This window comes from Gordionus sp. m RMFG-2023, chromosome 3, assembly GCF_954871325.1.
Source record: "Gordionus sp. m RMFG-2023 chromosome 3, tfGorSpeb1-WG-v2, whole genome shotgun sequence".
In the NCBI taxonomy this organism is placed as follows: domain Eukaryota; kingdom Metazoa; phylum Nematomorpha; class Gordioida; order Chordodea; family Parachordodidae; genus Gordionus; species Gordionus sp. m RMFG-2023.
In genome coordinates, this window is record NC_088777.1 from 8,298,237 (window position 1) to 8,364,198 (window position 65,962).

Below are 65,962 nucleotides of genomic sequence, written 5' to 3' on the forward strand. Positions count from 1 at the left end.
TTGTTTTTTATGACCTATTAAATTGAAATAAAAATTTTAATTTGGGGGTTGACTTTACTCCTAAGCCCATTTTTCTAGACCTTCAGTCGTGTTGAAAGATAGTCAATTAGGCCTCCCGCTTTAGGTTGTGCCCCACCCCACCCCGCGGTGTTATTATTTTCTACAATGTCTGAATATCCTGCCAATCTCCCGCAAAATAGTTGAAATCTAAAACACCTAACAAAAAGCTATCAAAATCATAAAATGCCAATTATCTCTAAACAATTAAATTAGATAAAAAAAAATTAGCCTCCAGATTCTATCATATTTTATCAAATTTCTGCTAAGAAATAGATCCAACAGAATTTGAATATATCTTGCCCTGAGTTCGCGAAATTAAATTTCAAAGACCACGGCTAAATTAAATAAACCTTTCGGATGGATACCCATTTGCTAAAATGGCTGGTAATTAATAAATTTATAATATTAATTTAACAAAATAAGTTTCAAAAGTGCTAGAATTGTGATAGTTGAGTTGTAGGATATTTCCGCTTGAGGAATATTGTAGTAAGTGTGGTGACCTGGCAACACTGATAAAAGTATGTCTATGATCTCTATAGAAATAATACCTCCGATTAAATAACTTTAAAAAAACAATCAGAGAAACTTTATTAAAATTGAAGGGGGTGGGAAGTTGTGAAGATGCTATCGTCATTAAATTAAAATTGGAGAGAGATAGGAAATATAATAATTTAAAAAGGGGCAGAGGCCTGCCAATATGGGTAGAGTAATATGGTCATTGGCTTTGTAAGCGAGTGTAGAAGTATCTGCCTGACACAATACGATGCCATTTTTTCGGGTTTTCTCTTTCTTTTTTTTACCCTGATATAGTTTTTAATTTGCTTATAACTCGATTTTCCTTTTCTTAGTTGGTGAAACTTGTTGAATAAATAATAATTATTAGCACAAGTCAGATATTTATAGATATATTTTTGTTCTGACATTATACCACTTTTTTTTCTTATCTTGCCTATAATATTTTCCTTGAATCTATATATCAACGAATTGAGACATTCATTACGCAATACTTTATGGTTTGGTATATGTTTCAGAATAAATGCATTCAAAAATTTTGGCCAGCATCACGCTTAACTTCATTTTTAAAACTTGATTTTATAGTATTTATTTGTGGCTAGCAAAACTAAACAATATCGCAAACTAGATATTTATTGTTCATATTCCATTCTGGCTTGATGCCAATTTTAGGTTTTCTTATTTAACTAATTATTTTTCATTCTATATCTTCCTAACACTAATTAAGCATTAATTGATAAAAGTTTTCTGAATTGTCTTTTAAATAGATTGTTTAATATAAATTTGACCAAAATTTTATTTTTGCTCAAATTTTTATTTATTTATACTTTGCTTGGCACTAATGAAGCACTAAATTTTAGCATATATCTTAGATTTGCTATTATTTGGCTGACGTCAATGGAACTGATGATAACAAAAGTATTTCTCTGAAAATTTAAATATAATATATAGTTTAATAGTTTTTAACACTATTTTTATAATTTAAAAATAATTGTTTTTTTTAAAAAAAATATATATTATTATAAACCTAAAAATTCTTTGTTTCTCAATTTATATGTTAATGCAATGAGAACGTCTTTCAAAAATAATTCCTTTTAATTAACTTCCAGATTTATAAAAAGAATAGTTTAAATAAAATCATGGTCTATTTAATAAAAAATAAAGTAATGAATAAAAAAAAAGCTCATCTTAATTTTTACAATAATAAAAACCTTTTTGTTAATGTAAAACATAAAATTTTAATTTAAAAAATTATACGACAAAAACAAAAAGGAAGCATAAATTTAAAGTGTTTATAAAAATTTATAGTATAATTATAATAACGTATAATTTATCAACTTAAATTTTAACCATCACTAAATTCTGAATTTCGTATAATGATATAGATAAAAAATAATAAAGAACCTATAAAAGTTGTAATAATATTAAATATATTTTTACTTTAAAAAAAATAAAAGTTTGCAAAAATATTTCAAAAATTTTTGAAGATTTTTTTAAAAATAATTTGATCGGCAAAGATAAATGTTACACCATGACGGCAAAAAAAATTACGCTTTTTAAAAACGTTATTAAAAGCGAATGTTTTAACTATTTAAATGAAATTTGGAAATTATATAGATAACCTAATCAAGTTTTGTCACAGTAAATTTTTTTAAAGATTGTTCGATTGCTTAGCGTTAAAAAAGAAAAAGGCCTTAATAACGTAGTATTTTAACAATTATTTTATATTTTTTTATGAAGAGCTGACGATTTATTTTATAATTATCATAAAAACTATATATATATATACTATGGCTATGAAAAAAGACTAACTTAATATAATTAATATATGCTTTGAAGAAAACACTATAATTTTTTAACACAAATTCGCGAATTTATTGAAAATTAGTTTAGATTGAGCCATTTATATTAAAAATTTATTGTAAATAACTATATTTAAAAAAAATATAATTCAATTCTTGTACTGTATTTAAAAAATTAAATTTAACAATTATAATTAATACAAATGAATCAAAATATAAAGAATTCTTATTGCAAATGAATGCAATACTTTTATTAAAAATAGACAGGAATCTAAAGTGCAATTACACATGTGCAAAGTATTTTTTGGTCTCAAAGAGTATTCTATTCTACCAAGATTTTTATACCATCGATATCACAAAATAACTTATCATACGATCCTGATAAATCATCAGAATAAAACTCTGAGATTTTCTTAATCTTCTCGCGTTTCAAATATAATCAACAATTTAAACTCAACCGGCAGAAGAAAATAAAAGCTTGAAATAAAATTGTGATTAATAAATCTTTCCTTTAATTGAAATAAAAATATATCAATAAGGGGAATAAAAATTTTTATATTATAAAAATCTTCAATCATAGATGCATCAATATTTAAGCGATTGGACTGTCTAGAAACTACTCTAGATTTGAAAATTTAAATCAAAAATATATTAGATATCTCCTTTACTTTCTCGTATATCTCATAAAATTTTCATCCACATTATCTCAGATATTTGTTAATATTTCAACAATATCCTTTGCCCCTTAAATCAAATCAATTTTTTGTCTCATTTTGCTAAAATCATATGTTTAATTAAAATATACACATTGAATTTTAAAAATTATGGCTTCGTAATAGCTAGCAAAAGATTTTCAGCATCTACGGAGTCTTTTTCTTTGCTTGATATGGGATTCGAGCGCTGCAAAAATAATTTCATATAATTTGTTGAAATTTCTTACTGATTATTGTCTTTCAATAAATCTAGTTGGACAAAATCTTTTTACTTTTTTTTTTGATTATTCGAATCAATATTATCAAACGTTCGGATAAAAATCTGCCTCTTCTTGGGTGGTGTGAAAAGTCACAAACCTACGATATTGTTTCTAAATTTTGAAAAATATATAAGAATTATAAAAAGATATCTATAATACATAATAAAATCTAATAAATTCCAATTAAATTAAAATATTTTTATGTAAACTGTTCCGGATGTTTCGAATTTCGCATGCCTCATATATCATCAAATTTAGGCAATATGAACTACAGCGAACATATAGAACTGTGCTATAAAGTTCTCTAATTCTTGACTGCACCCCTTTAACGTGACCACTCATCGAGGGAGCTCCATCATTGGCCTCTCATTAAATTTAAATTTAAATCTAGGTCTTGAATGGATGCTAAAATTTCTTTAGCTATCGTCTTTGATTTAGTGTTATGTAAGTCAATAAATTGAACAAAGAGTTTCTTCATTTTGAAATCACCTGATTCCATAACTGGTATAGATAATTGCTCTTTGTTACCAACATCCGAAGTCCCATCTGCCAAAACACTAAAACATGATGATGCTTTCACTTTTGTAGAAATTTCTTTCAATATGAACTTATTGCATATGGCTATTATTTCATTTTGAATACTTGGACTAAGGTAGGTGGCATTTTTGCAGAGCTTTCAAAAAGCTTTATAAAGTTATCATTATTATTGCATAAAAGTTTCAACAATTCCTTGAAATTCCCTTCATTATCAGAAGAGTATGTAAGTGTTAAGGGACCAGCAGATATTCTATGAGCTCTTAATGATAGCCCTGCCTCCCTAACCAAATGATTGCATCAATTATTATAATTATTCTTGCTCTGTTGGTTTGTAAGAATATCAATTTTTATATATTCAATACATTAGATATTGATGTCTTTTGATTCATAGATGGCTTTTAAAGCATCCTATATCTCACAAGAATTGAAATGGTAAATATTTTAGTTCACATAATTTTTCATATATATTTTTAAATCATGTGATAATTTAAAATCAAAATTTTTTTTATATTTCATTTTGATATCGTATATATTATTTTATTTCTAAATTGAAACCGTTTTTTAAATGAAATTATTCACAATATTAAAAAAAATTTCCCCGGAGGTTACAAGGCTGGGGGATACAAAGGGGGGACCCCCCCCTTGTCTACGCCACTGGCTCCATTTTTTTATTTGATTTTATATAACTTTCACTATATTATTGATTTTTGATGATATTTTGAAAAAATTTCTATCCAAAATTGTCAAATTACATTAGAAGATGTTGACGTTGTCACAAAATCCTTGCAAAAACATCTTATAAACAAAATGGCTTAATGTATTTTCTTCTTTCTTCAAAAAAATTTTTTTTATTTTTATTTTCCCTTTCGGTAATTACTAACTTTAAAAAATAAAATAGGATGTGAAATAGAAGATATTAATTTTTTTCCCTAACTTAGATCACAAATTTAATATTTAAATAATTAAATGGGGATTTACATTTTATTATTCAACTTATAATAAATAAAAATATTTGTATATTCTTCTCAAAATCGGGAAATGGTAATAAATGTAATTTTTATTTTTTAGTATTTAAAATTACTAAAATACTTTCTAAAATGTTAAAATAAATACTTTTAGTCTTTTAAATACAGCTATTCGCATTGCTTCCCAAAACTGATTTTTTTCTTCTTGCCCAATAATCAGCCCAAATCAAAATCGTAATTTACGATATCTTGGAAATAAAAATATCCGATCCCACTAGATAAAATTTGAGTCAAAAAGTCACTTAAGATTCAATTTTCTAAAATGGCTAACGAGCCCGATGTACATCTCTAATCGGAATTATTAACAACATTGTTGTTAGGATAAAAACAATATGTCTAATTTTAAGAATAATTAATGTAGAAACAGGCTCATTAATGATGATGATTATAATGATGGGTGATGATGGTGGTAATGATTTGACGAAGTTGTGTTAACTATATCATAAAAAAGATCTATGGAAAATAAGAACTAAGATTCTAACTCAACCAATATAAAAAAAATTATGATTTTGGTATAATTTTAAATCCCATTAGTATAATTGCATATACTTTTCTTTGTCTTGGGTAAAAACAGAAAATACCCATCTTCCAAATTTGCCACATACTAAAAAATGTTTCCACTATCCTTCTCAGAACATAATAGGACTCTAGAAAAAAAGTAAGATAACTCCGGATATGTAGAAGTTATTTAAGATGTTTACCTACTATTTTCCCTTCCCTCCTTCTCTTTCCTTTTCATACAAAAGAAATTGCGCGTCCTTTGGAGTTTAGCAACTGAGCCCTGATAACGGATAGGAAATCTATCAAATTTACTTAGGTCAATTTACCAAAAGGCTTTTAGATATAGGGTCCAGTTTAAAAATTTGATAATTGACAAAATCCGATCATCCTCCTAAAGGTCTCATAAATAGAAACCTAAAAGTCAACTCATTCTATGATCTATAATCAACCAAATTTTTCGTATGTATGGCCGAATAAAAATATGCCTATATTCCGAAAAAAATATTTACACACAAATAAAAAATGGGGCTACCCGTTCTACTACGACATAGAGACTTATTAGAGATCTGCAAAATTAGACCCGGCCCGAGTTTGGCCCGAATATAACTTATCGATTCAAGCGAGTCTTAGAGAAATATCCAATATCAATCTAATGATTTAATTATTATAGACCGTAATACCTTAAAATTTTCTACAAAAAAGGAAAAAATTTATACCAATATCTTAATATCAATTTATTTTATAGTTGTTGAGGTTATTTTTATTATAAAATACTATATTCATAATTTTAAGACAACGACAATAAATGTTTTGTTTTAAAGTAAAATGATTTTGAAAAAGGAAAATTAAATTATATATGGAAAAAAATCCTTACTCAAAAAAAATTATTGTAAAATAAATTTATTTTGTTCTTTCTCGAAGTTTTAGTTCAGATAAATTCGATTTATATATAAGAATATATTATTAATTTATCTATTTTTTTGGTATACCGGTGATTTGCCTATTTTCGCAATTTGATAGGATGCTTGTTTCATTTCAAAGCATTTAGAGGGTTGTAATGAATAACCAGCTTGTGACATTTTATAATTCAAACTCTTAATAGATGTATGACCCTTCCTTTATGCCCTCCCTCAGTACTCTTTGAATTTATTAATATTCATTGGCGCTTATTAGTACTCTTAGGCAAAAAACTTATAGACGAAATGGTTACTTATTGACGTTCCTTAGGAGAAAAAGTTATAAGCGAAACGTCTTGGGTGAAGATAGGTAAAAGTCTTAAGCGATATCTATAGGCGAAACGCACCCCAACCATTTTTTTACGCCTAGAAATAAATAGCTAAAGCTGATCATTATTTCAAATATCTTATTTTAAGCTCCTCATATCAATATTATGACTATTATTAGCAAAATGCACGATCATACATTTACTGGCACCCATTATCATAGCTCTATCTGCTCAATATTTAAGATGATTCAATATTGTTTTTAAACTATCGGGTGACTCATGAACCAAATCATCAGCAAAGAAGTCCTTTGAGTCTATTTTCAAAATTTTAACTCCATTGTCTCTAGAATCTTTTATCTCATTAAAGTAACAAGAATATTAAACAGAATAGGAGAAAGTAAACAATTATAACAATTATGTCTCAGCCTTAAAAAAGAGGAGCACCTTTTGGTGAGAGATTCCCCTATGCGCAGAATCATGGATTCAGAATTATCTTCAAATTTTCTGAATATATTATAAAAATAATAATTAACTACTGTTGTTAAACGACTCGATTTAGGTCGATTCTTAAAAATGGCCCGATTAAAATTTTAGCTAAAACAATATTGCAGCCTGGAGATTCTGCTTATAGATAGTAGAAAGATTTGAACCTCTATTTACAAAATCTCAAGGGCCGTGACAACATTTACATATACAAACTAATAACACTAATAAGCACAAAGGTTTTTTAAAAATATTGTAATTCAATATACGTGTATTCATGAAAAATTTGAATGGTATATTTCCAAACCAATGTTTTAGCCAACATAAAAGAATTTTTTGTGGTTAGAATGGATGACAGATTTTTTATTCTACAGATGTTACCCAAAGTTGAGGCCATAACCATAACAAGAAGTATATTATATATGAATATTTATTCCTTTTTTCGTTTAGCGGATCAGAGACCATCTTCATGTAGAATTTAGTAGACACCTCAATGCTTGAGTTCGATCGATAGTTTTATCGAGGTCTAGTGATTCTAGGGAGCATGGGTTGTGGCTCTTTTTAGGGCTTTGGAATGATGATGTTGATTGCTGAGTGACTTGGCTAGCGTTCTTTCGCTCATAGTGTAAAGGGTATGTCCAGTTTTCTCTGTCAGTGTTAAACAGAGAGAATATACAGAAGTGTCTATGCTGCAACCAATGGGGAGTCCGATAGACATTCTTAATTGTTCTAATGAAAGTCTGAGATTTTGGCTGAAGATTGCTTCTACAACCATTTATAGCTGCTAATTATATTTGCAAATTTAAAATTACCGATATCTTCAGGTTGTTGGTTTGAATAAAATTTGAATTTAGTCGATATTATTTAAAATCTTATTATAAATTTAAATAGACGTAATGTTAGAATGCTACTCAGTTTGGAAACACTATCTATAATTATTAATAAATATAACTTACTATTTTTAAACATGGAAATTTCAACAATTCGTTACAAAACTAAGCTTAAAATAGGAAAGTTTATTTTAAACTATATTTGTGCTTCTTCTATTCATCAATAGGATACAGCTATGTACCGACTATACCGACAAATTTGACTTATGTATTATACACATAAATTGATAGCAAATCTCTAAAAATAGATATCATTGTTTAGGAAAACTTTAATAAATGTATTCAAATTTACTATATTTTTTTGGACATCATATTTCATTTTTATATATATACATATAATTTATTATAAATATTGTAAAAATATATATATTCTTGTATATATTGCCATATAGATTTCATGTTTATACATCTCGTATTTTCTTAAAGTAAGCGATTGCCTGATTTCGAGTTATAACGAATACGAATTTTTTTTTCCTCTAGATTTCTAATTGCTTTTAAATTTTAACTGATACAAGAAAAATAGTTTGATTGTATAAATTCGAATTTAAAATTGCATATGGACGCAAATAGAGTTATAATGAGAAGTAGTCGAATATCGATTAACGAAACGATGGAAGGTGATGAAGAATAGACGGGACAAATATCTTTATTTATGTTTTTATGATAAGATTAAAATTATAACATACTTTTTTATAAATAGGTTATAAACTATAAAGCAAAATATAATTAAAACTACTATTTCTAGAAACTTCGATTCACCCTATTTTAAAGAAATGGCCTTGTCAAGATCTTAGCCAATAATATATTACGTAGACCTTGAGATTTAGCAGGTAGTCTAAAATCTTGATTTAGCTGTTTTTTTTAATCGGAAATTTGTTTTAATAACACTCATCAAAACCATTCTGTTCTCAAACATTATATATATTATTTATTTTTTTTAAATTTCAACCCTAAATTTATAAAAAAAAATATGTCATTATAGTTTAAATGAAGTTTTATAACTTCTCTTCCTCAAAATGTCAACTTATAGAGCTATTTCACGTTTCTGGAGTTACTAATGGCTATATTATTTCCTTTTTTTTAAAAAAAACTAATCAGATCATATTTAAAAAAATCAAACTCTAATCTTATGTTCGTACCAGAACTTTTATGTGTTAAGCCTCTGAATGAGTAAATGTTAAGATTTGAGTTTAGCTACGAGACTGAATATATATAGGCATAATACATATATAAAAAATAAGATATACCTCTAGATACAGCATGATATCTCATTATTCCATCAATTTCGGGATTTACATTGCGTTTACATATTCCTTGAGTATTTGAAATGAATAAAGTGTTTGTTGCCTTGTTCTCCTTGATTATCTATATTCGAATATATTTTTTTTACAGAAATAAACATTTAGAATTAATTTAAGTGGAAATATTTTCAAAATTTTGATAAAAATTTTTGATACTTATATCAATTTTTAACTTTTTTATTAATTTAATAAAAGCAATTTTATTAATATTTATCCGTACAAAGAACAATATTAAAATAGTAAATTTATATTAGTAATATATAATCGATTTTTATAAAGCATTATGAATCTTACGAAACAATTCAGGTATTTTGAATGGTATTCACTGGATATCAAGTAATGAAGATCATTTTCCTGCCAATGGGCATGACATTTGAATGAGCCTAAATAGATTTAAAAAATAAAATACATTTTTATTTTGAATAAATCATATGAAAGATACTAAAGCCCTACAAAAATTTTGATCATAATTTTTAATTTTTGATCTTAGTAGGGTTTTGATTTAAAATTTAATATGAGATGGATCGGATCTCGGAAATTATAAATCATCTTTTATATATATTCATTTCATAAAAAAACAGCAAATGATTTTATTTTCCTCCAGCGGTTATTATTTTGTCGCTCCTTGATAAATCATAACTTTAGTCTAATATTTTTATTTTGAAGCGGATAGGGCTTTATACCCAAAATAAGAGTTCGTTATTTAAACAGATTTAAAGCAAGGCTAGAAAGGATTGCTATTAATTATAAATACAAAAAATCGTACATTTGAAAAACCCCTTCTTAAGTTTAGAAAAATATAGATCTTCAAATTTAAAGATATTTTTAAAAATACGAGTTTTAAATCTAAATTCAATTATTAAAATATACTTATAGTTTGCATTTCTATACGAGAAGTGCAAATATGTTGTATATCGATGATGGACGGATTCTTGCAACCAACTTCAATCAATGACAATTTTCTGGCATCACAAGCATCTACATTTTTTAATTTTTGGGCCCTGGCGGTTACGATTTCGTACATACCATTAAAGGGGCATGGTGATGAATGGGATGGGGTTACTTCGGCTTTAATATTTATTTAAATGTTTTTTAAAATTAGATATTGTTTAATTTAATATATTCTAAGTTATTCAAATTAGCGATAATTGAATAATATGGAAAACTAATAGGCAAATCGTTATAAATTTACCTGCTAATGTTGAAAATCGTATAGACGCTTTTTGACGATCTTCGTCAAAGTATTCGCTCTGGCAAGCCAGTTCAGGTGATGGTGCTAAAATGCCTGTAAAAAAATTATTTTTTTATTATAAATATGATAACAAGTATTACTATTATACCTTCTTGTAGCTCTATGACATGTTCACTTCTTCTGTGAATATGCAGACATTTGTATCCATGAAAGCTGTGTTTTATGTATTTTAATAAAACATTTTGTTTGTAGCAATTACACAATTTAACAATTATTAGAATCATAATATGAACATTTTTTTTAAAATAATTACCATCCAAATATGGAATAAATGATCATCTTATGAAGGCTAGGTAAGAAATTGTTATCATCTATGGAAGAGTTCATTTCGCCGAATCGGCTATCGTCGATTATCAAATTTGGTTTTGGGCGTAAATCTTCAAAACAAGTCATCTTTTCGATTGGATAATTCCAATTTAAATCTTTTTTTTAAAATGAAAAATAATTATAATAGATATGATAATTTTCTATCGATTGATCATCCAAATATTAGGCTTATTAATAGATAAATAAACAGTTCAAAATCGAAGTTTGACATTTAATTTTCCTTTTAAATATATTAATCAAATACACGTATAACCATTTTTCAATTTTCAATAAATATCATCTGATTATGAAAAAAGGGCATATCTAAAAACGATTATTGTTGTAATTATTTTTTTAGCAAACTTTTATGGTAAAGTGATATTGTTTTAGATCTCGTCATGATATTTTGAAAATTCGATCTCCCACCGTGAGTCCTTGGGTAAAAATTATCATATATCATCCTATTCATGAGATCCGTATTTGGATTGGCTGAAATTTTAACTATTTTTGGTTCAAAGTACCCCGATTTATCCAATAAAGGCCATTTCTTATGATTATTGAAAAAAGCTGGGAAGTAGCAATTAGCCCGTTTTTCTATTGATTCCATATCTACGATAATATAATTTTTAGCAGAATATAAAAGCTTTTTCTTAAAAGGATTATATTTATATTATGTATATATAGATATATACATATACATAATATTTAAATAAAATTTGTCAATATGTTGTCAGTTGAGTATTATAATGTTCTATTTCCATTTATTTTTTTAAATTGTTCAGGAGAGAATTAAAGAAGGATTTCTCATTTTAACTAAAAAAATTAAAAATGTAATACTGCAAATAATTGATTATTTCCAATTAATTTTTTAACATTTTTATATGTGGATATATAAGAATATATTATTGAAGAATTTTATTTATTAAAAAAAAGAAGCATTTTGCCAAAAAAGTGGATATAGAACACAATATAATATTATTTTTTTCCTACTTAAAAAGTCTGATTTACTATTCTTGAGCTATAAGGTTCAAAATTTGTGAGACAATTATATCTTTAATATATTATTATTTAGGAATAGGAAATCATGTAGACTTAGCCTTAATATATTATTACAATGTAAAGACTATATAGAAAATGTATGCACGTTATAATACCGGAAGTTAGTTCGAACAAGTGAGGTCCATCTTTGGCCGAAAATATTCCAAAACACGTTGAATCATAAGACATGGATAAATGGTAACCATGTTCGTTCTTTTCATAAATCTATAATTTTTTGTAATGAAATATGAAATAATATTTAAAAAATAATAAAAAATATTTTTTGTCACACATTGCCTCATTTTTCGAAAATAGCCTTTTCTTTCTTTCTTATTTTTCTAAATTTTCTAAAATCATTAATATATATATTTAAATATAGAATCATCTCTTACGAAACAACGGTACTTGTCTTGAATAGCTTGTTGGGGTGTGGGATGGTCTTCTTTCTTTTTGGATTTAAAATATTTCGCAGTTTTGTCCCAAAATTCTACAGATCCAGCGAGGTAGTTCTTATTACCATCTTTCCATTCAGCCAAACAAGACAATTTGAAATCTGTTAATCAATATCAAAAAATGTTACTACTTTTAAGTCATAATATAAAGCTTAATATGGAACTTTACTTACGGGTTGAGCTATTTATATAATATTCCTACCTATGATATATTAATCCTTTTCATATTAAATACTCCTAGAGTATAATAACATCTATTATTTTCTTAAATTCTATACAATATAGTGGTTGGTTTCGGCAAAAAATCGCCAAGTATATTATAACTATATGTCTAGAGTTTTAGAAAATAAATTAAGATGGAACATTTCACTAAATTATCGGAGAGCCCTTGAATGACTATTTAATTAAAAATTGAAACAAAAATACCCTATGACATTCGAAAAATAAGTTATAATGTATGGATTAATTAATAATACACTAATAAGAATATTATCAAAAATTTATATTCAGGTATCGAAGAAATGACGCAACTATTGAGAAATATATTCAAAATATAGAGTAGCTAAAATAAGACCATAATAACTAGATGGAAAAATCACACTAGATGAAATCATGCTTATAAATACTCGATATATATATATATGTGATTTTTCATAATTGTCCTAAATTTATATAGTATAGTTGTCTACGGGAACCTTATAATTTTAAGTTAGCTGAAGTATATTATGCATTTAAAATATTGGGGGGGGGGGTGTAAAGTTTATCATATTAATGGTTCGTTACTCTGTGATTATAAGATAATTTATCAATTTCCTACCAAGCGATCCGATTACTATCTATTCACAAAAGTAATCTTGTTAATAGTTTCAAAAGGAGAATAGAATATTTATCAAAAAGTAAATAAACATTAGAAAAGTTAACTTAAAATTCCTTTTTGGCCATCTAAATCTGGGCACGATTGAAACCTGAAAAGTAATTGTGTAGGGTTCGTGCAACTATCTAAGGAATTGAAAGATTGTTTAACCCTTTTATCTCTCTCATTCACCGTGCTGTCACCACGACAGTCGCCATATTCACCCCTGTATTTGAATTTATACCTTTGGTGATGGAATGGGCATTTTATTTGGCTCGGATTACCTTATAAGAATTTTTTTTTAATATGCATAAAAATAAGTATTAATTACTGTGTGTTGTTATTATCACTTATCTAACAATAAGTTTTGATAATATTTATCTAAATCTAATAAAACATCAGTTAAACATTTCTAAAACAGTTTTAAAATAAAGTTGTTATACTTCGAAAAAGAGTGTATAAAAACGCATCTCCGCCTATTTGATCACATATAGCTTGCAATGTATCCTTGGGAACGCAAAAGCCTAATAAATTGATTTTAATAAATTTATTAATAAAAAATGATAATAAACGTTTAAAAAAAGTACACATAATAAAAATGTTCCAACTAAATTGTGATATAATATATTACACTTCTTCTATATTTTAATTTTATATAGTAATAGCTCCTTTTAAAATTTATATTATTTAAATTATATTTATAACTCACACTTAACATTTCTAGGCATAAACTTGTTAATCGATATTAATAAAGGTCCTAAAATTGTATGTATTATTTAATTTAGCCTAAACTGGTGTTAGGGATCTGTCAATATAGCAAAATGATGATCAACTGATCCTTCTTTATTATATATAACAGTGCCGAGCTCAGAGAGCCCTATTGTTTAAAAAAATATTAATCAGAGGATCAACTATTGTATAATACTCGAATTCTTTATTATTTTTTTCAAAAATTTTTACTTTCTTTAAATTGGAGAACGTTGTAGTGTTTTTCCGTGATAAATAGACACTGGTAACAATTTTGTTTCCTAATAAATAACGAAAATAAAGTTTGATTATGAAAACGTCAATAAATTATATTTTAACACAATTAACAACTCTTTATTGTTGGATTAGATTTTCACATGATATTTTTAATATGGTTAGTTTACACATTAATACAATATAATAGTAGTAAATCTATAAGCTAATCCTATTAAATTTGGGGAGTAATAAATCAAAAATTAATATTTTTTTTAAAAAAAAAAGTCCAACTTGAAATTATATATTTTCAAATTTGTAATCTAAATAATTTAAATCTGAAAATGGATAACTTTTATATATTCATAAAATATTAAGTGAGTTTGAATTAAAGAATTAATTCATATATATAAGTCCAATCATTACAAAATTTATTCTATAAATATTTGTAATAAAATCACTATAAAATCAAACAAATTTTTTATTAGACGATTAAAATTTAATATTCAAAAAATTTTATTCATATAAATTTTCAATAAAAAAAAATCGCAGTTTTCTATTTAGTAGAAAACAATTCTCTAAAGTAATAAAATACGAAATATTTATATTAAAAAAAACAAAAGCTTTGAACAAATTAAATTTTAATATACAAATTATTATGATATGAAAACTTAATTATAAATATATTTGGCAAATTGGTTTGAAAAAAAAGAAAGAATATTATTCGACTTGGTTAATGCAATTTAGACGATTAAATATTATTTATTACTTTTTAAGAGTAGCTTGCTTTACTTTTAAATATATCTAATTTTTTGGATAAAAAAAACATTTTTAAAATAAATCTGTGGCTTATGCTCTGCGAACGTAATATGAACAAAATCTCTTTTCTCGAAAGTTTTAAATTGGAATCCTGTAAATGCGCAATAGTTATATAGCTATCTAAGTAACATTTATATACGCTACATACAGAGATACATCGACAACACTTTTTGACTGATACAAATACCGATACTAATAAGATTTCGGCAGTTACTCCCGATATCAAATATTTTTTTTTACTATTATATTAGTGGTTTTTTTAAAATTTAATTTAAAGATTATTTAGAAGATTCTTGGGAAATTTGTTTGAAATATAGAGGGTAGATATATTGCACATTATACATGAATAAATTTCAGGCAAATTTTCAAAATAGAAAAATGTTTATGCGCTGTTTATTTTAAATTGGGAAAATAATTATTTTGTCAGAATTGTATTCTGGTTTGTGTAAAATGTGCCTAGGCCTGTATACACTTTTAGACAATTTAGGATAATGTATTGCCTGTAGTAACATTATCAATTAGTAGAAATCTATCGATTATTACAATATACTTATTATCGAGGATTTAATAAGTAACTCTATATTTATATAAAGTAAATCATACCCAAACTAGTAAATGAAGATGAGTATTAAAATTTATTTCTCAGTAACCTTTTTTTCTAATTATAAATTAAAGTAATCCAACTAGTATTATCGGCAAAGGGTTGTTACATTAGCATATTCTATTGATAAAAAAGAAAATAAGATACATATATAAATAAGAATTACATTCTTTGTCTTTAGTAAAATTATTTATTCATCATTCGTATTATAATTTCAATGTAATAATAGAAAAATAAAAAGTCACATTCGGCAAAAAAAGATATATACAAATTTATTAATACGATTCATTAATTAAAATTAGGACAAAAAAAGTGTCCTATTACAAAAAAAATATATTTTTTTATTATTTCTACATTAATTTATTAATATCTTTTTATTCTAGAAAAGATATCTTTATCTAGAAAGTATAAGTAACATAACACTCCGTATTCAAAAATAAAAGATGATTTTTCAAAAATGATAAAATATTTTAAAAAAACTACTAAGAACAGGTAAAAAATATAGTACAATGTATTGTAAAAACATGTTTTAGTTTTTTTAACAATAAAATATTAATATAATATATTATATAAATGGTTTACAATAGTTGCAAAAATACGGCAATATACAGATATTATTTTTTTCGTTATCCCAATCATTTATTGGTTATTTATTATGAAATAGATTGTTTTTATATCAAAAAAAAAATAAAAAACATTAATAACTTATAATGACAAATATACGTTATTGTAAATGTAACGTTGGAGGTAATATAATACAATTAACAAAATAAATGAATATACCAGTTCTCCTAGTAATGAAATTTAATATTTTATGCAAAAAAAGGGGGCATTAACAACCATTATATTATACTAACATATAGAATATATACTATTTTGCCACTTATTTAAGCGGATTATCATATCTATTATTTCTATGGCAACTAAAAAAAAAAATTTAACCGATTTTTTTTAAATCAAATTGCTCAGGCGCCTAATATACTTTATAACTTTAAAGCTTGGGAAAGTAAATTTAATTAAATATAAATTAAAAATATTTCCCTTTAAAAAGAAATGTAATAAATAATAATTATGAAAAAAAAAATGATTTCCTTATTTCGAAGAATTTTTTATAGATATTAATTTTCTTCATATCCTTCCTAGTGGGGACCGGGGTAAAACAATTGACGGGGTAGCAATTTTAACCTAATAAATTTTTCATTAAAGCTTAAATTTGGTGTGAAGATTTATATTTATATCTAATTTCTTACCCATGTTCTTTTTTTGAAATAGTTTACATATTAGACATATTTTGCCAAAAAACCGTTTTTTACTTAAATTATAACACTAGTTTATTTTGCTTTCAACAAAATATATTAAGGATCATAATTTAAATATTTGCATAGATGTTCCAGAGCTATAAAATAAAATTTATCTGAAGTTTATAGCTTTACTATAAGTCACGTGATAACATCGTGACGTTGTATGGGTAAAATGGTTAAGATCTTCCGTCTGATTAAAGTAAAAGACAATTTTCAATTATCAATGTTTATACCATATAAAAAGATATTTTTGAGGGGAAAAAAGGAACATTAATAAGTAGTTTGTGTGTTATTTGGAATAAAATTTTAAAAATAGTTCCAAAAGGGAAGAATAATTTAAATGTACTAAGTGCCTAAAATAGGTATAAATTCTTTTACATTCATATATTGTATTGATTAGTTTATACTCAAAAGTGATAGATCACAAAATTGCTATTCAAAAAAAAACCATAAAGTATGAAATATTTTATTTTACCCACTATACCTTGGTGCTAAACCTACCCTGGATATGGGCTAAAATTGCCAAAATAGCACTTCACATAATTAATCACAGCTCCTAAAGTATTATATAGAGAATACACCTCTTGTTTATTTTGTAGGTGAGAGATTTGGCTACATTAAATCTATATTTTGTTCAAAATTTTGGTGAAAACGTAAAGTATCAATCATTTTTACGCGATCTCCCCTACCAGAGTTTGAAGGAATTCTGGGAATAGGGACAAATATAGGAATCAGAACCGAAAACCTATTTTTAAAATTTTTGGAAACCGGAACCTCTCTTAAAATTTCCAGAGACTAGATAATTCATTTTAGGAAGGTTTATTTACTGTTAAATTTATATTAGTTTTGCTAAACGCATAGTGCTTTCATTTTTTGACTAAATTATAGCTAGCTTAACTTAGTTTTATTGGAAAACCATCATCTCAGCATCAGTTTTTTGGTCTTAAATAAAAATGTAAATCAATTTCGAAGAAAGCGTAAATATATTAAACTCGAGCCTCAATGCCTAGAGAATTTTCTTCAGCGGGCGTCTGTAGATTAAGCCAAACTCGCCTATTATTAGTTATATATGTACACGCAACTTGAATTATGATATATTAATTAATTAAGTCACATGAAAGAAACAAAAAAATAAAATATTTTTCTTTTCATAAAGTTAAAGGAAATATTTTCCTACAGTTTTTAAAGAAAAAAAAACGTTATTAATAACATTTATTCTAGAAAAATGGATAATTCAATTATATATTTTTTTTTGTCTTGTATTCTTTTTTTTTCCTCAAAATAAAAGATAATTATTTTTACAAAATTTTTTATAAATATATTTTATTTTTTTCTTTCCCATAGAACTTATAATGAAAATATAATTAAATTTAATAAAAAAATAATTTTTAGTTTTAAAAAAAAAAATGCCATCGTCTTTTGTCGCCGGGAAATGAATGATATATTAAATATATAAGTAAGAATCTCCTATTTTTAATATAAAAATTTGTATGTAATTTAATAAAAGTTAATTTAATAAAAGTTAATTTAATATAAATTTAATTATCACCCTAAATCTTTATGTATACAAATTGATTTTCAAATAATTTAAAAAACGTGGTTAGAATAAAAAAAGAAGATGGGAATATTTTCGGGTGGAGAATATACATATAAGGTTACTTTGGTATTTTTGATTTAGTTATATATGTCAAGAATTTGAAATTATAAACATATTTATACTTATTACTATATATATATCTAATTTTAATTATGAAAAAAACTTTTAGATATATTAAAGATTACCTACAGATTAAAATTTAATTGTAAGAACTGTGAATTTAATCACTTTCAGGATGGGTTGTTATATTGAAAAATAACGAAAACTGGAAGAAAAAGGGAATCATTAGACACGAACCATTTATAACTTTAAAGAAACCGAAACGTAGCATAATATGAAAAAAATAGCTCTTGTTTCGGGTCCCTGTATCATTAAAATGTTTTAAGTCTTAGCGCGAATCCAAGCAACATCTTTTTGTAATATCTTTTTAGCAATTAGTATTTTCAAAAATAGTCCTACATTTCTTAATTCCGCTGCGTGTCCTTAGACTATGATACAAATCGCTTATTATTTTTAAAGAATTCCTCCCCCATCATTTATCGTGGAAAAAAATCTATTAAACTTTATTCAAGTTATTCGAGTAAAAGAAAACCTATTAAAATCGATTTTGAAACCTATAAAATACTGAAATAAAATCATTGTTAAATTTTATCTGATACATTTAATCTTTAAAAGTTTAAACAAATATATCTTATTAAATATATTATAAAATTTATGTTACATGTTTTCAAAATTACATTATGTTATGGTTAGTTAATATATAGTATTTTATTATACTTATAGATATATGTAATAACATAATCTATGTATGTTTATGTTAAATTCAAAAAAAAACAAACTATATTTTTAATTTTAGTAATATTCATATTCTAAAGGAAGAAAAAATATATAATATATTTATTTAATTTTAAAATATCATTTTCAATTATAGAATGAATGCAAATTCATTCAAGTTGGAATCTAATTTATATTAAATAATTACTTACAGAATGATATATGGTTTTAATGACAAATTTATGAATAATACATATTATGCTTTTTTTATTCATCTTTAAGATATAATAAAGTTCAAGTATTTTTTTGTCGTAATAGTATTATCTATACATACAGGTATTATATATTTATTTTATATATATGTTATATGTATTAATGACTCAATGTTTTAAATTTAAAAATTTAGAGAAAAATGTTACATATTGGATCTTGTATTTTTATCTTAAAATATTTTTCTTATATAGTTTGCTTCCATAAATTATTAATTTTTAAGAAAACTGATAAGTTCGGTTCCTCACGATTATGTTTATATGAAAAATGTTATAAATGTAAATTTATGTTTGATCTGCAATCCTATTGTCTCAATACTATAATAAGAAGATTAGGCGTATGAATAATGTTATATTCATAACCTCTAAAGTATCCTTTTAAGCATGTAAAGTATCATTTCAAACCTTAATATTGTCTAAAACTCGATTTAGGCGCCCTTTTAAAAACGGCCAAATTAAGATTTTAGCCAAAGAATATTACCTATGTTTCGAGATGGATTTGATCTGCTTTTGATTAATTCCTGGAGCATAAATATTTTTTTGGGGCTAAAATTTTGATTTAGCCATTTTTTAAAAAGCGTTTAAATTTTTAATATATAAAATAAGCTTAGAATGATGCTTTTATTTTGTTTTAATTAAAATTATATGAATCGCCTACCCTATTACTATAAATATATTTTTTCTAAAACACTAACCCTTTTATGATGATGAAAATAACTTAAAAAATTAAAAATATGAAAAACTTACTCGTTGTACAAGAGGTATCTTTGTTTAACTTGGGCCAAGCATATGCCTTTGTCTAGTATTTCGTTATGATTTATAACTAAGTTATGAGCGAATGTTGTTTGAGACCAGCTACCGTGCCATCTCTGAGGAAAGATGCATGACTCTTTATAAAAAATAATTATAAATAGGAGTAAGCGATTAATAGCTTTATGATATTATGAAATTTAAATATTATGGACCGTGTCCTGATTCGCCTTATTCCTAAACAGTCGTCTATTTAGCCGTTTATATAGCTTCCTCTAAACAGCCTAAAAAAAGAAGGAGGCTATTTAGAATTACGTAGATAACCTTTCTTAGTAACTCTTTCCAAAACCAAAATATATATTAAATGTAAACACTTAAAAACCAAAATAGGGTATACTATCTAATTCACAATCTGCTTAGCCCGAGCTAAGCAGAAATATATTTCAAAAATAAGATAAACCCGGACATGGCTTTCTCCCTAACGAAAAACAAAAGAATGAATTAGCAATTTTTTTAAACTATCTTTTTATTTATTTCAGAATCTTAAAAAAGTTTACGCCTCGCCCCTTTTGTCCCCAAACTTAATTAATTTGTGCCTAGTCACGTCATTGAATTATGTCACTATACCTTCCTTTTTTTATAATATTCATTCAATTACCAACTAAAACTAAAAATACATGATATTTATAAATATTAATGGAGAATTATTAAACTCATTATTAAAATACATTGGTGCTAAGACTCCATAAATTATTTTATTTTTTGAGAATCACTAAGGTTATTTAATATGTAGATATATTAAAGTGTTTCTAAAACATTTATTGCACTTATTATAACAAAAAGAAAAATGCAAATTTAGCCATTTTATTTTTATGAACACTCCATAATTAAATTAACTTCTATTTTAAGCAGCTGCCCCCCCCCCTTTAAATATAAAGACCAGTTGTGCCTCTGACAAAATTTTTTATTCTTTCTAAACATTCCCTTTATTAAAAAAAATTATATAGATAAATATTATAATAAAATCCTGGATTAAGAAAAATTATATATTCTGCCACCTTATTCTAAAGAATGGGTATTGAAAAGGGAGTGATTGTCTTACCTCAATTGAAAATTGAAACCAACGTCTCAAATAATGGAACAAGGGAATTTTTTCTCCTTTGTGGCTAAATATTATTACAAAAGGGTTACCTTAACATGAGTTATTTATCTATATGACAAAATTTGATAAAATAAAGCAATAGCAAGAAAATTACCCGTTGCGATAATTGTTTCATTTTTGAGAAAAATACTTTTGAAAATCTAGAAAAATTAAACCAATTATCATTATTAGTTTTAAAAAAGTGCCTTATTTTTAAATAATATAAAAAGTTGGAAGCAATAAATTAACTAAAATCTATAGGATCTCTATGGCTTACCTTAGTAAGGCATTGCCTTAGAGCGGTACAAGGTGGCAAAAAATTGGAGGCGAATTGGTAATTTTTAAAAAAATCAGCTTATTCAATGAGAATGACAAAAATCATGCTGCAAATCTAAAGGCGCATCTCTTTATTATATTTAACTAATCTAAATTCTTGCCTAAGGCCGGTAGATATTTTAGGGATGGCATTGAGCTTATAATTATCATTAGATATGATAATATTGCGTTGCGATATTATTCTTAACACTCCATTCAAGTGAATAATTAAGGATAAAAAAAACTTAAAATTTATGATTAACAAAATCAGTCATTGTGATCAAATAGAAAAATTTATAGTTTAACTAACGATTATCATTATCGATATTTGATATTTAAAATTTTCTTCACATATGTCACACTGTGTGATCAGACAATAATTTTGTTGACGATTTGATTTTACCAAAATAAAATTATATAAAATTTTAACATTAAAATTTATTAATTACTTTAATTTAATGCAACTTACTTAGTAAAGGCATTATTATATAATATACTATACATAATTACGATATATATAGTATATTTGCTTTCTTTGTAATAATTATTTTTAAAAAACTACATTATACATATATACATGATATGTAATATATAATTCTTTTATGTAAATTATACACAAATTTAATTTGAACAAATTCACTTATGTAAATTAAATTTAAGTATGGTACTAAATCTATTATGTTCTATGTATCTATAAGAAATATGATATTTAATTTACATAAATATAATTCAAATATTATTTGTACAATTTTAAATTTCCATAAAATATGAGGGCATTTCTTTGTATATTTTTTTTAATATTAAAAATAATTCAATTTTAAAATATTTTATAATTTTGCCATTTCTCGGGTCAAACCTAGTTTTGTTTTTTTTTCAATTCAAAATTAATATACTAATTGCACCATGTTTTTAAAAATTTTTTTGACAATACTAAATAATTTATGAATTTTGCATTTTTTTAAAATCAAGTTCACGTTCAAGATGATTATATATAAATAACCGATAATATCGTAGTTTTAATTATCTAATAGATTTTTTTTTACAAGGCAGGACTGAAAGACACAAGAACGGTTTAGATCGAAAAAAACACTCTTTCTTTCCTTTTTTTCTTTTTTTCAATCAAAAATGACAAGTATATTTTTTGAGATAAAATATAAAGTTTTCCCTTGTCTTAATTATTACATTACAAGTATTTTGTTCCAAAAGAATAAATAAAATAATCTAACATTATATTTACCTTTTTTTAAAAAAAAAGGATTTTATAATCTGTTAATTTTGTAATAAAATTATTATTCCACCTTTTTTTTCAGAGATAATGGTTTATTTAAAAAGTTTTATAAATTATGTAAATTTTGTGAATATAGTTTGACTTTAAAAAGATTAATATATATTTTTTTTAAATTCCTTGTGTCGGCACAAACAGCTTTTCTTTAGGAAAATGATATAGATATACCTACATTTGATTTATAATTTATATTTTCACTTTTTATTTTAATATATTACATATATTAATTTTATATTTTTTTATAAAAAATGTAAAAAGAAGTAAATATTTTACAACCGCAACTAATAAAAGCCTGTGTTGTTTTAATAAAATTATTATTTTCCTTTTATTTAAATATTAAAAATATTTTTTTTATTATTATGGTTTTTTATATATATACTACTCTACCTGTTTTAAAAGGAATAAATTAACTCATAATTTTTTTTTTATTAAAAGGAAGAAAAGAAACATTTTTTTATATCAACTTTATAATATTTAATATTTATATTAGATGTTTTAAAGATATTACATAATATTTTTTTAAAGTTTTACTTTTATTTTACACTTTTATTTATTTTAGTAATGTATTTAGCACTAATGGACTTGTAAGAATTAAGTTACGAGTAAGGATAAGTATAATATAAACGTAATACTAAATAATATAAATAAAAAATTATAATAAAATAGATATTATAAATGTTGGAACTGATAAACTATATATTTTAATAACTGCTATGTTTTACTTTTACCGAATATTATAACCCTCTCTGTTATATATATAGCACCATTTCTTAAGCAAATTAAAATCCTTAAATGTAAGAAAAGTTTAAATCGAGAAACAATATTAATGATAAAATATAAGGGTCCAGAGATCAAATCGCTAAAAGCTTGAAAAAGTTATAAAATTAAATTTTATAATGAAGATAATAATAATATGCTCCAGGTTGATACTCTTTAAAATATTATTTAAATATTTTTTAATCGAAATATTTATTTAGCACTTAATAAGGGCTAAGTGATCAAATATAAAAAGAAATATAATATCATTGTTTGCAATTTTATCTCTCAAGATTCGATTCAATTATAGTTTAATTTTTGAGGTGTCTCCTAGATTAATAAGAGCTTATTATATTATAAAAGCTATAAGAGTCACCTCCCGCCTTTTTTGAAGCTTGCTTAAAAATAAAAACCTCTTATAATGCAATATATACCTTGATTTTCTTTATTTTTCAGAAAAATTCAAGCTGCCTTTCATTTATTTTTATATTATATTAAAAATAGGAATTTATTAAAGTAATCCCTTTATTTTTGTAACTTATATGGAATTAATTAAATTAAGAATTTGAATAAAATGCTTGATGTCCAAATAAATTTTTAGTTATCAAAAGAAATTGCAATTTAATTTAATTTAAAAAAAAAATGTGTGTTAAATAAATAGAGAGTCATACTAATTGTTTGAACTTTATCTTTATATAATAATAAGATAAAATCATATTTTGTCACGTTTTTTTTGTCTTCCAAAAGGAACATTATATTTTATCTCAATTTCATCCAAAATCATTAAATTTCATTCGTGAAAATAGATTATTTTTTGTCAAACAGTTTCTACATTTGGCAGGTGAGATGCGAAACTGATTATTTTTTTGAAAGCAATTATAACTTAATAAAAATGATTTTGACTTTACCAAAATGAATTTCAATTTTTAAAAAAAATATATTATAAGACCTATTTGACTCCTTCTTTTACTTAATGCGTTATCACGTTTATTTATCAAAAATATTTATTTTTTTTAGCTTTTTGTAACTATGTTTGGAAAATTTCATTTTTTTAAGATAAAATATTTGTTATATGATTTAGGGTAATTTTTTTAAAAAAAGATAAACATAATTAAGTTATTCATTATATATATTTTTTTATATTGTATTCAAAACAATTGTGACAAATTTAATTGAAATGTTTAAGACACCTTTTTAACGAAACTAAAAGGGTGCATGAGACGTCAATGTTTAAATTGTTAGTAAGTAAAACGATTACTCTATAGCAGCTATTACATCATGGCCTTATAAGTTTATTTAGAAAACGGCATTAAATCAGGAAAGGATAATCTAACCATTTTATTAGTAAAAAGAATAGAATTTTTAAAATATTAAAATAATTGATTAGGAATATAAAAATTATATGTAAATAATAATTCTATAATTTTTTTTTAGTAATATCGTTAGATTTCTCAAAATTGTAACATTTTCATTAAGCTGATATTAATGTTGTTAAACGGCTCGATTTTTAAAAAGGCTAACTCAATATTTTAGATGAAAAAAATATTGCATACGCTTAGGCAATTCTCTAATAGATGTCCAAACATTTGTGCCTTCTATGGCTAAAATTTTTAGGCTTGCGTAATATTTTTCTGGGTAAAAATAGATATCCGTTTAGCCGTTTAACAAAACAAGGGAATTTTTGTAGAAAATGATTTGGAAAAAAAGTAAGTTTAATAATTTAATATATTATTCTTTCTTACTAGCTAATATTTGAGAAGGTTCGTATAATCCGTAATTAGTTTCCCATAAAAGGTGGGAGAATTCGCAGATTTTTATCGATGATAACGAATAAATTATGAATATTAGGAAGGATTTATGATTATTTAAAAGTTTAAAAGGGTAAAAGTCGGAGTAATTCATCAAGAACACGCCAAAAATATTTTCAAAGAGGGCCATCACGATCATTAAATTATACATTTTTTTGTTTTATTAAAGCTCAATATCATCATTTTTTGAAATATAAAAATATGGACTAGGATTAAATTTTGATAGGTAAAAATATAGTATAAATAGTTTTTAAATAAATTTAGGCTTTATATTTTTAACATATTTTTTTTAATATTCGCAAATTATTTAACAATTATTTCATGTTAATTTTTATTATAAAAAAAAATTTATAATAAAATTATATTTTTATTGATATTATATTTGAGTTTCAATATAAAAATGCGATTAAGATATCATTATTTTATTAATATATTTTTTTAAATAATTATATAAAGGTAATAAAAAAAATAATATATTTGTGACAATTTTTCAAAAAAATATAAATAATAATAAAATTTAAAAATTACAAAATATTTTAGCAAAGATAATCATAATCGGCAAAAAAAATAAATGAAAGCACTAAAATATAAATCGTGGATATTCTGCTTTTTAATATTAAATATATTTTTTATTATTATATATACCTTTTCTTTATCAATTTTATATTAATTATATACAACTTTTTGAATATGACATGACATATGGTCAATTTTTATATGATATTGTTATTTTTATAACTAATTTATTTTTTGTTTTATGAACAAATTTTGTTTCCTTTTTAATTGTTTTATAGGTAAAATAAAATGGTATTATTACCTGTATGTAAAACTTTAATCATGTTTTATACCTTTGATTAGAAGACAATTAATAAACTTATAAAAATTAATCCCTTTTTTTAAAAAATTTTTTTAAAATATCTTTACAAAATAATTGATTTGTGTTGCTTATAATTTATTTTATTTTTTTTACCAGACTTATATATGTAAAAATTTAAACAATTACTATATGGCGTGTTATCCTTGTGCTTACATATCTTTGTCTTACATTTCTTTTAAAAGGAAATCCTAATTATATTTAGTAGTATTACTACATTATAAATAAGTCATTTTTGCTTTTAAAAAGTTCTTTCAATTAAATATTTGGAGGAACTAAAGCTATATATATTTAAAAAAACTAATATCTATTAGTTAATCTTAATAATGATTGAACATGAATTATCTATCTACATGAGAAAAAAAAAATCAAGTTTCATTAACTAGATTTATAGACATTATGAATAAATTAATATACAATAAACGATAAAATCGGAAACAGAGTCGGTGGACGTATAAAGAGGAGATGACAGATAGAAATATAAAATTCTACTTTTATATCTTATGTATTATACTTATAATATAACCTAAAAACATTTTATTGACCATAGGTTAATTTATATGAATATATTTTACATTTGTAGCATAATTTAATTGATTATAATATTTAATTTTTTTTTAAAAAAAACCTCAATATGCTAATTAGTGATCTGCATCGGGCCTAATTTTTCAAGCTCGGCCAGGCCCGATTTTTTTAAAAAAAGTTATGCCGGCCCTGCCCGAACCGAACCCGAAACATTTTCTAAAAAGTTTTGCCGGCCCGGCCCGAACCCGATTTTTTTTAAAAAAATCGATCTGCCCGGTCCGAACTTATTTAAATATAGAAATTAATTTTTATAATTACTCAAAACAAAAGACATATGTTATATGCCATCTAGTTTCATAAATAAAATAAAATATTTTATTTTACTTAAAAAATACAATATAAAATTGATAAATTTAAATATATTTTAAAAAATTTCCAAGGCCCGGTCCGACCCGGCCTGAATTTTATTTAAAAATATTAGGCCCGACCCGGCCCGAATTCGATTTTTTTAAGAAATTATGCCCGACGGGCCGGGTACGGGCCGGGCCTACTTTTGCAGATCTCATATACGAATATTAAATTGTTCGATTCGTTTTTAAATCAAATACTAACTATATTATAAAGAGTCATCTCAAAACCCTTCATTTTATTTGGAAAATATCAAAATTTAGGGAGTGAAATATAGTTACATAATAGATAATTATGTATGAATGTATGACAAATTTATTGTATTCTCTATATTATGTATTATTGCAATATATGTTTTTACCCTACATTTGGGCAAAATTTTTTTTAAAGTCATTTTTATATTAAAATTTAGATACTCTAGGATACATAAATTTAAACCAGCTTCTGTTACAAAACATATGTTTTTAATATCAAGATCAGGATTATATTATTAATACTCGATTTTGCAATAAATATAGACAGGGGCACGTTGGAACAGATAGGAACTTTTTATATCTATCACCGATATTTTTCCGTTTTGCAATTTTTAATTCAAAATCAATATGGCATAAGATATAATATTTTAAAAAAAATAAAGAACCATACTAATGTTTTATAGATGCTGCTTATTATATTCTTGCTTCTTTTCTTTATAAATGCATGATATATAAAAACATTCTCCTAGCGTATTAAAATCATTACTATTACTTGTTTCAACATATCATGCTTTCTATTTAACTAACTCTGCCATGCCAGCTTTTTTTTTAGCGGCAACAAGAATATTAAAAAACTCTAAAATTATTTTTTGTAAACTTATCGTTTACATCTGTAGAGGAGTTTGCTCAACCTTCGTTTGAGATATTAGTCGATCATTGTCTCAAAATTTTAAACACATTTTTATAAAATGTGTTATAATGTTCCCCAATCTCCTATAAGAATAGTATTAGTTTTTGAATATACCTAGAAACAAGTAAATGATTTCATTTGCCTCTTCTCAAATATGGATGAAAAATAATTTGAAATGACCAAATATACTTTAAAAAAAATTGTTATATAATTTTTTAAGATGAAATACATTATATATAAATAATATTACTATATGTCTTTTTAAATTATTTATTCCTTTCTTTTAATTAATTAGTTTTATTGATTTTTTTTTTCATGTTGGTCTTTATCTAAATTAACATCAGGATACCCATGGCATAATTAGGTTATTATCAAATTAAAAATATTAAATCACTTTAATAAAAAATAATCAGTTGAATTCATATTGAAAAGTATTTTATCTACAAATCCAGTGATATTTTTGCTACAGGCATTTTTATGGTTAAATTAGGATGGCAGTTATATTGCTATAATTCATAAAGAGAAAGTATATAAAATAAATGATAATATAAATGTATGCGGCGCATAACCAATGCCTCCCCCCCCCCCTTCCCCACATCTCAAATTTGCTTGTTTTTGTTAATATCCTTTAAGTTAATAATATACAATTATAAGGAAGTATTTGAAAAGAAAAACTAGTAAAAGTTAATAACTTTTTAAACTATAATTCAAAATTTTTTTATAAAAAAAGGATTTCAATTTTAAAAAAAGTGTAAACCCAAAATTATTTTTATAAAAATCTACAATAAGTGCACCTAAAGATATCCAATAAAATTCCTGGGGAAAAAATCGTCTAAAAGTGCCCTAACCCCTTAGCAAAATGCTGGATACGCCCATGGCGTGTGCCTCCCTTAAATATGAATTTCCATTAAGATGATTAATCTAGGAGAAACAAATATTTTTTCAAATAAATAATAGTTTATATAGAATAGTTTTAGGAGATTTGTTAATAATTTTTTAAAATTATAAACCGCATTACTTTAAATTATAATATGCATGAGAGAACGTGTCTTTTAATAATTCGGAATAACCCTCGAAAAAAAAATAAAGTTAAAACAAAACTGTGTTTTGACAATGACAATTAACATAATATTCCCCATGATTTTATTTGAAATTACAGATAAAATAGTGGATAGCGTGTCCCATCAACTGAAAAAATTATTGGAAAGTTATACAAGCCAGATATATTTTTTTTATCTTTCTCCTTAATGTTATCAAAATTATTAATCAAGTTCATGATCGAGGTCATGGAAACTTTCCGTTAAGTAGAGATATAATATTTAAAAAAAAAATTAATATTTTTCCTAGAGAAAGTTTATAGTTGATGGATATAGATAGATAAAAGAAAAGGTATGGGAGAACGGGGTTATTTGGGACATTTTTGATTTAGAAATGCCATAAAATTGTGAAAATAAGACTTGTCCCAAAAATAACTATATGATTGGGAATCCTCATCATTGGCTATAATTTCATTTTTCTCCGAACGAATTTAACGAGAATCATTTTTTGCCTTGATTTTCCCCAAGGGGGTTAATAATCATTGAGGCCATTCATTGTCCTAATGTTTCATATAGCTCTAATAGATACTTTGCCCTCGTGCATTTTAAAAATTTTGCTATAATCTTTATTAGTAATACATTTATGATTATTTTTCTTTATAAATTTTCACATTTTAAAAAATATAACAACTTTACTAAGTTTCAATGTACCAAAAAAGTTCCCTACATTTTTCAGTCAGATTAAATATTTAAAGAGTCAAATTATGAAATTTCAAAAAAAACCTGTTTAAGCATATTTATAATACACGAAATAGATGTGCATCACCTTGGGAAAGTCTCTTGGCTATTATTATATAAATATAAAATCGATATTAGTTACTCTCAACCAGATCTGAAGATATCTTGGTTTACAAATCATGATTAAAACTATTAGAAATTACATTATAAAACGATCTTAAATAATTTCCACCATGACAATTTAGAAATAAGCATTATGAATCAACGATTTACCACTAAGACAAGGTATTAACAAACGGTATTAATATAGGTATTAATTATGTAATAGTATATTAATTAATAGTTTTATGAATAGTAATATTTTATATATAATCTAATAATATTTGTAAAAAAGTTATGTCAGCTCAATTTTCTTTTTATATTATAGTAATATATATATTAGAATTTTGGGATAATAAAGAGCAAACCTCATATTTAGTCACCCCCCGCTATTTCAAAACGTGCAAAAATCTAAATATTATAAAATTTGGGCCATATTGTTACTGAATCTATCAATCATATATGTATCTTATTTATCTATAACATTGAATATTCATATTTCATGAATATACCATATTTTCTCACACCAGGGGACCAAATACTTTTAAAAAATATATATTAATTTGTAATAATATTTATTATATTTTTTTATAATTCAACATTTTTACAATAAAAGCACTTGTAAATTAAACCTTAGTTCTTGAAAAAAAAATTACAAAATAATAAATTTGTTGTCATTGCAATATTTTAATGTATAAAACATCTTATCCACCTGAAAAGAAAGATACATTAAAAAAGATAGTAAAAAAATTATGGTAAAACCAACCAGCTTGTTTTTTGAAGCACTTTTTAAAGTCAGATTTTTAAAAATACTGATAGAGTTCAAATTATTAGTTTGTGTTTTTTTTGTTACAAAAAAAAACAATATGGTCAAGAAATATAATTTTGCTATTTGATTTTTCGAATTAAAATAAAAAATAATATTAAAAATCGGTAAATAATTTTTCTGATTATTATATTATTTCAATTTAACTAGTAATTTGTTACAATTCTCAAATATACTTAAAAATCCTTTTTTTTAGTCCCCTGTGTCTGATATGTCGAGGTCTGATGACCACCGGGAAAAATTTATTTAGGCCGGACTAAGGGAAAAAATTATTAGGCTGGATTATTCTGATATTTGATAGAAGGGGTAATTTCATAAAGTGTATATTTTATTACCCAATATTAAATAAATAGTTTTTATTTTGGTGTTCAAATTCATATATTTCGGGTTAGGCCTTGTATTTAAAAAAAACGAGGCCAGGTAACCATAGTAAGCAAAAAAATTAAAACTTCAAAACTAAATTCCAACCGGACTTGGCCTTAAAATTTTGCCATTCGTAGACTTCTTGCGCCCACCCATCCCCCTCCTCTCACCATTTAAAAATTTTGTTTATAAAGCAATGAAGATTATTTATGATAGATATCGAGCTATAAGTAATAAGCATTGGCTGATTCTAGAGAGATTTGTAAATCCCAACCAATGGATCAGGAAATTGCAATTATTTTATATTTTCCGGGGGTTGGTTGAGTCAGGAAATTGTTTTATCTGGAGGGTCAAGTTTGAATAAATAAATTTTAGAAAATAATATTTTTCATTTTTTTTTTGATTTTGCGGGACTGGTTCGAATAAGATAGGGAATATGGAATAAATTTCGTGTTCGGGTTGGAATGGGAAGCTAATTTTTTTTCTTTTTAAATTTTCAAAAATCAGGTCAGAATGCTTTTTTTCTTAGCGGTTGCATAAAAAATTAGTCTATTATTTTAACTCTTGTGAGTAATTTTTACCATCTAATTAAAACTATTTTTAATATAAAATTATAAATGATAGTGAGAGTATTTTTGGGTATATTTTTCTAAGGTTGAAATATTAGCTATTTTGTAACCAATTTTAAAATTTATGAAATTTTCAGAAATTATACGTTCAATTTTTTTTAAAATATATATTTACTTTCTTTTATTGATAATATATAATTTTTACATACAAAATTTATCACTTAGTTTCTAACAATTACCTAATCCATATACACAACCTTCCCCGTGTGTGGCCCATATTATTCCGAAAATATTTTGACTTAAGTATGTGGACAAAATAATATATCTTTTATTAAAAAATTATCAATTAATTAGTATGGGTGGATACTAAAAAAAAATTGACGCACACTTTTTTCATGATTTTCCCGACATTTTGATAATATAACTTTTAAAAGAAGACATTTTAAATTAAATATCGATTAAGTAATAAAGTATCTTGTTATTCTAACTTTTTGAAGAAAAAAAAATTTTTTTTTTATGAGATGATAAATTATGTATTATATATAAAAAAAAGGAAGAGAATCTAATTAAATGACTGTCATTGTTAAAACAATGTTAGGAGAATCTATGACTTGTAAATGTCTTATAGTTATTTATTTTTATTTAAGCAAAGAAACATTTCTGAGATTGCATATTTTATGATTAATTTAAGATAGTTTAGAGTATTAGACAGAATTAGTGATGTCTTCCAATGAAACTTATAAAGTGAAAATTATTATCGTTTTAAAGAGGATTATTAAAAATTTAATACAAATAATTAGCGAAACTTTTGTCAACGCCTGGGGTTATTATAACATCTTAAAAACAGATATATAAGTAAATAAAAAAGAGAGTTTAAGAATAAAAAATTTATTCAAAGGTAACAAAAAATAACAAGTTACCTTTATCCAACTTAGCTTTGCCTATTTCATCTTTATCGTATACAGTGGTGGTGAATAATTTATCGTATTTAAGGGTATCAGATTTCCCTAGAACCCTTTTAAATGACTGATGCCTTGGTATTTTTATAAACGCGAAATCTTGGACGGGATAGGCGTATTTTGATGTAGTGTCTGTGACGCAATAAGGAATAGATATCAGAACGAAAACGATTTCGAAATTCATGGTCACCAAAATTATTATCGTTATTATTTTAGATCTTGGATTAATAGCGAACGTGGAAACTCAAATCTATACATATCTTCAACTTAGATTCATTAATATTTTGGTATTTTCTGGTTGAACTATAAGAATAAATTTTTATTTATTTTAAAAATTAAATTATAAATTTTTTTCAACTTATGTTATTATACATAAATAATATAAATTATCCAAAAAGTTTGTTATTCGTGAGTAATTTTGTAATACTGGCATTGTTTTAGAATGAGAAAAAAAAATAACAATATTCTAATCAATAATATTCATATAATCATTATGTTAATGTGTTTTTTAAGGATAATTTAAATAATTTAAATGTTTGGTATAAATTATAAAATTTTGTTCAGTTTAGCAATTTGCAATTATTTAAAGAAGGTATTTGGTGGAAATTAAGATAGCGTTCTTAGTTAAAAAAAAAATTATTTTTTATATTTTATTTTAATCGAGCCTACAGAAAAAATGATTATTTTCATAAGCGATGATATTTTCCTCATTAATATCACAATTTTTAAAGGGATTTATTTCAGGAATAATTTTAACTGAAAAGTTTAAATCAGAGACCCGAACCGTTATTTATAAAGGTTCGCTTCAGCTGATTGTGAAGGTTTATAATGGTTCATTACGGTTATAAAAATTTTTTTATTCTAGCAACACCATCGTATGATGATTTTAATTATGAATATTTATTAAAATTTTTGCCACACTAATTTATTTATATTATAAGCATCTATGAATTATATATATAAAAAAAATATAAGATTATGATTCATTTTTAAATATATTATTTGAATGTATAAGTAATATAATTTCTAATATAAATGGATTCATATTTGTTCGTTATGAAGATAATACAAATTTTAGCCCTGGAAAGGCCCTTTCTACAGAAACATGTGCGGGAACTGGAAGTACTATAAGAGCAAGTTTATATAATTCTGATTTTTAAATTCCAATTTTGATCATTTAATAATTAAAAATAATGACGGAGATATGGTAAAATATGTAATAACACCATAAGGAAAATAATGTAAAAAAAAAAGAGAATTATTTATTTTATTTTTATTTAAACCGGTTTAACCTTTTTTTTTATATAAAAGTTCTTTTTACTCCTTCATAAATTTTATATATCGGTTCGGTTACGGTTACGGTTCGGAAATTTAGAAAGGTTTATAACGGTTTCGCGGTTCGTTACGCTTCACTACGGGTCCCTGGTTCAAATTGCTTTTAAAGTATAAACATAATAAAAGTATTTAATATGTGCACTCGTTAGGACCCGGATTTTTAGTCACCCTAGTATTATTTTTGAATTTTTGTGCTCATTTAAAATCATTCTCGTATATATGACGTATTGGGATTTTGAATCCATGGGGATTCTGAATTTATTAATAGCAATTTTTAAATTTAGAAATGCTGACTTGACCGGACCACGTGAATTTTAGACAATTTTTTCCATTCATTTTTTATGTGGTAATTTTTTTCGATCTAAATGAAAGGATTTATATATAAAAATATGAAAATAAATTTAGTGTGATTCATATGTTATTGGTAGTTTAAACGGCTCGTTTACTAACTCTATATTTCACCCAGAAAAATTATTACGCAATTCCTAAAGATTTTTCTCCTTTATACTCTATACTTACTGGAATCCATTTCCGGTCTGATTAATATAAAATACGCTCGAAGTAATTTATTTAAAATTAGGAGATTCCAAATCCCTATGGAATAATTTTATAGTAAGAATAGAATTATGAAGATATTTTTTATTTTTAAATGAGAGAAAAAGGGAGGAGATGTCAGTAAATATTTAATGAAGAAAGATAGATAGATAGAAAGAAAGAAATGAAAGAAAGAAAGAAAGAAAGAAAGAAAGAAAGAAAGAAAGAAAGAAAGAAAGAAAGAAAGAAAGAAAGAAAAAAAACCATTCACAAACCCAAATTTCTTTTTTTAAGCACCTTTTAGTAACAACGAATATATACTTAGAGTATAATTAAATCAAATTAGCGAAGCCTTTAAGCTTAATAAAAAAAATTTAATACTAAAGGAATCATGGTAAAGATAAATCTTTGTTATTAAATTAAAATATTTTACCGTTTTGTTTCAAATTATACCTATTATAGTTGATAATATTATAAATTCTTTAAAAAAAATCATAATCTTATTTAAAAGATAAATAAGATTTAATTTTAATATTAGTGATAATATATAAGATTACTTTAAAACTGCATAAAATATTGCTATTAAAAAGGGAATAAAATTTTTATATTAATCTTATATAAATTCAATACCCCGACCTTACCTTTTAATTCCCCCCTTTACCTGATTCTTATCTATAATTATCAATATTTAATTTTGTTCCCCTCCCCCCACCCCCCACCCCTTTTCCTACTCCATTTCATAGATCTTAACTTCTTGTTCCATTTTACTTAATCTAAATTATCTTATTGATATTAAATATTATTTAATATATTATCAGGCCCACATCTCTATCTCTACACTACCCATATATTTCGCCTTAATTTCCTATAAATGTTTGCCCTTCTTAACTAATGTTAATCTCTTTATCAATATTAAATTTTATCTTATCATGTAAATCCTTATACTTCCAGCTTATAATACCTTGCACTACTTCATCCATCCTATTCTCTTACTCGCTTGCACCAAAATTTGAGCCTACATTTGATCTTTTTACCACCGCAATATCCCATTTTATTCTATCTCTCACCCAATTGGATATTAAAATATCGACTAACGATTCTTAAACATATTATTTTTCTAGAAAATATATCCCTTAGTGGTAAGAATTTTGGGTCTCGAGTGAATCAAATGTAAAATAGAAGGAGCGTTTTTAGCACTACAATACCAAATATGTTATGGGATCCTATTTTTTAGGAGTCAGCACTTCCGCAATATAAAGCTGCAGCTATCTATAATCAAAACTTGATCTATAAATTATTTCGATAATTTATTTTTGGCTATTTATATTTAGAATTTTAATCATGAATTGAAAATAGTGCTTCCAAATTGAGGATTTTACAACATTTTGTTGAAACGTAAATAATATATATTACAAATGCATTATTTAAATTGGCGCGATTTGATTGTTGAGTTAAATAAGGAATAGTCTATAGTCTAGGAGGGAAGGAATGCTGCAATATAAAAAAACTATTTAGCGTGCCTTTTTCTATCATGTAAAAAATGATTAGAGGGGAAGTAGTAACGGCATATCTATTCTAAAAATTTAAAATTCCATAGTATTTTACCATTTCTTAATGCATTTTGATATTGGCTATAGCCACACCAGAGAGTTCTCGAGTTTGAGATTTCTATTGGATAACCATAAATGATAGCAAACCAAAAATAGAACGTTGCCAAAGATCGTTTACAAAAAATTATGATAATTTTGAACTTTTTTACACATTCAAAATGTTATTTCTTGCCTATATAGTAATATTAATTCCATATCTTAAGGTAAAAGGTGTATATCATAGGCATAGCCAAGGGGAAATGTAAGGACGTTTCCTCATTCTAAAATGCCTGTTTTGGTAGTATCATCTTAAACTATAAAAAAACTTTCCCACACCCCCCTAACCCTCTCTTCCCCCCAAAATAATAATAAGTCACATAGGCGAAGCCGGAGGTGGGGGGGGGGAGGGAAATTCCCCTTTTCGGAGTGTTTTAAGCTAATAAAAGAATAAAAATTAGTAAAAGTCAATTAATTTTCTCAAATAATTACTATAATTCAAATTTTTTAGAAAAAAGACGTTTTTATATTTTTTAAAAAAAGTGAAAAAATCAAAACTATTATTTAAAAAAATTGTTACAAAGCCAAAGGCCAGCAATAGGAAAATCTAAAAGATCTCCAGTAAAATTGATAGGGAAAAAATTAATCTAATGGTGCCCCTCCCCCTAACTAAAATCCTGGCTACGCCTATGATATGTCACTCACTATAAATAAAGATTTTGAATAAAACCAAGTAAAGGTTAATCATTTTTTTAAAATAATGTCTCATGTTAAAACACATTTTAAGCAAATTTTTAATATAATGATGATTAACGTCAACAGGCCTTCTTTCACTAATAGAATTATTCTAAAAGTTCGTCGTTGACGGCAACCACAAGAAAAGTGGGTTGTTTAATTCAAATTTTTACAAAAGAAAATTCGTTGACATTTTTGCTTTTTTAGAGTATTAGCATATCTCCACCGCAAATGTAAGAATTAAATCATTGAATAAGATTGGGGGAAAATATAGCCTATATTTGCTAATTACGATTTTATGCTTTTTTTATATTATTAATTATTATATTTATAAGTAAATAGCAGTAGCAATATGAAAATCAATTCCACAATAAGGTATAAATAGTTTTATATGCCTTTATATTATATGCGAAATCTAACAAATTTTAATTTATGCAAAATTTATTTTATCAGGCTATTTTCGGATAAAAATTTATAAGGGCCTTTTTCAAATCAAATACATGCTAATGTGTTGTAGCCCGAATTATGAATATCTCTAATTATTAGATTGCATATTAGATAAAGGTTTAATTGCCAAATGAATATCTTATAAAGCGCTTTATTATTTTAAGCATATTATACAAAATATTATATGGCTCATTACTTATGATATATTTATTAGTATTTCTATCAAAAAATCGGTATATTTAAAAAGTCCTGCATTCTAATTAATTTGAAAACTTATATACTGTTGCTATTTTAATAATCTAATCTTTCATTACCATTGCAGAGTGTTAAAAGCCCGATTTGGATCGATTTTTCAAAACGACCCGATTAAGATATAATTATGAAATAATCGAGATTTGGCAAATAGATGTCCAAGCATTTCTGACAGTTATGAGCGAAATCTTAAGGCTTGCATAATGTTATATTGGTTATATCTTAATTGGGCCATTTTTTAAAATCGACTCGAATAGGGTTTTTTAACAACATTACCATTGCAATGTATGTTAATATTTTAAATAAACAATATAATACATAGTTATATATATTTGGGAGTTATACATAATACAACTAATAGGGAATTGTTTATTTAGAAGATCATCACATTAGTAGTGTGCATATTTGATTGAAAAATTTTCCATATTTTATAATTTATTTGCAATTAAAATTATCTAACTTGCAAAAATTGTCAAGAATATATATGAAAGCTATTTTAACAGTTTTTGCAAGTTTAAATTTTATTTGCAAAATAAATTTTAAAAAAAATATGGAAACTTTTTCCATCAAATCTGCACAACACTGTATATGAATATGATATTAAATTACAAAATCATCTTTTCTGTATATTGTGCAAAATAAAGTTTTTATTTTGACCTCCCTCCCTGCCAAATACCTTTATAAATGTTCCACATATTTTCCTCCTGTCAATGTTGACTAAAACGTAAAGCTCTGACTCTGCCGAAAACGAAATATTCATTACTCGATTCGAATAAAGCTTGTTGGATTATTTGAATTGAATAAGAATAATTTTAAAAAAATATCATTAATCGAATAATAACCTTATCATTTTCAAATCTAATTTGTACTATTCAAAATTAATTTTATATTATAAATATTAAAAATTAGTGTTGTTAAAAGGCTAGTTTTGAATAAATTTTTAAAAAGGGCTAACTCGATATTTCACCCATAAAAATATTATGCAAACCCTGAAGATTTTGTTCACAGAAGGAACAAAGGTCTAGACATATATTATCGAAATCTTGAGGTTTAGGCAATATATTTCTGGCTAAAATATTGAGTTAGCCGTTTTGAAAAATCGGCTCAAAATTAGCCTCGTTTAACAACACTATTGCAAATTATTCAAAAGTTATTAAGATGTTTACTAAAACATTTTATTTATATTTATTTTATTTTTAAAAAAAGTTTGTTTTCCAAGTCTATTTTATTCATCGTTTTTTATTTAAATTTTGGTATAATCCATTTTTTATATCTTTTTTTATCTTCGAATCGTAAGAGTCAAATAATAGTTATATTATTCGTATTTTCTAATTTAGCACGAATAACGACCAATACAATTATTCTATTCGTATTTTTATACTTATATAACTTGGGGGTAATCATATTTCACTCATTATAAAAATAAAAATATTCTTTAATAAAATTTTAAATATTATCAAAATTTAATTAAACTAAATGCTTGAAAATAAAAAGAGAAGAAGATAAATATTATATCTCATATTTTATGTGCCTTTTTTTTAAAGCAAAAAAAAAATAAAACTTAGGCTTTAATAAAAAATTAAAAAAATCGATACACATATTAGATATTACACTTACACACCTTTTTTTCAAAAAAATAAAGCAAAGCAGCAAAATTATAATTATCATTATAAAACCATACCTTACCATCCAATTTGTGTAGGAAAAAAATTATAAATATATTAATATTATATACATATACATTGCATAGTAAAATAGCCACCCTTCTCTTTCTATACCTTTAATTTAAAAAATAAAATTGCATTAAAATTTATGTTTTTTATTATTAGAAAAAAAACAACTCTTAGTTAGGGCCAAAATGTAAAAAAAAATAGAAATAAATTATAATTATCTCACCTTTATATTATCATGTTTAATACCCTGAATTTTAATTTGAAAAATTGAAAAAAGGGATATTATATAGAAATAGAGTATATATTATAAATAATTAATTATTTTTTTTTTGAAATTTTTTTTGTAACAAAAAAAAATATAATTTTAGACTTTACTGGGTTTTTTAAAAAAAAAATAAATTATAAGTTATTAATACTTTGTGAAAAATTATATATAATTGGACTATAATATAAATACCATTATAAAAGTTTATTTATACCACATTTAAACCATTATACGAGGATACGTTTTTTTAAAAAAAATTTTCAATATGAAGGTGCTAATAGTTGGAAAAAAGCAATTATGTGTAACTTTATTTCAAGAGTATCCAAAAAATACCAATTGAGTCGTTAAACTTAGAATAAAATTCATACGCTCTCTGGGGTAGGAACTAATAGTATTTTAGCGCAAGGCAGGACAAGACCTTTGTAAAAAAAACTGATGGGTCGGATTAGATAGAAAAAATTATTAGCATTGGATTGGATCTATTAAAGATTAGTTGTAGAGTTCTATTACCAAGAACTCGAACCGTTATATATATCGGGTTACTTAAGCTTTATAACGGTGAAGGTTCGGTTAAGCGCATGCTTCTTTATTTTACAAACTTGTCTTCGAACCGGTTTATTTTATATAACCGTTAGGTTTTTACAATTTTTGGCATATCGCTTCAGTTACGGTCAGGAAATTATAGCGATTATCACGGTTTTTCTTGGTTAAGTTTTCCGGGTGCCTGCTTATATTATCTAAGCCATAATGGAGATTAATCATAAAGAATTAGTGAAATTTATTCACAATTTAAAAAGAATGGAATAAAATTGCATTGCAACAGTATCCATCTACCCAAAAAGAACATTTACATGGGACAAAGACCCATAAATATTTTGTATTTATTAGATAATGTATAATATAGTTTATTTTTTTTTAATTAATGGTTATATCTTAAAGTAATATATATATTAATTTAAAAAAATATATAATAATTAATATTTGTATATATATTTATATACATATATAAAAAAAACATTTTAAAGAAATAAATAAATATAGTATTGGAGAATATGTTTGTGTCGGTGTTAAAAAAAAAAATTTAAAAAAAAATATATTGAGGTTAGGAAGGATAATCTTGTGGGGAGAGACTGCCTATGAAGCTAATATAATTAGCCTTGTGTATTGCGTTGGAGAGCCTTTGCCTTAAGAAGAAGCCCTCGCGGGGTTCACCAGTTAGTTGACGAATGTGGGAGCCGAGTTCCTTGAAAAAGGATAAGGCATATTTCCCAAAAGTAGTAAGGGTAGTGGAAATAATGGGGATGAAAATATATTCTTGAGAGATTTCGGAATATTTCGCTATTTTGAGTGTCTCCTTTTTCTCGAGTATATTGACTATTTGATTTGATGGAGCGAGTGGATCAATACAAGAATAGTCCCAGATCAGGAATTGACCGCGCTTCCAAGGAATTTGCGAAATTCCGTCAGGCCGTATCCCATCAGATCTGAAAAGACAAGAAGGTTCAAGAGTGGAGAGGATTTGAGCGGATCTAAGAGCTCTAAGGATGATAGAATTGCATTGATTATGTCTTACAATTCGACCTTTACATGAGCGACAATGAAGACTATGTCTTCCATTGCCCAAAACTGCGGAGCCGCAACCTGAACAAATGTGGGGTTGGGTAATAAGGCAATTTAAACGGATACCGATAGCATGTGTGAGCTCGTTTTTATTTAGTTGTAATTGCAGATTAATAGACGGAATGGCCTCGAGATACTCATGGCCTGAACCATTAAGCAAAGAAGAGAATAAGGGACGGTCTGATAATTGCATTCTGGAAAGGAGTGATTCAACGCAGAGTGCAATAATAGGCCTATCCCAGTCCTTTTGCTTATTAGATTCAGGAAGAGGGTGATCCGCAGAAATTCGTGTCCTCCATTCGATGATTACATCATTAAAAGAAGAGTCGGGTTTTAAAGAATTGGGATTTATTATGTTTTTAGTTAGTAGGCAACTGGATATAAAGGCCGTTAAGGCGAGATCAGATGGAGATCTGAGGCCCAGACCTCCCATGTGGGTAAAGAAGCTTGTGTCCAAGCAATTTCATGGAATTTAAGATTTAGAATGTTTTCGATAAGGATTTTGATCCCATTATCATAAACTCCAAGTGGAATGGGGAATTTAAATATGGCAGTTGAGCGAAGTGCGTAAAGAATACAGGGAATATTGAAAAAATTTTTCACCAGGAAAAAGGCTTTATGAGAAGGAAGAAGGGAAAATAAATCTGCCATCTCTAATAAAGTATCCAAAGTGGACTGAAGAAAGAAAGAAATAGCAGAGTTACCACCAACAGGGGCTCCCAGATGATAGAGACCGTCAAGAGTCGTTAGTTTGAATTTGTTAGTATTAGGTTCGATTGTATTGATAGGAATAAATTCTGATTTCTCTGGATTAATGGAGAGTCCTATAGCTGATCCTGCCTCCTTGATGATGTTCACAGCTTTATTGACTTCAACATTGGATCCTCCAAGGATACCATCATCAATGTACCAGGAATGCAAGGATAATGAGCAGACCGAATTGATGGATTTAATGATGTCATTAATACTTAAACAAAAGAATAGGGAACCTAGGGGGTCTCCCTGCTGAATGCCCTCGACGGAAGGGATTTTAAAGGTATCAAACAGAAGAGTGGAGGGCTGTTGATAACACGAATAAAAAAACTTAGTGTAACTGGGAAAAAGATTACTTGAAGAACTCAAAAAGGAGTTCCGGGAGAGTGTGTTGTAAGCATTAGAGAAGTCAATTTATCAAGGATTTATTAGAAGGTAAATTTTCAAGATATAATCTGGACAAATGTACAACAGCTTCACAGCCACCAGGGATTCCTACACCAAGTTGGAAGGGACTTAGGAGACGTGAAGCATCATGCTTAATTCGAGATGATATCATCTTGGCTACTAATCGGCGAAAGGTAGAACCAATGGCAATGGGTCTGATATCATTATTAGGTTTTTGAAGTGCAATTAGCCTGGCACCAAAGAGGATAGGTGAAACGAAATTTGGAACCTCACCGTTTAAAATTTTGTTGCATAAGTTTGCTCTTTCTTGATTAAAAATATTCTTATTTCATTAATCTTGATCTAAACCTTTTTACTGTTAGATAACCTAAGTTTGTTTTCTCCATAATGGCTTAGCCAAGGAGGGATTTTCATCAAATATATTAAAGAATTCATTATTTGTTAGTTGTTTCTTTTTTCTAATATAATTTTTTTGTCATATTCATATTTCAATAAACAAAAATAAATTTTAAAAATAACGCTCAAAAAACTCATATGGACCTCTGAAAAGTAATCCCAGACCCTAAATATTTTTAAAATTTAATTTTATGGTATTTTAAACCTATCTTTTTTTTTCGAATGGAGAATAATTTTATATAGAATAGGGTTTAATCTTACTTATAAGATTGTTATTGGATAATTAAAACCTTTATTATTTTTGATAAATTGCAGCATTTTAAAAAGTTACATTTGAGGGAATAAATCATATTTGTGCAATAAAATTTTGATATATAATCCGATATTAAAATAAAATATAGCAGCCATGTTATACATATTTGTTCAAAAAAATTAAGCAGGTTGAGTACTCTAAAAAAAACCGAAGGTTTGCAAGAACCTCGGGCTCATAAGACCCCCGGTATCTTCTATTATTAATTTATTTTCAATATTAAACGCAATTATTCACTCAAAAGTTTGAGTATCTTGTCAATTTATGAACTATTTGTGGGGGTTCCAAATTCATAATCTTATTTATCATTTAAACTTTGTTTAAGATAAGTACTTGAACAAAAAAAATATTTGGTTTACACGTAGTATAATCACAATTTGTTAAGTTAGACCATATAAGACGAACTCAATTGGGAAACTTTCATTTATTATTTTCTTCGACGAAGCAAATTAAAAAAGAAAAGCAAGCGCCTTAATTTACCCCTATAAAACAATCTTTTTTTTTAAAAAAAAATTTCTTATTTTTAATTCTTATTCAAACCATTTAAATATAGAATAGGCCGCCACCTGCATTATGAAAGTCTAATTGATTTAATGGTCATACCTTAATAATAAATAAACTAATTCTGTTCCCAATAATTCACACATAAAAATAAATAATAATAATGTCAAATTTAATATAATTTATGCTAATACACTTTTTATAATAATTTATATATATATAACAAATTTTTTTAAAGATTTTGTAAAGATAGTCATAGAATTTTACAAATATCATAGTTAAATTTGTAAAAAAAGAATATAGAAAAAGATGGTTATTCACATATTAGTCAGGTGTCCACTCAAGGTATCGTCCATTTCTGTCATTTTCTTATCTTTTTTATATAACAAAGAATTACAGAAAATTATGCATTTTGACTGACCAATTGTCTAATCTTGTGATTTTTATTAAAATTGTATTCATTTCCCAAAAACAACGCTATACTGATGAGATCCTTGGGTTTTCGATGTTAATAAATAGGTGTAATAAGCCTAGCAAACATAGAATTTGAAATGGCATCTACTAAAATACAAATGCTATTTTATAATTACGGATCCTCACCATAACCCAAACCATACCATCGCCCATATCCAATAATAAAATAATCCCTATATAGAGGAAAATCTAGCTTGTTTTTGAAAGCGGTTTATTGGATGAGGTGGCCAGCCATTTAACATATAATTGAAATTACAACTTACCCATAAAAGAAAATACCTAATTATGCAAATCTAAATAATGATTATTTTTAAAAAAAAATTTTAAATTATACAATTAATTTTAGCCAAAGTATAAAAGTAATTGCACAATTAAAACAAATTAATTAATATAAAAATTATATTAAAGTTCCAAATCAATTTGATTATTTTAAACAATGTAAAAGTGATATGATACATTACAAAAGTATATTTTATTTACAAAAATAAAATTATAACTAATAAAAGTTATTATTATTTGGGATGAGGCTACCCATGAAGCTGATGTAATTAGCCTTGTGAATTGCTATGGCTAGCCTTTGCCTCAACAAGAATCCTTCATAGGGTTCATCATAAATTTGAGAATGTGAGAGTTTGGTCCCTTAAAAAACCGTAGGACGAGATTTCCAAACGTTGTAAGGGTGGCGGAAATAACATCCAAAATTTCAGAATGTTTAGCAATTTGAAATTGCTCCCAAGGATGATTAGGTTTGGTTGGAGGGAGTCAATGGGTCTCAATACAGGAATTGACCTTTAGGGGTTTTCCGGTCAGATCTGAAAAGGTCGGAAGGTTCTAGAATAGATGGTAAAACCTACCGATTTAAGATTTATTTTCAACGAAATGTTTTTTTTAGTTGTTAATAAATGTTTATTTACTATTATCTAAGCTGTTTAAAAATCGTTATTCGATCACACAATCAAATTAGCCCTATTTTAGGACAATTTTTTTTAATGAAAAAATGACTTGTTTTCTCTTCATATTAAATTTTGATTCAAAAATAAATGCTCTCAATTAATCAGAATTATTTTCTATAATATCGTACATTGATTTGGTAATAATAATAAGATGATGAGTTAAAAAAAAAAATTCGTGTGTGGACTTTTAAAATTCAAATTAATATTTAATTAGTGTTGAAGGAATATTTAAAATAAATGAAATTAGACAATTTCGATAGATATTTTTTTGTTACAAATAGAAGACCTTTTTGTTGTGTATAAATCTCCATTATTTGATAATTTAATTTAATGATTGTTTATATTATATAACTGTGATGTTTTTTTGTTAAAGGATATCAGATTTATCACCAGCCTATTACACATACATAAATAAGATATAATATTGATTTAAACAATTATTGATTATTTAATTATCTTAATGCAATCTCTATACATTATTAGTTTGTTTGGCCGAAATTTATATTTAGTTATAATATGTATGTTATATCGTTAAAACACTGCTAGGTTTATTCACTAAAATAAATTGTAAAGAAGAACGATTTTTTAAGAAACACCATGTCTTCTGGTAAAAACTGTAAGATATTTAAAGTTAAATTTGAATATATTTGTGCTACTTTATACTCCGACGATTTGAAGGCCTTTTTAGATTCTAAGTCTAACTTAATAGCTTAAACTAGTGATCTGCAATGGGTCTAATTTTTCAAACCCGTCTCGGCTCAAAATTTTTTTAAAAAAGTTCCCGAACTCGAATTTTTTTTTAAAAAGTTTTGCCGGCCCGGCCCGATTTTATTTAAATATAGAAATTAATTTTTATAATTAATCAAAATAAAAGACATATTATATGAAATCTAGTTTCTTTAAATAATAATCAAATATTTTTATTTCACTAAAAAATTCAATATAAAATTGATAAATTTAGATATTTTTAAAAAGAATTTCAAAGCCCGACCCGACCCGGCCCGATTTTTTTAAAAAAAAATTAGGGCCACTTTTGCAGATTTCTAGTTCAAACAATAAGATAGGATTCAATTTTAGGATGCATTCGTGGATGCGTTAACAGCCTATACAAGAGTTAAAAGCCTGAATATAATAGCACTCCTGTAATATAATTGGTAATATAATGCTAAAAAAAAGGTAGGCTAAATAAATCTTTTCGCCATTTTACTTTTGACGCATTTTGGATCAAAAATAATCCCATGCACTTATTAGTCATATTTGTTAAGGGGGTATATTTTTGGTAGAGATATTTGATAGATTTAAAAATCTATCACTACCTTTTGAACTAATATTTCATCCTGTCGGTTACCTTTAAAGTTTTTTTTGTTTAGCGGTCATGGTGAATTCCCAAAATAACTTACGATAGAACATTTTTTTTCTTTTAAATACCGAAACATCGCATCACTATATGGAGATTGTATCATCAGTTGCATTGGAATAAAGTGATTGAGAAGAGTAGTGAAGAAAAGAGAAGGCGTCCAAAGTCAAAAAATATTTCTAAAAAATAAATGATTTTCATATTTATATATTATGTGCCCAAACATTTCGTAAATTTCAATAATAAATTAATTTTTTTAAAAATAAAATTATGACTTTGGACGCACCCTTAATCAAAACAGAATGCTAAAATTATATATAAATACAATCTTCTATAAGTATGTAACATGCTTCCGATATTGCGAGGTTTAATTATTGAGCGGCACTAATATGCATAATGAACAGTCAGACATGGTTTGTGCTATAATTTAATGTAAAATTTTCAACGCCAAATTGAACGAACATTCATCGACCGGGTTGCAGATAAATCTTCCCACGTATTAAACCTAAATTTATATTTTTCTAAAACTATTTACCGCCAATTCATAACAAATAGTTAAAACATAATCCGAATTTGGAAATATATCGGCCAAGGTACCATCTGATTGTCCGTCATTGTAGATAAAATTTAAATAAACTTCTTCAACTATCTTTGAATAATTAAATCATAACATATCAATATTATGGTATTTTTAATTGTTAGTTAGACTTAATTATTGACATCAAATCTTATATATTTCAAACAATTGTTAATGAACTTTCGAGTTATTTGTAATTTATATATAATAAAATTAAACAAATTGTCTGAAATATTATTCGAGCTGATTACGCACATAGCCTTATACATATAGATAATAAATCGTGATTATATATCTAATGGGTACTCTTATCTAATTTAATCACAATTAAATATTGGATATGTTGAAAAAATAATAATTCAGGTTACGGATATATAAATGATTGTTCAAATTGACCATAAGTAATTATATTATTAAACATATACTGTCAAATTTTTATTAATATTATAAATAAAAATAAAAAATATAAGCGTAAGCAGTTCAAAAATAATTCTTTTTAAAATTTAAACAAAAACGTTCTACAACATAAAACTTGGTAGAATACTAAATTGGTAAAATACTAATATATTTTTAATTAATAAATTTTTTATTATGTAACTATTAATTATACTTTTCTTTTCAGATAAAAAAATTACAATTATAATTTTATTAAAAGTTAGAAAAATAATGTATTTAAGTGGTGTTTGTTTTTAAAAAAAAATAAATAAAATCATATTTATATTTATGAAACAAAGTTCTGACATTTCTTCTTTAAAATCGATAAATTCGTTATTATTATGATACTACTTAGAAAAGTTGAGATACATTATTTGCTTATTTAATACATAATACTTATTTAATTAATATTTTCTACATGTATAAATATCTCAATTTTATAATGATAAATGATAAATGAGATTAATCTATTTTTTTGGCATACATTTCAACCCCTTCAAGTTATTATTACAAAATAGGGTGATATTAAAGGCGGTAATTATAAATTGTCACAGTATTATTAGTTGATTTATATTGCTTTTGGAATGGATTAATTGAAAATTATTCTATAGGATATTTAAATTTAATATGTCGATCATGCTAGATTTGAATAAATATTACTGTTATGCAATTAGCAACTAGATACATATACATAATGTGCATATAGTCTCAATGCTTTCGCTACCACCAAAGTTATAAGTTTTTATATTTTATTTATTATATAGGCTTATATTTTTTTTAAATTTTATATTTCTGTTTAAATATTTTAAAGTATTATAATGTGCATAAGACTAAGGGTATGGGGAAGAATATTTATTTTTAAAAAAAGAAAATGACTGTTTATAATAATAAATAAAGATCATTTAAAATTATGTTGAATTTGAGGTTTCTTGAATTCTCTAGCGAAAAAGTTTCATAAAATTGTTTATTTTATTTATTTATTTTTATCTATAGAGATCTCTAATATTCTTATATAATCTTAATATTTTATCTGTGTGTAATAAAAACTTAAAATACTTACATATATTATATTTTTATACCCCATCCTATAATAATATTTACATATAAGATTATTTATATTTTAAGCCACTCAATAAGTCTTGTTAATTTATTCTATTCTCAACAATGACATTAATATTTAGACGTTCATTAAATGAATTTGTTTCTATATTTAAATCAGCTGTTGGCGTTCATGCGTTCATATGTAATCGAAAAACAATTTAACAATATTCATATAAGAAAAATAGTTAAATAAAACGTAGGTGATATGAGGCTATATAATGGCGTCAACAGCTGTTTACAATGTAAATAGAAATTTTATTTAGGGGGGGGGGGGAGTTAGCCTCCAAGTTCTTCTTTTGCGGTCATTGACCCGATTATACCTTTGAAAATTTAGGTATTTAAAATTTTCTCGTATTATTTTATTTTATTTTGCTTTTTTAATTATATATAAGATCTTTGTATCATTCCCAATAAAGTTGGCCGAACAATTAGAAGTATTTCTAAAATATATGCTAATGCTTCGTACTTTATCAGTGCCTATGAGAGCTTTAACCAAAATAGTAGAGAGAAAAATTATTAGCAACATAATTTAACCAACCTTAAAATTAAAAGTGGACCGAAACCATTTATTCTAAAAAATTTTAAATTTTTAGCGCTTAATTTTATATTATTTTAATCCATTTGGCAAACAGTATGAAAAAAAGTTATTAGCAATAAGAAATATATGCAAAGCTTGCACTAACAGAATTGAAAAATTTGGAGGAACTAAATATCTGGTTAGAGCGAATATTTTGTGCTTTTCCAATACTTTTAAAATCCTCATCCAATTTTATGTTATAAATAAAAGAAATCACTAATTTTGAAACCTATACCAAATCATTAAGTGGTATTTAATTAGTAAACTGATTTCATGACAGAGCGAATAATATAGACTAACAAATTTGGGATAGATATTTCATATTTTGTGTCACTAAGTAGTACAACTTTTCTTTCGTCATACATCAAAAGTCGACCAAATATAAACACTTTTACCATCGCCATAGATTCCTACTTAAAGGTGGTTCTAACCTATGGAAGGCAAAGCTCAAACTTTCCCTCGCTATTTTCCAGACAACAAGAATTGGATTTTCTCTATTCAGAATTTCTTTGAATTCCTTTACTCGAAAATACTGTTTTGAAGAATTCTTCCTAGATATTTAACCCAGATACATGCCCGATGAATCAAAGCAATAATTTTCCTTCAAAAATCCGACGTTTCGGCTTGAAAACATCCCAGGCTTGGGTTGTTTCTTTACAACGAAGAACCTTACTTAAAGTAGGCGTTCATTTAGGCTGTGATATTGTCACACCCTTATCTTGCAAACTGCCAGCTCCCTATTGACAGTCTTGCCCATTATTCTTCTTTAATAAATGCTATCATTGCTACTCTCCGCTCAGTCAATAGTAATTGATGTTGTAACTCGTAGAACTTAACTTCGAACAATATTAGGCTGGATGCACTCAGTTCATGGAGTAATGGGTTCTCGCTAGCATGGGATTACACATGCATTGATCGTTGTTTTCCTTTAGCTCCATTTATATGGTTGGAGCGGAATTTAAAAAAAAATTAATAAATATCATAACATACCTAATATCACATTATCGTCGGGGTGGTCTAATGGGTTAGATGTCTGCTTGGAAACAGAAGGACGCAGAGGACGCAGGTTCAATTCTGGTAAGGAGCTAAAAAATTTCGGGTTTTTCTTCGATGATGTATTGCTTTAGACATATGATATGATAAATTTCTGAGCTGAGAAATGCCACCCCGGTTACGACAGGCTTGGACAGCCGGGTGCTAAGATACTTGTCCAATATACCAAAAAAGACGGCTAGCTGAACTCGTGGGTCAGATGATAACGATTTCTTGGCCAGTGCTAGGATGATGGGATGATGGTGACCTCGGGGGTCGCAAACTCAATGTCTACCAAGTTACAATGGACTTGATAACTATACTCCGGTGGGAGATCCATCGGGATTGAGACCAGTGGGAGATCAGGATTGGGATATCTGATTCAGTGTGAGGAATACTCAGGTGGGATATCTGGTCGATACTGATTTGATACACCGGTAGGAGATTAAGATACTTTGGCCTCGAAAATGATACACCGGTGATCGATACAAATGAAATTGGTCAGAAATACAATGATAAAAATAGATAGAGTAATAATATAATGATAAGTGAAGGAGCTTACCATCAGAAAAGGTGAAAGCTAAAAAAGAAAAAAAAACCTAATATCACATTAATCCTCATTGTTTCCGACACAATAAATGTTTTAGGATCTAGAACTCTAGTTTTTTTAAAGATACTCAGCCAAAAATTGGGCTTAATATTCAGATAACTTAGAAAAACTTGCTACTTCTACAACTCAATCCACTGTGCTATATCACCTAGCCCTCTTACGTTTTTTAATATTTATTTTTTTATAATATATTTAATTTTTTTTCTTTAAAAATATTTTATTTTGATATAGTTTATACTATTTTATGAATCGAAATCGTTTTTAAAGAAAGAAAAGGCGGTTCTAAATATCTAGTTTTCTTTAATATTTAGGGCTTTAATTTATTAACTATCAAAAGTATTTTCAAGATTGGCATCATGCTAGAATAAAAATTATCGGAGCACTGAATATTTGGGGTAGCCAAAATCTAAAGCCTGATTGGTATTTACTAATTCATCAATCAATTCCACCTAATAAGCAGAAACCAATTATGATTTATTTAACAAATATATAGATGTAATAAAGTTAAAATCTTGTTATATTTTTTTTTGTATCTTATCTCGTATTAAGAGGCAGTCCTAAGCGCGATGATTGCCAAACTTTTGGAAACACTAATTCCAAAGCTTAAGCTAATATGTAACGCTTAACGAGTATACTTTTTAGTTAGATACTTCAATCCATAGTAAACAGTAAAAATAAAAAAAGGTTATTAACACAACAATACTAATATTTTTAAAATTTATATCAAAATTCAAGATAAAATGAATTAAACACTAAAGCAATTATAACAAATAAAAAACGAATTACATTTATAAAAATTACTAACATTATTATAAAAAAATTAAATTATTTATCCTATTTCAATATATGAGTCCCTATCAGGGCTTCGAACCGTTACTGGCAGTTCGGTTCGGTTTGAAGTCCCGGTCAGGATAGTTGTTTCAACACCATCGCGAAAATATAAAAAATAATCTTTTAGAAAATGTCTTGATTAATAACTTGGATATAATTAATAAAAATGTTTATTAATAAAATGATATTTTTTAGGAGGTTCTGGAGAACGTTTCTAAACATAAATATATATATTTTTCGTGGGAACGGAAACAGAACTAGAACGGAAATATGTCTTTGTTCCGAGTCCCTTCTATAAAGTTACGACATTCATTCCTAACCAACTATTTAAAAGCACATTGATAAATGCCTCTATTTTTTTTTAGCAAAGGCCTGAGTTTCATGGAAGAAAACCACAACCAGTTATTGATTAAAAAATATTTTAAGTTTACAAGAATTCTCTATTATGTATTATAATTATATCTAATGGCCATATTATAATATTTAAATACTATAAATAATATAGCTCACTTTATAATGTTTAATGTATTTTTTTTGATCTTTCGGAAAAAGTTATATATAGGCATATAATATTAAAATAATAAGAGTTTGAAAAAGAAATCTTCAAAAATATTCTGAATATTATTTTTGACAAAAAATTTTGAGCAAAAAAATCTTTAAAAAATAACATTTTACAAAGGCTAAAATCTTTTTATGTGATTTCATCATGAAAGATTTTTAAATTTATTTATAAAAATTTTTTTTTAAAAATGGAATTTTAGGTAAAATTTGATCAATCTAAAAAATCTTCAGAGAGCAAAATCTTTGAAGATGTTTATTTTGAAGAGAATTTCAAACTCTAAAAAATAGTTAACTCTTACTTTTATCCAAAAAGAATGAAATTTTACCAAAATTTAGATATTTTATAGTAAAAAATTTTTTTTGTTATAAATATATTTTTTTAAAAAAAAATACCATTTTTTATTTTATAAATATAAAAATTTAATTTAAAAAATAATAATTCACTAATTTCGTTTTTCTTTTATAAAGCAATTTCTATTTTTTCCCATACATTCGATTATTTTTTTTTTAATCTTCCATTAATATGAGTTTACTTATTTTAAATAGTATACTTTAAAATTTATTATATTATAACATATAAGTCCTTTAAGTTTTCATATTTCTTTTGTATTAAAAAAAAAATTAATACAGTTATTAGCTTAAACTTAAATATTTTATATTTAGATTATTTTTGTATATTACTTATATTTTTAAATGTATTAAGCGTTAAATAAAAAATTTTATTTTTAAAAAAAATCTATAAAATTTTTTAAATTAAATTTAATTAAGAACGATGTAATAATTAATAGAAATATTATACACTATAACCCACTTATAATTTTTTTTTTCTTAGATATTTTGTTTCAAGTTCCAGAAATCTTTCAATTTTAGAAATATAAAAAGTGGGTTATATACTGTATAGGGGGTGAATGACATGAGAAATATATTTATGCATAGGCTTTAAGGGTTTCTTTCCCCTTTAGTAATTTAGTAATAATAATATGATTTAATTGGAATCGAACATGATGGGTAATATCCACATTTTGAATTTGCCGCAAACTTTTTAACTACACTCTTAATTATTGCATTAATTTTTCATATAAATTAAGAAAAATACACTAAATTCTATAAGGGAAATTATCGGAAACTTATTAGGCAGGTATATTCTAGTCTACACATGCTGAAATACATTTCCATCAAATCAGAATTTTCAAAAGTAAATTATCTTTGGTCAAATGTAGTGTTGTTAAAGTAACTACACTTACCGATAACTGGTTAAAAACAAAAATGTAACTAGTAACTATAAATAGTTACAAAATAACAAGTGATTATAATTAATTAAATTTGATAGAATGTAAGAATAAAAGTATAACTTGTTATTTTTCATTACTTTTTAAGGTATATTGGACCAATTTTTAAAAATAATTATGTAAGAATTTCTTTTTCAAACATAGTATAATTAGTGATTTAAATTTACAGTTTGCCTTATTTATATCAATGCTTTTGAGAAAGTTTATCTTAGGTAAGCTTATTTTAGGAGAAAAATAGCATACCTATTAAACGCCAACTTAGGAAATAGTTAATTAATAAAATCAAGTAAAAATTAATTAAGATAAAATTTTGATGAAAAATAAATATTTTATGTTTTTTATATTTTTTTCATATCTTTAAATGTAATTATTTTTTTATTCAAATATAATTTTATTTAAATTAATTAAAATGTGTATTGCAAAATTATAACGTATAATAAGAAAATTATATTAAGTTATATTTAAAAAAAAAAATTAAAAGTAATGTAAGTAACTGGTTACTTTTGAAATATCTTTAACTAGTCACAGGTTACCTTTTAGGAAATGTAGCTAGCAAAAGTGGCTATTTACATTAAAAAAAATGTAAATTTTAACCTTAACTATTTCTTTTTAAAAGTAACTTTAACAAGACTTTATCAAAAGATATTTTGTTTCAGGCGTATTGTTCTAGTTTCATCATAATTAATATTTATAATATAATATACAAAATTGAAGGAGATTTAAAAACTGGCATGAAGTTTTAAGCGGTGTCCTGTTCCAATATTTCTTTAAAAATTTTTAATATTAGAGTCCGAAAAAATTCTTCACTGGTAGGGGAGACCAGGTCTAGTCGGCGTAATATTTGTCAAAATAATCATAGCTAAAATAATGATCGTATAAGATCTTGCAAAATAACAATCACATTTGGCTATAAATATACACTTTTATATATTTTATATGTTTTTTTTCTCTAAAAAAGGTTTAGTAAAAGTGTTTTTTTAAACCTAGTAGCCCCAAACCGGTATTTAGTCGGATCTATGGAGCTAATAAAATCAAGTGGTTTATTAGGCTTATGAGACTCAAAAGAATTTTCTTCATATTTTCATATGGCTTTATTTATACAATATTCTATTTACTATAACAAATAAAATATTTTTATTGGCAGTTGACCTGCTCCAACCTTTAGTATTGAACCAATCTTCAAAATTATCAAAATTTTATAGTCCTGTTTACATATAATACAAACATCTTTTATTATGTAATATTTTAACTATGTATTTTTTTGATTTTTTATTCAGTTGTTTTAATAGAAGCTGCTAGAATGGGGATGAGGTAAGAATTTCAGCTATAATTTTTTAAATATCTTTTAAACAGATAAATCATAAAAAGTTTTACTTCATGAAATTAGTCCTGATCGTCAAATATTTTTTGTTTATTATCTTGACCTATCTTGGACATAGTGCCAGCCATAAAAAATTTGTACTAGGTATACTTAATAATAATAAACTTACTTAAAATTTTATTTAATTCTATATTTAAATGTATAACATTAATTGGATCTTATTATCCAAAATAAATGTCCTGATAACTTGTTCATATCTATTTAAATATAATAATTTGAATATTACAATAGATATATATATGAAAATCTTTGTTTGCTAGATATAATTCTTTTAAAATAATTGATCTTATTATGAGGCTAAAATTTATGTATGGTAAATAAATGTACATATCTGATTGATTAAATATAATTATGATTTAAATTTAATCAAATAATATGTCAATACAAAATAGTAAAAATTTTCCTATTTGGAATTTTAAAATAGAGTTTTAACTTACATATTGTCAATTTTGTCATATCTAAACTTATAATTTTTTTTAATACAACCTAATAATGTAAAGTGTAAATATTTTAATTTCTCGTCAAAAATATGTCATAACAAATAAAAATTTAAATGGCTAAATAATATAAATTATTTTCTTCCCCAAATATGGATATCACAGAATTCTATTTTAGAACAAAATTTTACTTTATAATACTGGTTTTAAAATAAAATACATTGAACCTACTAGCCCCTTGCGCTAAGTAGCCCTGGTCTCTCGTACAGGTTAAGGTTTGGCTCGAAACACTGCTTCGATCATTAAGAGTTCATTAAGACAATTAGTATATAATTCATAAATTTTTGACAAAAAAAATTAGTATCTCATCATATGGATCTAATTTTTTCCCAAAATACAATTATTTAAAACTTTGTAGATAAGTAAATGATTTGGTCTTAAAAAATCTAAATATTAAAATGAAATACAAACCACTTTCTCATAATTTTCACATTTAGATATATTAGACTTTATTTATTTAATTTTATTTATATTTTCCTAAATTTGACATTTCGAATCGAACTATTTGTTAGATAGTTTTAGACCTTTAATTTTGTATTATATTTTTATAATGTTAAAAAAAATGTCTATTCTACCGTAAATATCAATTAAATTCAACTTACTGAAAAAGTCATTTCAGTGATTCCTATACTTACTATTATATATATATAATCTTTTCGGCAAAAGTTTAAATTTTATTATTTTCAATATTTTATTTAACAGAATTTTTTTTTGAAGGATTAACAAATCTATAATATTAAATAAATAAAAAAAATATTAATTTATTTCCCCCCTGAAAAACTTTTGGATGACAGAAAAAAAAATTAAGTTTAGGTTGTTGAATTTTTTGTTTTTTTGAAAACCTATTTTATCAAATCAATATTTAGTTTTAAATTTTTCTGATGTCATATAATTTAATTTTGAATTAAATATAGCATTCGTGTTATTATAATAATAAGAGTCATTTAACCCTCAGCCAACAAAATAAAATGTGATTATGATCACCCTAAACAACATGGTTCCAATTGTTTAAAAAAAATATAGAGAATTAACATTTTTATTTCATAATGTCATATTGAGAGGATGGAATTCATTGGTATTTAGGAATCTCACAATTTATAACCATTTACTGACAACGATTCGATTTTAGATCTGAAAAATCTGATTTGATTAGAGATGTATCCCAACTTGAATAGAGTACCTACATCTGGAATTTTTCAAACAATTTTGCGATCGGGTGAGATACTTTTAATTTATATCAGTTTTTATAATTAATTTTCCATATAAATTTTTTTTTAAAAAACAACACACAAAAGTTTATGGTTAAAATTTGCTGAAAAGGGAATTTTGCACATACTAGAATATAATTTATGTCAAATCGAATTTTTAGAATTTTTAATCGCCCTCAGTATATGATTAAAAATTGAGAGATTTTAGAAATCCCCGTGCATTCCCTATTTAACATAATATTTATTTAAAGTAATTTACTCGGAACTCTTAAGAATCGATTTTTACAGGGATTTAAACCCTGGTATTTTTTTTTGACTATAATTTATTTGAGTTATTTTTTAATATATTATGTTAAAAAGTTTTATAAAAATAGAAAATAGATTCATCGGACCCTGTTGGTAGACTAAAGATTGCAAAATATATTTATTTTTTTCTCCCGATTTCGGTATTTTTCAAAGTTTATAGGTCTTTTGATTATAAGCCATTTGAATTAAAGGTATTTAATATGTTAAAGTTGGACATGAAATGAAGTTATAGATCTATAAAAAAATTTTTATCCTATAAATAGGTTTAAAAGATTATAGAAATTCCGCTGGAAATATTATGACTGGGTATGTTTTATTAACTAAAAATATTATAATAGAATGAAAGGTAATAAAGCGTATAAATTTCATCACATTTTTCTTTCAAGAATTTAATTATTTTAAAAATATTGATATAATTTCAACACCATTTAAAATGTGTTAAAGTACTCAAAAATTAGTTTATTTAGTTTTGCTAAATAATTTTTATATTTTAACATTAAAATATTTTATATTTGTTTGATTTAAATTTTAATGAGGAAAAACTTATACACTTAATATTGAATTTTAATAAAACAGTTGTTTTACGGAACCGAGCGAAATGCTAAATAATATGGATTTTAAAAATATATTAATTAAAAATGTTACAATTCCTGTTCTCAATGAATGAAGAATTTTTTTTGCCATAATGAAAACGTAGAAACTACATGATACCTTCTTTCAACAAAAATTTATTTATAAAAAAAAAACTAAAAAAATTGAAAATTTGTGCAGATCAATATGAAGATAAACTCTTTTATTCCATATTCAATATAAATCTATATAACAAGAGCCCTGTACACTCTAAGCTATTGCCCCAAATTAACCCGGGTATGCCTCCTCCCAACCCCATTCTAATGTAAGTTAGATTTTAAAAGTGACTTAAAATCTACAAGATTAATTTATGATCAATTAAAATAATAATCTAAAAATAACTAAATTAAGAAAGTTTATAATATAATACATTCTTAAGCTATAAATTGGCTAAATTTATACAAATCATAATTATATCGAAAATATATTTTTTTACTTTAAAAATTTATGTGATTGGCAAAAAATGGCCATTTGTTGAAGTTCTAATATAGGACTAAAAAAATTATTTTAATATTTTTATTTCTTATTTTTTTAAATTTCACGAATTAATATTTGTTGGAAGTAGACACGCAAATGTAACTCCTGATAGCGGCGGGTTTAGAATATATATTATATATGCAATTTTATGTAATTTGTTAATATATATATTGTTATATAGGTGATAACAGTGGTGAAAGATAAAGGTGTAGATTTTAATTTATAATAATTTTATTCTAAAACTAAAATGATACTAAAAATATATGTAAAATAAGGTATATATATATATGTATTATAAAAAAAACAATTTAAACGAAATACATAGTCAAAGGCTATAATAAAAATTTAAGTTAAATAAAAGTCAATCGATAAACATTCCCCTTCTTCTGAAAAGCTTTCCCACAATCCATCTGAGCTGTCATAGCAAGCTTGTCGTCCAAATGATTTATCATTTTGATTGTCAAGTTGTTGCATATGTCGTCTCAAACGTTGGCTTTTAAATCGTAAGCTTCATAACTCAGTGGTTATCATTATCAATTTTTTAAAATTGTTATTATCATTATTATCATCAAATAGGATATTGGGATATATGAATAATCAGAGAATTGGTCCAATTTTGGATGTTATGTGTTATAGCATTCTCTCTTTCTTAATTGGTCCAGGTGTTTCCTTGTAATACCTTTTTCTGTATAGACTTGGAACATAGTGTCGCTTTCCTTCAAATTAATTGTTTTGTCCCACGTGTCATTCCCTTGTACTTTATACCAAACAAAATCTCCTGTGTTGAAGGTTCTATTTCGTGGTAAAGTAACATTTATTTTATTCTTCTTCTTCTCCAACGGTCTCAATAAGTCCCATTTCACTCTAATATCACAGTTGAACATCCTCTTAGACGGTGTAACTCCTGTAGTGTCATTACGCGTATTTCTGTAATTAAATAAAAATTTGTCAAGTGCAATGTCTAAGTCAATTTTTATATTCCTTTTCATATGTGTTTTGAACGTTCTTACCATGCGCTCTACCTGGCCATTATATTGCTGATGATAAGCAGATGTGAGCACATGTTTGATACCATAATCACTGCAAAATTTTTCAAAATCGCTACTTGTGAAGTTAGTGCCGTTATCGGTAACTATAGTTTCGGGTATTCCACATAACGAAATAGTTTTAAAAATTTCTTTTAAAGTAATATCGGCCGTAATATTTTTAACAGGAACAATGATTGGAAACTTACTGTAAGCATCGACTATTGTCAACCAATTTCTTGTGAAGAACGGACCCACATAGTCTATGTGTATCCTTTCAAATGGCTTGGTTGCCGAAATCTAAGGTTTTTGCTTTTTAGGATTATCGTGATATATGTTACAATCGTCGCAACTTTTCACTTCCATATCTATATCATTATTTACCAGACCACCACATGTGATCTTTGGCTAAGGATTTGATTCTTCCTGCTCCCAAGTGACCATCATGTAATGATTGTAGTACATTTTTTCTCATAGAAGACGGAATTATGATTTTGTTGCTTTTGTAAAGACAATCCTTAATTATACTTAATTCCAATTCAATGTTTTTATAGATATCATTCTTTATAGGCCTGTTGTTCTTAATATCATTTATGACTTGTTTTAATTCGATATCTTTCAAAGTTTCATCACGAATTTGATTGAAATTGATAGGTAAATCCCCATAGTCATTTATTATAATGATATTTTCAACAACTTCGTCATGGCATTCTTATGGCAATCTCGAGAGGCAGTTAGGAACAACATTGTATTTACCTGCTTTATACTTTATGTTGAAGTAGTAACCCCCCAAAGTGATATTCCGTTTTTGCAACCTTAAGGACATTTCCGTTTTTGCAACCTTAAGGACATGGTACTATTGTCCTTGAGTCCCTTGGTAAAAATGTGGAGTAGGTTTATGATCCGTGATGATAGTAAATTTAGTCCCAACCAAATATTCTTGAAATCTTTTAATTGCGAACATTATGGCAAGAGCCTCACGCTCAATATTGGTGTAATTTATTTCGGATTTTGTTAAGGTTCTAGACGCAAAAGCAATGGGTTTTTCTTTGCCATCTTTCTCTGTGTGAAATAGTACAGCCCCTAATCCAGATTTGGATGCATCAGTCGCAATCCTAATAGGTAATTCCGGATTAAAATACGTCAGTGCTGGCGGGAGACTAATCAACTTCTTTAAATCATTAAAACTTCTGGAATGTTTTAAGTTCCATTTTCATCTTTCTTTGTTGACCATTTTGTACAACGGATCAGCAATATCAGCGAAGTTATTATTTTCTATAATAACCAGCCATTCCAAGAAATGTTGACAATTCAGCAGCTGATTTTGGTTCTGGCATATTAATTATTGCTACAATTTTATCATGGTTAGCATGAATCCCCTTGTCATCTATATCGTGACCCAGGAACCTAACTTTATTTTTAAAAAATAAACTTTTGGCGAAGTTAGGTACTTACCCGTATGATAATATTCTCTCAAAGACCTTTTTGATGTTGTTTAAATGTGCTTCATCGTTATTTCCAGTTATTAATAAGTCATCAATATAAAATATGACATCTTTCATATCACCGAAAATCTGATCCATGATTTGTTGGAATATAGCAGATAAAGTTTTCAACCCAAAAGGAAGTCTGGTAAATTGGTAGTATCCCATATGTGTAGATATAGTCAAAAATTTTATGCTATTTTTGATCGGAACTTGTAAAAAAGCATTTTTGAAATCGATTTTGGTAAATTTTTTTCCTTCTGAAAGTTTAACTATAAGATCATTTATACGTGGAAGTGGGTATCTAAAGTCTTCGAGAGCTGGGTTTATAGTGTCTTTAAAATCTGTGCAAAGCCTGATGCTCCCATCATCTTTGTATACGGCGGTTATAGGACTCGCCCATCGCACATCATTTACAGGCTCAATAATTTTTTCGTGCATCCATCTTTTCAGTTCTTCGCCCACAAGATCAATCTTTGAATACGGTATACGTCTTGGTGGTATTATTTTAGGTTGGGCGTCACATCTTAAATGTAATTTGACATTTACTTTGTTAATTGGTTCGCTAGTCAATTTGGATTCACAATCTTTAATAATTTTATTGATTTCGTCTTCATAATTGGTGTCGACATTTCCTATGAATTTATTTAAATTTATTTTTAAAGGCATTGATCCAGATTCTTCCTAACAATGCGTTCTTTCTCGACTCTACAACTACTGCTAGTAAATATTTAGTGCATCATAACTTACTTTAACCTGAGTTGTCCTGATAATTTTAATCAAGTTTCCGTCGTAGGCTGTAAGCCGCAAACTAGATTTCTTCATTTCTCTTATATATTTTTTTAGCCATATCATGAAGTATGATGGTATATTTTGATCCAGTGTCAACCTGCATAGTAGTAGTAATATTATTTAATTTCAAAGTTGTCATAAAAGCACTGTCATCACCTTTGTCTGTATTTTCAGCCAGTTTGTTGACATTGAAATTATTCTCATTATTATCTTTGGCAGTGTCAACTTTATTTTCCCCAACTTCTTCAATGTTCATATTACAATTATTGATATCGTAGAAGTTTTGATTATCATACTGGATTTGTTTTCTTTGATTAAAATCCTTCCACCGATTACGATCGTCATATTCGATTTGTTTTCTTTGGTTATCATTATTATGCCACCTGTTGTTTCCTTCATAACTTGAATTGTTGTTATCGGTAATTATTATGATTTTGATCGTCACATTAAATCTGCCTCCTCTGATTATAATTAAACCAGGCGTTGTTCCTACAATAGTTGTTGTTATAAGATTGATGATTATTATTATGAAAGTTTCTGTTGCTATACCGATAATTGTAATTTTGATAGTTACTATTATTTGATCATTTCTATAGTTGTTATTATTATAATTGTTATTGTTTCTAACTTTACTAAAATTCCTATTCCTGTTGTCGTTAACATTACTAAAATTGTTATCATCATGATTTCTATTCCTACTGTCAAAATTTTGCCTCGAATAATAATTCGGTCTATTATAGTAACTATTAATCTCACTCCTATTAGAAATACTTTGGATATCTAAATTCTTATCATTATTTGTATTATTGTCATTATTTTTATTAAATTTTTTATCCCTACTAAAAACATAATTAACATTGTCACTTTCTGATTTAATGTTAACACTATCTAATTTTTTTCCTATTTCAATCATTTCGTCTAATGTGTAGTTAATATTTTTATTTAATTTATTTTTTATATTGTCATTTACACTACTTTTTCTCAATTTTTCTTTAATGCGATCATCATTAATAAAATTACATTGTCTACTTAATTTGGACAATCTAAAAAACCAATCCAAAAACGATTCATTATTACCTTGTGAAGCAAGGTTAAACTTCTCAGTCAATATCCAAACATCTTGACTGAATAATAAAAATTTTAATTTTTTAATAATAATTTTATAATCTTTGATATCTTCCTTAGTACATAATGACTTAATTTTATCGTATATGTCATCAGATAAATTGCTCATCAATGTTTCAATTTTTACTGAGGATAAAATTGTTTGAGAGAAATAATCGTCAAGTCTTTTCAAGTATATGTCCGTCAAGGGTCCCTCCAACTTTGGGAACTTAACTTCCCTGTTGGAGGATATGCTAATTTTATCATCCATAATGCAGATTTTTATTTTAAAAAACTTATTTAAATTAGCAAAGATACATATTGTCACTATTATGAATTCAATTTTGTTTTTTTTATCCAAATTGCAAATTTTTACTTTAAAACTTTATTTACATTAGCATAAAGAAATTTTTTTTTTACCTTGTGTGTTTTATATATCGAATAATTTTTATAATTTATTCATAATTCCAAAAAAAATTTTTTATTTTTTATATTTATCGGGATATGCACAATATAATGAGAATTTTTTATATATCATTGTGAGTTATCATTCAAAACGGGGCACCATGTTATATAGGTGATAACAGTGGTGAAAGATAACGGTGGAGATTTTAATTTATAATAATTTTATTCTAAAACTAAAATGATACTAAAAATATATGTAAAATAAGGTATATATATATATATATATATGTATTATAAAAAAAACAATTTAAACGAAATACATAGTTAAAGGCTATAATAACAATTTAAGTTAAATAAAAGTCAATAAAACAAACCCATTATATATTTAAGTATAATACTATTTTCAAATATAATTTATTATAAATTATTGTAAATATAATAGTAAATCAGGAATTATAAATTAGGCAGGAAAGATTACTAATTTAGATATAATTAATTTTAGGAATCTGAATGGTGGCTTAGAATGACTTAAATAGAATTCTTCTATTGAGTCATCTTTTTTGGGCAGAGCATCACAAACTCCTTAAACTAAAAAATCGAAGAAAAAAAAATAAAGGTTTTTTTAATTGAATTTTTTTTTGAATTTGCTCAAGCAAGATTTTTGATCAAATTTTGTTCAAAATTCCAAATCTTTTATTATATAAAAATCGTTGTAAATTTTTTGAACATTCATGATAAAATAATAAATTTTTTTAAAAAATATTCATTTTTTTTTATTTTCAAAGTTTTTACTAAAAATTTAGGCCTTAATGATCTTCAAATGTTCATTGAAGAATTTTCCAAATAAACTCGTGTTTTGGGAGAGGAAAGTTTACCGGATTTTATATAAAATGGAGGGAGTGGTAAGATAAAAAAATGTAATAATCAGGGAAATCAACTTGTTTGGTGCTGATGTTAGAGAAAAGGGGTATTCATAGAAAATTCCTACCCAAAAGACAACATCTTAAAAGCTTTCTTGCTGGGGAAGGTGCAAGAAGAGCGTTTTTGCAGTAAAACAGTAGAGGAAAACAGGTGTAGAGAAAAGTAACTTTACATCACAGGCTGATACGACAACAAGATTCCCTTCATTGTTTATATTACCAGTTTGGTTTCTAGAAATTCATGAGTAGACACCTCAAATGATTTTCATATTGCTTAGAATATAACTGTCCCGGTAACCATCAGGCTGTTCCATTTTTTTCTCTTAAGAGATATGGATAAGGCAATTACTTCATCGGAGCACTTTATCTATATTATCTCGATATGTTGGGCTTAACCGGATTGTCTTGGAAAGTTGGTGGAGTAAAAATTAAGTTTATTAATCAAAGCGATAAAGCTGAATAAGTGATTGGATGCCTAAGCTACCATTTTTTTGTTAAATGTGCTATACGTTCCGTGGCTCTCACATATGAGATCATCACATGTGTATTAGAAAATTTAGTGTACATTAGATGTTATTTTGACTATCATAGACTGCAACCCCTAAAAGGTAAAATGGATCCAAGATAGTTGTGCCAATGCCTTGAGTTAATGTTGAAACTAAGTTGAAGCAGAGGGGTTAGCTTTGTAGAATCTTTAAATAACAAGAAAATTCGAAGATGAAAGTTTGAATAAAATGTGATCTATGAAAATGGTTAGAAGTTATTGGTAGAGATTGTGAAGATAAAGCATTTTATATTTTTTAATAATAAAGAATATATTTTGATATTTGATAGTTGTCAATCACTTTCATTTGTTATGTAATGAAAATATTAAAATAAAGTGAGCTGTTTATTAGGTTAATGCAATAAGAATAACTAAATGTTTTTATATGGCGGAGAAAAGGCAAATATAAAATATTATCTAAATCATTTTTGTTCCATTGATAAGATGGTTAAGCTATTTAGAAATAGATCTTTTACTCATTACTTACTTAATGCACTTGGGTCAAAATCTTATAACAAATCAATATTCTATTCAGCGTCTACCAGGAAGGGGGGGGGGGGGGTAAGTACAGTTTGTTCCCAATTTTTTAAGAGATAGTAGACGCATATGGGAGTGGAGAGGCTAGGGGTAGGATAATAATATATTGCTATAAAATATTATTTAATACTTATATTATAGACCTACCAAATCCATATGTTGCATACAATCTTTTTCGTTATTTTTCAAATATAACTTATTTCTGGATAATTTTCTGCTAGATATTCTATCAGTATACTCATATTTAAGCGTAATAAAATGTTATAGTATGAGAGTTTTTTTAAAATATATTTAATTCATTGTTTCTAAAATATAACCCTTCAAACATTTACAATTTTGTGATAGTTTTATCTAAAATTTAATAATGCAAGGGTTAGTCTACTTCTTTATTGGTAGGGGCGGTGTGCAGCAGTACTAAGACGATATAAATTATTAAAATAATATAATATGTGGGCAATTGTGAATCTGAAACTTCTTTAGTATTTCTTATATTATAAATGACTCTACAAGTGTCGAAAGAGGGATAGCAGTAGAGCGTGTTTATGAGACTGATGCGAGTAACACCTTTAATAAAAAATAAATTAGTAGATATCTAGTTATTATTCTTGTAAAAGAATTTTTGGTATGCTTTTTGAAGGGGTTTTCAAGGGTATTGGAGTTTCTTAATGTTTTATGAATAAACTAATTATATTCAATTGTTATCATAATTATAGTAGTTTTATTAAAAAATAAAGTTCTTCCAGTTAAAACTATTAAAAAATTATAAAACTTTATGTGATTATGATATACTATATTTGTTATAGTCAAATCATGTAATCACTTAATATGATTATCTAAAATATTATAAGATAATTGTGTGAATTGATTTAAAATCTTTATAAAGAGGAGCTCAAAATATGCCATATTATAACTTATTTATGAGCTGAATAATGTATCGTTTAGCGATGTCACTCAAGCGATGAGTAATTCAAATCATGTTAAATTATTCAGTTACGATATCGTCTAGTGCTGATTTAGTCATCGTTTTAGTTATAACGCTTCGTGGTTATTATAAACGAGATGCAAGTTTGATCGTAGCACAATCCAGCAAATAATTTAAGATAAATTTTAATTAATATAATATTTTATTATGATTAATTTAGATGTACTAAAAGTAATTTTTTGTTTGAT

The 65,962-nt window shown here is 25.6% G+C and overlaps 2 protein-coding genes across 2 annotated transcripts; both read right to left on the minus strand.

The window, feature by feature from the left end:
* Positions 1 to 8,436: 8,436 nt before the first annotated feature.
* On the minus strand, positions 8,437 to 33,173 carry LOC135927569 (uncharacterized). The gene is made up of 15 exons (XM_065463632.1): positions 32,832 to 33,173; positions 20,280 to 20,421; positions 14,172 to 14,239; positions 13,655 to 13,735; positions 13,280 to 13,495; positions 12,299 to 12,459; positions 12,023 to 12,131; positions 11,232 to 11,477; positions 10,816 to 10,984; positions 10,651 to 10,715; positions 10,503 to 10,595; positions 10,181 to 10,378; positions 9,605 to 9,693; positions 9,257 to 9,374; positions 8,437 to 8,653 (listed from the first exon to the last, which is right to left on the minus strand). The coding sequence occupies exons 1-15, from the start codon at positions 33,052 to 33,054 to the stop codon at positions 8,511 to 8,513; spliced, it is 2,121 nt and encodes a 706-aa protein (XP_065319704.1). The 5' UTR covers positions 33,055 to 33,173; the 3' UTR covers positions 8,437 to 8,510.
* A 28,128-nt stretch (positions 33,174 to 61,301) lies between these two features.
* Positions 61,302 to 62,657, minus strand: LOC135926688 (GATA zinc finger domain-containing protein 14-like). Its single transcript, XM_065462618.1, has one exon. The coding sequence runs from the start codon at positions 62,655 to 62,657 to the stop codon at positions 61,302 to 61,304; it is 1,356 nt and encodes a 451-aa protein (XP_065318690.1).
* Between the last annotated feature and the right edge of the window lie 3,305 nt (positions 62,658 to 65,962).

Excerpts from the sequence above, each read along its gene's own strand:
- LOC135926688 (XM_065462618.1), bottom strand. The coding sequence starts at position 62,657 with ATGGATGATAAAATTAGCATATCCTCCAACAGGGAAGTTAAGTTCCCA.
- LOC135927569 (XM_065463632.1), bottom strand. The coding sequence starts at position 33,054 with ATGAATTTCGAAATCGTTTTCGTTCTGATATCTATTCCTTATTGCGTC. Across the intron at positions 12,460-13,279 it reads TGGCCAAAAAGGAATTTTAA|ATTTCAAATTGTCTTGTTTG; the intron begins GTTAACTTTTCT and ends ATTGATTAACAG. Across the intron at positions 10,716-10,815 it reads ATTTATTCCATATTTGGATG|CTTTCATGGATACAAATGTC; the intron begins GTAATTATTTTA and ends CATAAAACACAG.